Source organism: Leptosomus discolor, chromosome 6 (genome assembly GCF_034619465.1).
Source record: "Leptosomus discolor isolate bLepDis1 chromosome 6, bLepDis1.hap2, whole genome shotgun sequence".
Taxonomy (NCBI): Eukaryota; Metazoa; Chordata; class Aves; order Leptosomiformes; family Leptosomidae; genus Leptosomus; species Leptosomus discolor.
In genome coordinates, this window is record NC_141396.1 from 63673795 (window position 1) to 63742932 (window position 69138).

At 50.9% G+C, this 69138-nt stretch overlaps 4 protein-coding genes across 5 annotated transcripts in view; 1 reads left to right on the forward strand and 3 right to left on the reverse strand.

Moving 5' to 3' along the window:
- ZBTB47 (zinc finger and BTB domain containing 47) overlaps positions 1 to 1652 on the forward strand; it is a 6632-nt gene extending 4980 nt beyond the window's left edge. Inside the window, exons 3-5 of the mRNA XM_009946937.2 lie at positions 447 to 562; positions 992 to 1136; positions 1285 to 1652. Coding sequence (XP_009945239.2) covers positions 447 to 562; positions 992 to 1136; positions 1285 to 1652 — 629 coding nt within the window. The remainder of the gene's footprint in view (positions 1 to 446; positions 563 to 991; positions 1137 to 1284) is intronic.
- A 7794-nt stretch (positions 1653 to 9446) lies between these two features.
- Positions 9447 to 18490, reverse strand: KLHL40 (kelch like family member 40). Its single transcript, XM_009946939.1, has 6 exons — positions 17345 to 18490; positions 13882 to 14042; positions 12162 to 12269; positions 11006 to 11191; positions 10318 to 10464; positions 9447 to 9558 (listed from the first exon to the last, which is right to left on the reverse strand). Exons 1-6 carry the CDS (start codon positions 18488 to 18490, stop codon positions 9447 to 9449), a joined length of 1860 nt encoding a protein of 619 aa, XP_009945241.1.
- A 6626-nt stretch (positions 18491 to 25116) lies between these two features.
- On the reverse strand, positions 25117 to 37371 carry HHATL (hedgehog acyltransferase like). Its single transcript, XM_086466917.1, has 11 exons — positions 37266 to 37371; positions 36649 to 36716; positions 36159 to 36272; positions 35812 to 36006; positions 34765 to 34974; positions 31546 to 31717; positions 29733 to 29877; positions 29307 to 29342; positions 28324 to 28525; positions 26773 to 26914; positions 25117 to 25238 (listed from the first exon to the last, which is right to left on the reverse strand). Exons 1-11 carry the CDS (start codon positions 37369 to 37371, stop codon positions 25117 to 25119), a joined length of 1512 nt encoding a protein of 503 aa, XP_086323043.1.
- Positions 37372 to 46465: 9094 nt separating this feature from the next.
- Positions 46466 to 69138, reverse strand: part of LOC147415377 (coiled-coil domain-containing protein 13-like) — a 28317-nt gene continuing 5644 nt past the window's right edge. Inside the window, exons 3-15 of one of the 2 annotated variants that reach the window (XM_086467037.1) lie at positions 67102 to 67244; positions 64098 to 64187; positions 63719 to 63835; positions 62389 to 62493; positions 60508 to 60672; positions 58827 to 59003; positions 57012 to 57209; positions 56421 to 56557; positions 54521 to 54604; positions 53594 to 53722; positions 51042 to 51196; positions 47160 to 47274; positions 46466 to 46625 (exon numbers count right to left, since the gene is read on the reverse strand). In XM_086467037.1, coding sequence (XP_086323163.1) covers positions 46466 to 46625; positions 47160 to 47274; positions 51042 to 51196; positions 53594 to 53722; positions 54521 to 54604; positions 56421 to 56557; positions 57012 to 57209; positions 58827 to 59003; positions 60508 to 60672; positions 62389 to 62493; positions 63719 to 63835; positions 64098 to 64187; positions 67102 to 67244 — 1775 coding nt within the window. The remainder of the gene's footprint in view (positions 46626 to 47159; positions 47275 to 51041; positions 51197 to 53593; positions 53723 to 54520; positions 54605 to 56420; positions 56558 to 57011; positions 57210 to 58826; positions 59004 to 60507; positions 60673 to 62388; positions 62494 to 63718; positions 63836 to 64097; positions 64188 to 67101; positions 67245 to 69138) is intronic. The other variant, XM_086467038.1, reaches the window with a different exon arrangement.

A 69138-nucleotide genomic window follows, 5' to 3' on the forward strand; every position in this document is an offset into this window, starting at 1 on the left:
CATGTTCAACGCAGGGGCCTTGAAATTTGGCCGGCTCTTTAATGCTGAATGTATGTCTTCTCAGTGCTGGAGCAGTCAGGCATGGTGCTGGGGAATCTGATTTATTTAACTGGGAAAAAAAAGACCTCAGCAGTGATCAAAGGAGGGTTTGAAGTGTAACCATCCTTCCCTTGCAAAAGAGGACCAGACCACACCAGTGCCGGGCTTTGAAAAGCACGTTGCACATGGCTTGTAGGCATCAAAGAGATCAAAAAAAAAAAAGGGGGGGTGTGTTTTGGCAGACAATTAGGGGAGTCCCTGGCACGTTGCTGCCCCGCATCTTCCAGAGGTGGCGTTGGGGTTGCTGGGGTCGGACGCCGGCGTGGGGAGCGGCAGCCAGGGCTTGGGGAGCTGGATGCTCGAGGTGCGGGGAGGAGGGTGCCTGACCCTGCTGCTCTCCGCTTCAGCTCACACCAAGGACATGCCCTTCACTTGCGAGACCTGCGGGAAGTCCTTCAAGCGCAGCATGTCCCTCAAGGTCCATTCCCTCCAGCACTCTGGGGAGAAGCCTTTTAAATGCGAGGTAAGGTCCTGTGTGTCGCCCCACCCTGCATCCTCTCAAATGAGGACAGAACCCGCCAGTTTGGGGAAAGATCTTCCACTTCTTGGGGCTTCCCTCATGCTTTGCACCAGTGCAGCTGTAGGGATGGTCCCACACTCTTCCAAACTTTGCATCCCCTCCTGGTTTGAGGGTCCCACCAACCTTACGATGGAACTTGTCGAATGCCAGGATCTGTCCCTCCAGTGCCTGGACCTTGCATCCCACCCCAAGCCCATCCAGCCTGCAAACCCGTCTGGCTATATCCCAAAAAGCCATTTATTTGTGTTCTTTTCGGAGGGGGGGAACATGATTTCTGCACTGCTCCGACACGCTGGTGATTTGGGGGGGATGTGGGGGGGTGTTTTGGGTGCTTATCAACAGCTCACCCCCCTCTTGCCCCTCCCCCCGCAGAACTGCAACGAACGCTTCCAGTACAAGTACCAGCTGCGCTCCCACATGAGCATCCACATCGGCCACAAGCAGTTCATGTGCCAGTGGTGTGGCAAGGACTTCAACATGAAGCAGTACTTCGACGAGCACATGAAGACGCACACGGGTGAGAGCTCCTCGCTTCGCCCCCAGCCCCATGGATAGAGCGATGGCACGGGGCTGGCATCTTTGGGTGGATGGCAGGGTGGGGTTTTTTGGGGGTGGGGAACGGTCTGGTGGCCAACTTCTCATCCAGCTTATTCCCCCGTCCTTAGGTGAGAAGCCCTACATCTGCGAGATCTGCGGGAAGAGCTTCACCAGCCGCCCCAACATGAAGCGGCATCGCCGGACCCACACGGGGGAGAAGCCGTACCCCTGCGACGTCTGCGGCCAACGCTTCCGCTTCTCCAACATGCTCAAAGCCCACAAGGAGAAATGTTTCCGCGTCAGCAACCCCTTGGCTTTGGACACGGCTACCCCCCAACCCGCCGCCAGCCCGGCTCCGCTGCCCCCCGGCCCCAGTGTCTCCCCTCTGCCACTGCCGCTGCTTCATCCCCTTCCACAGACCCTCCCTCCTCCTCCTCACCTACCGCCACCCCCTCCCCTGTTTCCTGCGGGGAGGATAAATTCGAACAACAACTAGGTGCCCCCCTCACCCCGGCCATGCGCCTGCACGGACTGCTCTGCCCTTTGGGAACGCCTCCCCCCTGGGGAGCTAAGGCTTCGCTTGCTCTCTACCCCCCTTCCTCCTCGTTTTGGGGTTGTTTTGGGTTTGTGGGTTTTTTTTTCCTTTTTCCTCACCCGTCATTCTCTGTGGAGACGGGGAGCAGGAGGAAGCCTCCGCCCTGAGGAGCGTGGGTGTTGGAGGGCGAGGGGAACCGCCGTCCGTCTGTTAAGGGTGTAGGTAAAAGGGGTCGCTCTCCGTTTCATCTTCCCACGCGTCGGCTTCTGCTTTGTGCCGGGATGCTGGCGGGGCTTGGAGGAGCAGGATGGGTACCACCGTCCAGGGATGAGCTCGCCGGCGCTGCGTGCCTGCTGGCTGGCCGAGTGAATGCCTGCCGGTGCTTCCATGTTTATAACAAGCCGAAATCTAGCTAGTGGTGCTTGAATCCCTGTACTGTAAAGCTGGTCTTTCAATTCAGGCTCTTTTCCCAAGAGGTTGAGAGGTGGGCACCATGGAGGAGGCCCTGCTGGCCCCGTCTGCCGGCCCCGGTGGCCCGCGGCGAGCGAGCAGATGTCCCCGTTGGAAAGCTGTCAGCCCGCTCTCGTTAGCAGCCCTCGCCACGTCTTCCCCGCCACAGGTTTTCCTCCTCGATAAGCGAAAGCACAAACACCGGTGTTGCATCTCGGGGCATGGGGAGCTCGCTGTCGGTTCATTTTTGGGGTGCCCGAAGGGAGCTGGGCTCTGGTGGGCCCTTTCTGCTAATCCCAGCAGGAGCTGGGCTCCTGGGGATGCTCTGGAGTTGCCGTGGTGGCCCTGGGACGGCTCAGATGGGCTCAGGACCAGCGGGAGGGTGGCCTGGGACAGAGGATCAGGACACCGCCGTTTCTTAGCAGAATCAGCCCAGAATAGTGCCTTAACAATTCGAATAAACCCCTGACTGATGAGTGGGCTCCAGGTTGGGTCCCGTTGCAAGGTTCAGAGCTAAAGCAAGACGGCATTCAGCCTGATGACGATGTCCCATCCTCCAACCTGTTGCCCGTGTCCCTCTGCCAAGCTTCGCCTCTCCCCGTGGGGTTGGCAGCTGTTTCCTTACCCTGGCCTGGGGGGACTAGAGGGGACCAGTGAGGGCTGTGGTTGGTTGGGCGATGCCCCGCAGCGTTGGATAGTCCTTCCCTGTGTTTGTTGAAGTTGAGCTGGTCTTTGGTTTCGCTTATTCAGGCTGGCTTCGTGCTGGCAGAGGAGCAGAAGGCTTTGCTTTAACTTTTTTTTTGGATGCTGGGGTCCAAGCTGGGTCGCTGCTGTGCTCTGCCCTGGCATGTCATACGTTGGCTTGACCACGGCTGTGTGGTCTCCCTGCCTGGGGAAATGTCCCCTTTGGGGCCAGGGAGAGCTGGGAGCACTGGAGGGGCTGCAGAGCATCTAGCATGGGCAGAGAGGTGCTGGCCAAGAGGTGGGGTGCGTTGCAGCTGATGCCTTGCTCCCGAAACCGGTGCTGTGGAGGCGTGCGGACGTGGGTCGAGTCATGGAGGAGGTGGTAAGCAGGGCTGTTGGTAGGCAAGAAGGAAGAGAGGACATTGAGTAGGCTGCAGGAGCCCTTTCTCTTTTTGCACCTTGTTCTGGGTGGCAGCAGGGTGCTGGGGACAGTGAGCCACATCTGGCTCCACAAGAAGTCTTGATGCTTCCTCTCCTGGACCAAAACAGCAAAGCACTTGGGCAGCGTTCAGGCTGTCCCTGCAGAGATGGGAAGATTCAGCCATGCGCTCAAGGGCTTTGCTGAGCAGGGACGTGCAGGAGCATTAGCCTGATAGGGACAGGACAAGGGGAGCATCTGCTGTTCTCCTGAGTGCTCTTTGAGGTGGCGGGTTAGGTGGCTGGTGTCCCCTCCTGCTGCGTGGCGCCCCCCTGTGCCTGGTGTCTCTGGAGAGCTGGCTGCTCTTGTGGATGTTAGCATGCTGGAGCAACGAATTGCTTTTCATCCTCATGGTGGCTGGGATCCTGTGGACTGCCAGCACTGCAATCGGTACCCGTGAGCTTACCCTCATGTCCATCTGCTTTGACCAAGAGGAGGATGCTATGGCAGAGCTGCTTCACCGTGTTGACCTTCTCAGATGGGTACCAAAGGCTTCTCTGCTCTCCTTCCTCTGTGCCCCTGGTGCTTATTGGGATGGTGCAAAGCCTTCTCAAAGACACACCCGTGAGGGATGCAGGCATTCAGCTCTTGGGGCCTTTGGCTTTCTGAAGGGACCATAACCCAGACTGGAAGGTGATTGCTTTAGAGAAGCCTTCAGTGATACCCTTGGAAGTGTTGGAGGGCTTCAGTAGAGTGGTCCATGCTGTCTCCTCCTCCACTGCCTCCCAGATCCCAAGCCCTCGGGCTCCCTCGTGCTTCTTTCCCCTCACACTCAGCCTTGAAATGGGATGGGAGCGCTGCACCCTGAGGAGGGCTCGCCTTGCCTGTATGGTCTTCTGCAATGGAGCCCATCAGCCTAGGCAGCTGGTAGACTTCTCCCCCAAAGTAAACACCCACGCCCACATGTGCCCCCTTGTACCGCTCACCTGGAGGTGACTTCCCCTGTCCCTGTCCCAGTTCATCCTCTCCCAGTGAGGACCTGTCCCAGCTGGACGTCACTGTGAGATGAGAGCACCTTGTTGAGGCTAGAAGCCCAGCAGAACGCCCAGTGACTGACCCCAGCCGCGTCCGATCCCCTTCGAGAGCCTTCTCGTAGAGCCGCTTGGGAGACGTCGAGATGTGACCATGCACACAGCACTTTGGAGAACCAGATCCCTGCTGCTCCCTCCCCTCTCCAAGGCCTGGGTGGTTCCCAGGAGTCCTGCGTGGCCTCCGAGCCCTTCTGTCTACGCCCTTACCTGGCCCCAACGTGTCTCTTCATGTCTGGTTTTCGTTAACGTACTAAGAGCTCAGAAAGTCGCTCCCGCAGCGTCTCGTCCCACATCCATCCCAGTTGGCACCCGTTGGGTTAGATGGGGCGGGAGGCGGGGGAGTCGGGTCTGTTGTTTTCAAGCTTTTTATGTTTTATTTTAATTTTTTTTTTAATTTTTTTTTTTTTTTTAACTCTTGCACCTTAATCTCTCACATCCCTTCTTCGGCAGACTGCGAGGGTGGAGAGGGGCTTGATTTCCATGATGCAGTTCACGAACATGCTGCAACGCGACGTTCAGCTGACAACTCTGCCCACGCGCCTAACCCCAGACCTCTCCGGGTTTGAATTTTTAATTTTTTGGTTTTCCCCTTCATTTGAACTCTGGGGAGGGAGGGAGTCATGTGGGGAGGGTCATTTTTGGTTTATATATCCCAGGAGCCTGGTAGCACAGACCAGTTAGTCTCATAACGTCCATGAGGCACAGCTGGCCCTTCGGACCACAGCCATAACCCCAGCGCGGAGGGAAGGTGATGGTGGATGGACGGCCGGCGGGTGGGAACGGCTGTGACAGTGCAATAGAGACGAGCATCCGCTGCTAGACAACTCCACTGATTAAACTCTTGGTTTGCCCGAAGTCGAGAGGGAAGGACGGACGGACAGACGCCCTTTGTTCACACGGACGGAGAGAGCTTCCCCACACGCAGCCCTGCCTAGCGACACGTAACCACGACGGGAGCTGGGTCGAACTTGCAAAGGAAGAAAATAATAATTAAAAAAAAAAAAAAAAAGGAAAAAAAAGAACAACCTCAGTAGCATGGAACTTGAAGGAAACGAATGAAACCCCAAGCACTTGCCTCAAAACTAGTTTCTCATGCCTGGTGTTTGGCTCTGTATTATTTTACGGCATTCAGTATCGGTTGCCCAAACATGCCAAGTTAAGAGTGTATCGGTGGCTCTACTAGTGTGAACAAACTAAACGAAGCACTTTATTCTGTATAGATAAGGGAAGGTGGGGAGGGGAGGGGAAGCTTGGATGCTTTTCAGAAGCGTCTTAAGTAATGTTCTAGGAAATGTATTATTATTATTATTATTACTTTTTTTTTTTTTTTATGACCATGTGTAATCAATATATGTTTATCTTTAACTCCAAGTACAGCAGTAACTCTCTTTGGGATGGTGTGATGAGGGGGAGGCTGAGATGGTCGGGTTAGTCCATCAGCGTGGGGCCAACTGAGGCAAGTCATTGCCTACCACAGGAACAGGCAAGTCTTGCTCTGTGGATGGCCCCGTTGGCCAATGTCTAGAAGGTCCCAAGAGGTGCATCAAAGCTGCCTTCCAGGGTGCAGCTCGCAGTCAGCCTTGGCACCAAGGGCCCAACATGCATCCCTATCCCGAGCCATCTTCTGCTTGGGGGTGCTGGGGCTGCGCTCTGGGCCACCCACGAGCAAGACAAGTCGCAGTAGGCTGTTTTGGGTTGTCCCTAGAGGCCAGCTCTTTGGCCATGCTTTGAAACCTGCTTTTGGCCTCTCACCGAGGCACGTCAGGGGTCGTTGAGCTCTGAAAGTGGTGAGAGGTCAGAATTGGGCCTTTCCACTGTGTTCTCCCAGTCTGGAAGTGTTGTTATGACTGTTACCAAAGAGGTTGCAAGTGGAAGGACTGAATCAATAAACAATTTGTCTTTTATAAAAGAAAACCTAAAGCTCCACCACTTTCTTTGTTACCTTAATTTTGCTTTGCTTGGGTTTTTTTTGTTGTTTGTTTTGGGTTTTGGTTTGTTTGTTTGTTTGTTCGTTTGTTTGTTTAAAGGCTCTTTTCAGGCAATTGCATGAGGACTCAGAGCCCAGCAGGATGGGCTTCCTATGGCATGTTGCCCGCTGCTGTGGCTTCACGTGTGTAGACTTAACGTTGGGTTTGGTGGGAGGTGTGTGCCTGTGTGTGAGACAACTAGACTGCTGTGGGGCCAGCAAAAAAATAGCTTTTCAGGGAAGGGTGATGAGTGGATAGAGGAAGGAACTCAGTACTCACAGCCCTGGGGGTGTTAGAGGGGGTGAGGGCTGAGCTCCTGGGCCCTACTGGCTCCATGAGGTTTGTGTGAGCTATGAGCTGGGGCTCTCTGAGGAGTCTCTACCAAGGAGCCCATCCAAAAGCACCCAGTGCCTTTATTGATTTAAAATGGAGCCGTGGGCACCTCGCCAGCTAACATTAGTGCTGATACTGGGAAGCTAATGGAAGAAGAGGTGATTTTCCCTGACCCTTGGGATGTACCTACTCCTTTGCCGCTGGCATTACCAGGAGAAGATACTTGTGTGGAGGGACCTGCGCCGCTGGAGCTGTGTGCATCTGTGCCAGGAAAACGCCGAGGAGTGATGCCTCTCTGAGTATTCATGCTGGCATTGCTTATCTGTGGTTGCCTTTGGCCTGAAGCAGCCTCTTGGTGAGGTGGTGGTGAACATCTCTGGGCCAGGCTTTCTTTGGGCGATGTGCAACTTCGGCGCCTTCCTTGGGAGATGCTGAGATCTGGCCCTCACTGCTCAAGCAGTGGAATATTTCAAGCTCTTCTGGGTCCTTTTATACAACAGCTATTTTTCCTTTTATGCTTTCTTGCCCTGTGCCAGTGGTGGCATCTCCCACAGCTTTATAATGGATGTGAACTATGTGGGAGCACTAAGCTCCTATTAACTGTATTCCCGGTGGACAGTTGCATGGTGAGTGACTGAGGATGGGGACCAGTTTCAATCGCCACTTCTCAAGCTGTTATCGAGGGACCACACCATAACGACTCATCCAGGCTCAGCAACATTCCCCGTTGACTTCAAAGGGCCCAGATTTCTCCCAGGAGAGCCAAGCAACAGGCCAGTGGGTGGATGGGGATTAACCCTCTTTCAGGACCAAGCGTTGACAGCTTTTCAATCTGCGTCCAGCAGGAAGAGCTGAAGCAGAGGTGTTGGTGTCCCACCCCAGGCAGGAGGCGGTATCCTGCTACTGCAATAAATGACTTAAAAAATTATTCTTCTATGCATGGATTATTTTTTTTCTTCTTCATTTTTCTTTTCTGCCACAAGCTATTCTACATTTGGTAGATTAATCTTCAATTAGCTTGGGAATCGCCCACAGGAATTTCTGCAGAACTGAGTAGAAGGTGATTATTTTTTTTTTGCAGTGCATTTTTTCGCACATTTGATTGTTTCAAAGGTTTTTGTTGCATTTTTTTTTTTTTTAAGCTGTTTTGTGGCAGCCAGTCACCTTGGATTTATTTTTCTTGTGAAAGTATTTCATTAGTGTTCTGATGTGATTACCTTCTAAGGAGATTATCCTGTAACTTTTTAAATCCTTAAAATGAAGCCAGGACAAGACTCTGGTTCCGTTACTCATGCCAAATTGTCTTTTCTTCCAAACATGTTTTAGTTTCTCCACGACTGCATTTTGAGCTGGAGGACTCAGCCAGGTATGATTTTTGATACCGTAATTTTCATGCCACTTTGAGGATATTATTTTTCAAGGTTTGTATTTTTTCTTTTTTGTTGCTGATTATCACCCCTGTTTATGGTGTCATGAGATCATGTAGGCATCAAGCTTCCTTCTAGTCCTAGGTAAGCTGGGGCTCTGCTAGGGCTGTCCATGGGGCTGGTTTGCTGCACGTGTTCGTCACAGCTTTTGCTTGATCCTTGTGTCCAGTTGCTGTGGACATTTGGTTATGGCTCTATCGACAGGCAAACACGGGATTTCTTTGGAAATAGCCTAATAATTTATTTTTAAATAAAGCACTGGTCAGATGGTGTGGGCATCAGGAGATTTTTGCTCTAGCAGATCTTTGTCCTGCTGCCAGTACAATTGTGTTTCTATCAAAACATCATTATGGATAACTTTAAAAAAAAAATATGCATTTTTACTCAGTAGGAAGCTCTCTTTGAGCCAAACACATCTGAGATCTCCACGTACTTAGCAAACTAGAATACTCTTTTTTTTTTAAAAAAAAAAAAAAGGTCAGAACATGAAAAATAAGAGAAACTGCATAAATATAAAACTTTCCCCCTGAAAAACAGCACTTGTCCAAGCATAGGTGAGGACATTGTGATCTGTGATTGAAGATGAGGAGCCCAAAAAGGCTGGAGATGAGTGCACATGGCCTCCCCTGCCCGTGTCTCCCCACTTTCCTACCCTACTGCTTGCACAGCTCTTCCCCTCCTGCAGAGCTTAGCTCCTGGCCACTCCTCAGTCCAAAGCCAAGGTGAAGGCAAAGAACTAAGACTCTTTTCTTTTCATTGCAACTTCCAAAGTGTTTCTGCTGCCCACGCTCACACACTCTTTTAACTGTCTCATCCCAACAACCCTTATCGCTCAGGAATGCATCAGAGTCCCCCCAGGTCTCTCCTGTACCACTTTGACCCTTCCTTTTCCTCTCCAAGGTGGACTCTAGCACCTTGCTCACGGCTACCATAGGTGGGGAAATCCTTTAGAGACCCCTCCCGTTCCCTGGGGAATGTCAGCTTAGTCCCTTGGGACCCACTTTCTGCCTCCACTGTTGGTGGGGGAGGTTCAACAGCAGTTGAGAAGGTGGGGAAAAACATGGAGAAAGAAGCGGAACAAGCGTATGACCTTTTTTGTCCTGTCTCCTGAAACTGGACCAACTCATTATTCCATGCTTCTCAGTCTACCCCAGCTCCTTGCAGGCTCCAGATCCCTTCTCTAGTTATCTTGTGGGCATCTTCATGTTCCCAGAGGGCTTCGAGATCATTTCCCACCTTTCCCATTTGACTAAGGGTACCAATCATAGATGCAATGTCCTACATAGTATCCAGATGCCACATCTCTGCCCTGGTAAGTGTGGCCTCCCCTCCCCCCGGCCCTGCTTGCCCCAGACCCCCATGGAAAAAAAATAAATCACGTCTTGCTACATCTTCGTTAGGCGCAAAACATTGAGGCGCACGGGAAGGAAAGTGGCACCGGAGGCGTACTGGATCTCCCGGAGGACCCCTTCCCACTTCTTCTGCTCTTCATCATATCTGGGGAGAGACAGGCAGACAGTTACAGTGAGGAAAGCATCTCCTTTCTCTCTCTTCAGCTGCTCTCCATAGTGCTGGGAGCCCTGGTGCATGGTGTGATGTCCCACAGACATTATTTGGCCACAGGATATCTGTGGGACCTGCGTGGGGACTTTCAGCCCTGGTGTGCTCTGGTTTTCAGTGCCAGGCTAGGGGATGTGGATACCAGCACGTGGCCTCGCAGGGAAGGGTGTATTTTTCCATTGGGAAAAGGCTTGATGGCACCAAGACTGAACATCCATGGTGAAGGCCAGCAGGTGCCTGCTGAGGGTGCTCTAGAGCCACGGATGGGAAGGACAGGAGCAGCCAATGCTACACGCCCTCAGAAAGTGCTTGCTGCCTGCTTCTCCGCTCGCCTGTAAGACTATCTGATTCCCAGCCTGAGAGGATGCGTTGCACAAATGATGCTTCATGCCAAAGGGGAGGTCTGGAACCAGCCTCAGGCAAAATGTCAATGCAGCACCAAAGCTGAAGGAGCAGATTGGCCCTGATACATTTGCTGTATGAGGCTGGGAGAGATCCCTGAATCAAGGTGCCCTCTAGCACAGCACAGGGCAAACTTCCCACCCAGAGGCCCTGCACTGAGCCTGCAGCCTTGTGCTGGGGTAGCAGCATCCATCTCACACTGAAGGCATCGAGACAGAAACTATCTGTTCCCTCAGTGGCTCTCACTAACATCCCGCCCATGCTCCCGTGGACAGCCCCGGGGAAGATCATCACCTCCAAACGTCGTTCAGCTCTGTTGGCACCAGCTCTCCCGACTCTGTCTCCACTGTGGCGAACCCTCCGAGCAGGTAGAGCACCCCAGCCAAGCTCACCAGGCTGGCTGAGCTGCGCTCCTGCGGGAACTCGGTGAAGGTGTCCCACCTGCCGTGTCGAGAGAGGGGACACGTTAGGGCATGCTGCCTACCCCCACGCCGAGGCTGGCCTCGAATCAGGAATCAGCAGCTGAATTAACTAGTGATGGTTTAACTTGCGTGAGATAGGGTCATACCCTGACAGTTGTTAGAGCTACCTGTATCCATCATCGCAGTGAAACTTCGTTTTGTATCAAGTAGATGAGCTGTGGAGCACCCCTGGCACGGACCAGCGGGTCCCCGTGGTGGAACTGCAGCTACAAAGCCCACCCGAAGTCAGAGAGTCTATTGCGTGGGGTGAAGCTGCCAAAATGAAGCTACAGCCCTGCAGGCAACCCAAGGTCTGCACCAGCTGTCCATCTCACTTTTTGAGATGATCCCCAGCCCAACTGCAGTGGCATTGGTGATGCCCGGCTGTCCCAGGAGTGCAGACTGGGAGGAACTGGTATCGGGAGTTGCAAGCAAACTCCAGAACGGTTGGAAATTGCTTAATGTACACCTGCAGCTACTCCTTGTGTAACTACGCCCCAAAAGCGTGCTCAGGTACATACTTGTTGGTGGCAATGTCATAGACTTCCACCGAGTTGGTCAAGCCGGAGTCGGTCACGCCAGCCGCCACGTAGATCTTGTCCTTGTGCACAGTCGCTCCAAACAAGGAGCGGGCAGTTTTCATGGGAGCCAGCTCCTTCCACTCAAACTTGGATGGGTTATAGACACACGTCGTCTTCAGGCATTTCCTAGAGAAAGATCAGAGTGAAAAGGAGCCTCGATCGCCTGCCAAGTGGCAGGAGTTTGGGGATGTCTGATGGGAAGAACGTGGGGTCTCTAGAAAGGATTTTGGTCCTCCATATTGCCATGAGTGCCTTTGCTCAGGTGTGCAACCAAGGATGCCCATGCCTGGAGACATCCTTTGTGTGTATAACTTTTCCCCTCCTGCTGTGTCCGCTTTGGGTAGCTCGACATTGTGGTCACGCAGCTGGATACATGTCCACCGAGCTAACTGCCTCTCAGGACCTCACACACAGCCGTCAGGCAGTGTTTCTGGGCTCCTGATCCAACCTGACGATGCGAAATACCACCAGTAACATCCCTGTTCCCCAGGACGGCAACGTAAGCGCTGTGAACGTATGCGCGCTCACACTTTTCAGACCATAATCCTTTCAGAGCAGGGCCTGTCTTTGTCGGATAATGGTATGTCTGCTCTGCAAACAGTCACACTTCTGCCTTGCAATGCTCCCCCAGAGAGAGGCTTTTTCTGCTGAGCCCATCTCCTGCAGGAGGGCAGGATGGGCGTCAGGTTTGATGAGGTTTTTCACTCCTATTGCAAATACCCCTCTGGATTTAACTACCAGGACCACGCTGCTCCCCAACAAGTCCAAGACAGGAGTCCCTTGATGTGAAGGGGCTTCTTGCTCTTCCATGTCTCTCCCAGTCCGTGTGGCATTTATTTACTGTGAGCAAAGAGGATGATGCGTTCCCTCTCCTACAAGGACAGTGCCATCTCCTTGATGTCCCTGTAGGACCCCTAAGGGCTTGGGAAGGGCTGCAGTCACCGAGTTGAGCTGAGAGGGACGGATCCAGGTCTCACACCCCGTCCAACCCTCCTTAAACCATAGCATCCAGGTTGGGGAAGTACCAGCTCATGCTCTGCGCTCCCACTAGTTTGGGGGATGACTTCCTGAATTTCTCTTGCTTTTTTTGACTTACTTGTCACCTCCTTTGCCACCGATGACGTAGATGAGATCCTTGTGCGACACCACCGCGTGGCCGTAGACTGCGTAGGGAAGGGAATCGGCTTCACCCCACTTGAAGGACCTGGATCAGAGAAAGATGGGAAGCAAAAGGATTTGTAGCTTGCTGAGTGAGACCTAGAGTACCTGGAACTTTGCAGATCTAGAGGTGAGCACAGATCCTGACTCAGTCTCAAAAGTATGAGGCTTCGATGAGATAGGGCTCATCCAGTAAATTTTGTGATCCTAAAAAAAAGGGGAAAAATAAAAGATGCAGAATGTTTGTGCTAATATTCGTTATTTTCTGCAGCATCCCCTACTCTTGGTCTTTGTGGATGCACATCCCCACTTCTCCCAGGACCTCACCTCACCTCATTTACAGGCTTTACCAGCTGAACAGAAGTGAGGCAGAGATTTCTGCGTGGCAGAAAATAATTGAAACTAATGAGATTTAGGGGTGCAAGATCCTGAGGACAAATTTGATTTTTGGCCATCGCCTTCCACTTTGAGGTGCTTTGGGTGGCCAACACTCAGCAAGAGCCAAGGGGGCAGGTATGTCCACATTTTGCAGTGCAGGTCTGTGGTGAAGCCTCTGAGGTAGCTCTGGGGCAGCTGAGCAGAGGGTGTAGCTATAAGGCTTTGGAAACCCCAAACTGGAACCCAAATAGGGCTGACCAGTTTCTCAAGAGGTGTCTGTTCATCTCCGTGTAGTTTAGGCTCGTCCTCAGTTTTCATACATGTAGGATGTAGCCCCCAAGACCTGTACTTTATTTTACCTAAGGACTGAGTTGCCTGGGCTCTGAGGGTTTTCTAATTGCCCAGCCACTCTGGGCAAATATTTGACCCCATAAACCAGCGGTTTGCCCTCTCCAGGTTTGTTAAAGGTCAAATCTTGACCTAAATAATGCTAGAAATTCGTGTGCTGCTGATCACTTCTCTACCAGCTTCAAATCAGTATTCAGCCCCCACCCTGAGCACTTAGCGGGGGCAGACACATCCTTTCCCAGAGTCTGCAGGGGCAGATAAATGCCCTGTTCTGTGGGAATGAAATGTGTTTCAAGTCTCTGCCTATAAGACGGGCTCTGAAGCACACACACCTAAATATAGACCAAGCCAAGGCTTGTTAACGCCTACTGCTCTGCCTCTTTGGGGCAGAGAGCAGCGGTCTCTGGGTGTTTCTGACTCCTGTGAGCAGAACCGGATGGTGCCTTTTAATAAAGCTCATGACCTAACACGGGTCAGAGAGACCGTTGTTCAAAAATAACCGGATATTAAGCCTGGTATCCGTGAGGATGGGCCATTTAGCGCCACATCTGAATATTTTCAAAACAAACTTTCCCGTTCAAAGCCACTCCATTGCTGACCCTCCAACCAATGGGCAGGAGCAGAAGAAGGAAACTCCTCTGTACAAGTCTCACATGAGCATCTACTAAGATCAGTCCCTCGTAACATAACGTCCCCATTACGGCTTCCATCTCCGGGAGGTCCAATTACAACAAAAGAAGCAGCTGGCGAGGGACAGCTCAGAGCCCCAGGGTACAGCCTGAGACAGTCCCAGCGGTCCCAGCATCTAGATGTAGTTTAAGCCCTGTCTTCAAAACCTTTGGGCCCCTGGAGAGCTGGAGTCATTTTGCACGGCACCCGCTTCACCTTCTCCTGTAAAACACCTCCCGCCCCGCACTCCCGTGGACACTCACAGCCGGTCGTAGCACAGGACCGAATCCAAGGTCTTCTCTCCCTCTTTCAGTTCTTTCCCTCCGACCACAAAAATGGAGTTTTCCGCCTCTCCCAGGCCAAAGAGGCAGCGAGGGGAGGGCAGGGGGGGCATCCCCATCCAGTCTGCGTCCAGATGGTCGTACTGAAAGGAAACATATGGTCATTAGTGTGTGCTCAGCCGGCCCGTTTGCTCAGCAAAAATCAGGGTCCGGAGGCTGAGGGCAAAGTCTGTTCCCACATGCAGCTTGGTCACCCCAGCAGGCGCTTTCTGCAATGCACTTCTGCCCGTGCCTTACCATCTGGTGCAGGATGGGAGATCTTAGTGCAAATCCAAGTCATATATCATATGACATATGTTTTATGACAGGGCATGAGAGCAGAGCATGAACAGGTTCTGCTCTGTGCACCAAAGTCTTGACTTGGAACAAGCGTGGTCGTCTTCGGGTGAGAGCGCCCCATGTTAGACCCATAATGGTTAGTTCCTGGGACTGGAGGAGCTGAAGCACTTCAGTCTTAGAAAATTTGCCTGAACCTCTTCAGATGTAGCATTTCATCCTGATATTTTCCATCTCTGCTAGGTAACAGTGTGGTGTTGGCAATGTTGGCTACACAGCTCACTGCCCTGAGCCCCTTCTTTTCCCACCAATTCTTCTTCTGGTGAATGATCAGTTACTGCGTTCCTCCTCTGCTTCTCAAGATACTGAGGTTGTCTTGTATCGCCTCAGTGGGTGTGAGAGTTTGTGAGATGACATGCACGTGTGTCTATCTGCACAAAGGCTATTTACAATGCCTGTGGTAGACAGGTAGACAGGACACACAGCATGGTACAACACAACTGAGATGATACTCAGAGCGTTTCTTCTTGACCAAAGTGCGCCAGACCCATCTGATAGATGGGGAAACTGATCCATACGGCACTACTAGATCAGATGGCCAAATCCTTGCAGATCTTTGGACATCTGTAGGTCCAGGCATTGCCTCATCTCCCACCAGAAAAAAAAGATGTGAAAGATTGTGAGGCTGGGTGCTCTCTGGGCACCATGGCTTGATGGGAACTGTAATCTGGGGCAAAAGTTTTTAATGTAGCTTGGTGACAGAGGGGGGAGTGACGTCTTGCAGCCAGTTTGGTTGGACTCTGTGAGACGAAGCTGTATTGCAGCTTTGCTTGAAGCACTGTTTGCTATGGGCTCAGGCCAAAGAGCTTCAGCTTGCTGGGTTGCCTCCAAAGACTTGGCCTCAGCTGGGTGCCTGTGGTTATTGTCTCTTTGTAAGCTGTGGTCCACATATGTGTTATTTATAGTGCAAGCCCGAGCAGCTCAGTCACCAGGATAGTTCCTGCTTCTTGATGGATTCAGCATTGGTTTTGAGTTGTGAATCTTAGAAGCGACAAATAAAGGATACCCTTTTCCACTTGAAATGTCAATGGAATAATTTTGTTCCTGACAAAATTCACAAGGTCTCTGGGATTTATCAGCATTTTTTATATTTTGGTGCCTGTCCTTAAGTCTAAACTATCCCTGACCTAACTCTCCTGGCTTCAGCAGGAGGAACATGAAATCAGGGAGGCCAGGAATGGAGTCAGAGGGTGTAAGGTGCTGCTGCACTGACACGGTGATTCAAGGGTCTATCGGACAGCTGCCTGTCTACACCCGTGCGACGTTTCAGCTGAAAAAAGATTCAAAAGACTCTCTTACACAGAAACCATGAGTTAGGTAATGGCACTGATGGCACAGTGCCTTTACCTGACTCACAGCTAACTGAAATTTCCCTTACTGCAACTGGTGGCCGTTGCCTTTTGTCTCACCTTTGTTCAAATCCAAGAAGAGTCTGGATCCCTCTTCTCTGTCCCCTCCCTTTAGGGAGCTGCAGACACCAATGAGATCTTCCCTCCCCCTTCCCCAGGCTGATCAGACCCAGCTCAGCCTCTTCTTGTACCTTTCTGCAGCCCTGATCATCTTGGTGGCCTCTGCTGAATTCATTCCAGTACCTCAATGTCTCCTTTGTACCGGGGAGCCCCAGACTGGACACAGCACCCAGATCTGCTCTCACAAATGTGTGATCAAAGGGGGGAAAAAAAAAAAAATCATCACTTCCTTTGATCTGCTTGCTGCAGAAAGAGCCCAGGACATGGTGGACCTTCATTGCTGCTGCTCAAGGAATTACCTTGCCTGGCCAGCAACTAGATTGGTGGAGCGTTGATCTTTAGGCATAGGTTTTGGCTGAATACAAAGCAGCCCATCTACCTGCCCTGCACAGGTAAGTGATGGAGCTGGCCACATCCCCTGTCGTCACCCACTGTCCAGTGCAAAGGGCTATGTCTCAAACAGCATGTCCCCCAGCGCTCCCGCTGCCTTCCCGCTCCATCCTGCTTTCTAGGGCTGCGTTTTCTTCCTGCTGACTTCTCGTTTCACGGGGGCTGCCAAGCCTCCAAAGCCTGACCCTTTCCAGGTGAGGGCGAGCATGGTCCCTGAACACATGATGCAGATGTACAGCCCTACCCACGCCGTGAGGCAAGGGAGGGATCAAGGCTGTATGTCTCAGCTTGGGAACTACCCTTACTTTATCCTTTCTTGCCTGGATACGTTATTGTTTCTTCCCAAAAGGCGTGTGAGCCATAGGAGAAGAACAAAAGGATTTCTGGGTATGGGGGGAAGGACAAAGATTTACTGGATTCCCACAGGGTCAGCAGGAAGGGTAGGTGCCTCATGTTAGCTGCCTACAGGGAAGGTGCTCTTGGGTTACAGCCCAGGCTGGGGCTCAGATTGCGTGCACAGAGCTCAATCTGATCACAGCTTTGGTTACTGCTGAGTTAGACCAGCCACTTTTCTTGTGGAGCATCCCAAAAGACGTCACACCGTGGTTTCCCCCGTGCATGATGGAAAGAGACTCTGAGCTGGAACTAGCACACTGCTGAGGGCAAGAACAGCACTAGAAATGGGGCACATATTGGTAGGTAGGGACATACCCTGTGTCCTTGGGGTGTTTGCTCTGTGGCTGTAGCAGCTGCTGTTCCTTTGCTGACACCCAGCAGAGTCACCCTTGGGTTTTGCTGGGAGTTCATAACCAGAGAACACAAAGGATGCAAAGCAGAACCCAGACCTGATGCCACTAACCTTCCAGTTAGCATGCCCTATGGCAGTCAGGGCTGTTCCAAATGTGCTGTTCAAAGTGGTCCCCTATTCAGGATTTGGATTAGGAAAGCTAATTCCTAGTATCTACTCCTTCAAGCCTCCTTCCTCAATTACCAGAACACCCTCTCAGAGGGTTCTACCTTAAAAATACAGGGAGAAGAGTCTCTAGTAAAGCAACTCAGATGTTTCACTTTCATTTACAACTTTCATTTTAACATCACATGGCAATGAACATTACTGGCATCCCATGGAACCTAAAGACTGGTGATGCTCCCAAGTGGTCAAAGAAACAAGAGAAAGATAAAGCTAGTACCTGTAGGAAGTAGGAACTCATGGGATCCTCTTTGCTGTCCTCATTGTAATATAGTCCTCCAACAATGAAGATCTGATTCTCTTTGGTCACCATGCTGATGTGGTTCTTCGGGATTTGAGTAGATAGTGAAGCAAAATAGCACTCGTTGGCAGAGGGATCATAGGCCACTGCTCCACTGTCGCTCACCATGAAAATAAGGTCCTGGAGGAACATCCCAAAGCGCATTGTGTCATTTAAAATCCCTGGGAGAGCATCCTCCTCCGTGTCTTCCTCCTCATCTACTGCTCCATTGACAACATTGTCTTTCACTTGCTTTTCACCGCTTTTCTTCACTTTCTTCTTCTTCACCACAGTGAATTTGCCTTTCTGGGCATCCTTCACCATCTGCAGTTTCTTGAGCAGCTCCGGGCTGGACTTCACCATGGCGTGCTTCTCCACGTGGTCCTTGATGTAGTCGTTGGGCATGAGGCGGAAGCGGATGCTTTCAAAGATGACAGGCAAGGCCTTCTGCCGGCTCTCACGGTCCTTGGTCCCCACCCACTTCATCACTACTTCGAAGACGGTCTCCTCTTTCTCGATGTTGAGGGAGTCACTGGAGATGATTGCAATAAGCTCGTCGGGGGAGAGCTGGTAGAACTCCTCATCCCGAGAGATCAGTGCAAAGCGATCGCAAATGAAATCCCGAGCTGCCACAGCCAGCCGGGCACAATCCAGCATCAAGCCCAGCCTGAAGATAGCCAAGCAGTTGCTGAGGCAGAGCCGCTTCTGCAAGAAGGACACGCAGACAGTGAAGATGGAGGGGATCTGGAACATGTTGGCCACGGAGAAGATGTCCTGCACGTTCTGCTCTGTGATCTCCAGCTCTGAGGTGTAGATATAATGGAGGATCTTGCCCACGACATCTGGATCAACGTCTTCCAAACTGACCTCCCTCTTCTTGCTCTCTTCCATGTCTGAGAGGAACATCGCTCGAAAATAAGGGCTGCAAGCTGCCAGCACCAGCCGATGGCAGGGAAATTCCTTCCCCTTGACTTTTAAGACACAGTCCAGAAACTTATTGTGGTCCAACATGTCTTTGAGTCCATCCTGGAGGAGAGTTTGCTGGTAGAGACGCAATTCTTCCACTTGATCAAAAGGCAAACCCATGGTGAAGAGTAATCCCTCTTTTTTTTTTTTAATTTCCCTAATCCTTCTTTTATATATATATATATATATTAATGAATATATCTATACCTGAGCCCCTCGTAAAGAAATTTACTCAAAGCAGGGCTCCCAGGTCTCCCTGCCTTGCTTCCAGACCGTCAGCACACTGGGAATGTGAAGCGCTTGCTACTATCGCAGCTGTCTGTGTGCTTCAGTTTCCAGCGTAGGGCTTTATATATAGCCACAGCGTCACAAAGCTTCAGGAATCCATACTGGAGCATGTGTAAGCCGATCACCCTTTAATATGACACATTGGACAAGGAGGAAGGGAGGGGGACGGGGGAACAGCTGTACTTCCAGCCTCGATGCTTCAGGAAGGGTCTGTCAGCCCATGAGTCACCGTGGGAGGGGGGAGCAGGAGCTTTTGCTGCCATCCCATGACTGGAGACGTGTGTGACCCCATCCGCTCAGCTGCCGCGCTTGGGAAACAGCCTCCAGATGAATCAAACCTCCTAAATCTGCCTTCTGGGTCACGGAAGGCAAGGCTGGGACCTTCTCCTGGTACCGCTAAACAGGCTGCTCTGAAAGTGCTGTGCTAAAAACAGACCGTGAAGTCAAAGCTGGAAAGATGCAATAAGGGAGCATCTTATGTGGGCTTTGTGGCATCCCCCAACTCCAGCCAGCTCGCTCCCAGGGCTGCTTTTCTGCACAGGTTTGTCCTTTATTCTCCTCAGGAGTCACTTTTCAGGGCTCTGGGAGGGGGTGGAAAATTAAGATAGAGCTATTCTTTTACAGCCCTGCGTGGGATATGAGACCTATGCTGGATGTTACATAAAAAGTTTCACTAAAGGAGGAGATTTGAGGAGCCTGGGAGAGGGATGGCTCTGCTTTGCCTGCAATACATGCGTGGGCCTGAATGGCACAGCCTCTGGACACCTCATCATTAATAAATCCATCTTTTCCGTGAGGGTCTGAGGCAGAGCAGAGGTAAAGAGAGCACAACGGTGGGCTTCAGCTCACAGATTAAGTCCCCTAAACTCAGGTATCTTGTAAGTTGAGGATCTCCTGCTAACGTCTACTGAGATTCAACACCACCATGTTGAGGTCTGGAGACACAGCAGGACAATCTGCCCAGCCTTGAGCTGATGCTCCAGAAAGGCTGAGGTCTCCAGGAGGTCTTGCATCCCGCTTGCGTGCCCATGGATGCCTAGGAAGCCCCACGGGTCCTCAAAGGGTTGGTCCAGGTCCAGCTCTTCCCATGGAGCTCACGAAGAAGCAAATTCATTTCGATAGATGTGGGTGAGCAGAGTAGCTATAATTATTTATACCTACAGTAAAACTTATACACGGATCTGTTTTATCTCCATTACTATGGACCCTCTGGGCTGGCTGACACTCAGCGATGGCACAGGTTTAATTAACGATTTAATTAAGTCTATGCAAAGATATTATCCACTCTTCTTGGTGTATTTAAAGCCACGTAACCCCTTACCCTGTCATGGATGTATTTATAAAAGAAGTGCTTTGTGCCGTGATAATTATCTACGTAAGTGGGAAGAGGGAGGGAGCTATACCGGTATGAAGCCCTTTTGTACTGGTGAGGCTCCAGCAGCATCTGGGAGGTACCACGATAGCAGGGAAATAATCACAAGCTGTTTTCGGAGCAGCACATCATAAGCTCTTCTGCTGTGCTGCTCATCTGTGACAGGATCAGAGGACGAGCGCTGATCTTTGAACTGGGACGCACTTCAGAAACGTTTCTCTGCTCCCAGGCATCTGGGGCTGAACAACCCCATCCTCCCCTCTCCCCTCCCGCTGCATTAGCTCTGCACTTTCCCAAGTTTAATCCTGTGGTGCTGTGCTACTGGCTGAGATTTTTTCCCCCCCCTCTGCCTTTAATCCCCCTCGAGCCCTGGCTTGTTTTTCTTTTCGCGGTGTCGCTCGGCGTGTGCTGCCATCCGAGCTTTGCTTCGTATCTCCCGTGGCCTTGCTAAAACGCAGCTACGGCCCATCCCTTCCCAGAGGAGCTCCCAACCGATCGGTGGTCCAGGGCTTCTTCCAGCTTTGTGGGCCACCCAGGAAAAGAGCACTCTGCTGGTCCCGAACCTGCTCTGGGGTCTTTGTGGTTTTCAGTGGCTTTGCACAGCAGCCGGACCAGCTCCAGGGCTTGGGGAAGCAGCCCTGGTTTTTCAAGAGCGCAGTCTCGGTGCACTGTGTCATTTAGGCTCCCTACAAGCGCGGGGGGGGAGACAGGCATCTCTGGGGGCTGCTCCGCTGCACCCAAGTTAGACACTTGCCTGAGATGACTCTGCTGATGTCCATCTGTCCCCATTCAGACAGTTCAAATCATGAATGCAGACTAGACACCCTTAACTGTTCCCAGTGCTTCCTAGCACCAGCAGTGCTGGGACACCATCCTCATAATGGCTTGTGGCAAGAATCACACCTGTGAACCCCCGGCCTTATGTTTCCACCATTTATTGTGATCGGTTCCAGACAGCACCATCCATCCCAAGCCCTGTCATCAAAACGGGTGTGGGTCGCACATGTGGCCCATGGTCCAGCCACGCAGGCTGTGCTCGGTGTGTTAACCCTGCCCTCAAACGCTCTGCAAACCTCCCTGGCGCCTGAGCATAGCTGCCTTCAGCTCAGAGAAGGGTGGGTCAGCCCTCAACAAGTTTCTGCCACAGCCTGGTGGGACAGAGGGGTGGTCTGGTGGACCCAAACCCTCCGAACGGCTCTGCGCTGTGGGGAGGCTCACACAGCGCTAACGGGGAGAGCCAGGGGTGCTCTCAGAGCCACCATCCACCTCTCCTGAACCCTCCTAGGCCTGGGCGTGAAAAGCCAGCAATGCTTTACGCAGCTCGAATCCACAAGCTTCAGATCCTCTCGCCCACTGAGTATTTGGTGTTCAGATCATTTTCCTTCTTACATTTTACGTTACACATTTCCAGTCTGGCTCTCAAGCACGTTTCTCACTTGTGTGTTTGCTCCTTCCTCATTGCTGGTTTTCATTTGTTCACGCTAGTTTGTCGTTGCCGTTTTATAACCTATTTATGCACAGGGGAGTCAATAGGATATTCTGGGGACTTGGGCTGAGCCTCGATGCCCTGAAAAGCCAAGGGCACATCTGATTGCTCTGGGAGCCTTTTCTCTGATGACAGCAGTAAAATTTGAGGCAGCCATCAATTCTGAGACCTCTGCAACCATTATCTTTTGTAGAGGCTTTGATCACAGTAGACTTGCCCCAACCATCTTCTATTCGCTGTGTCCAGTGTGTCACCACTAAGGTAAGCTGGTCTCCAAGTAAGTACCAGCCAAGCCCAGAGGGATTTAGCACCTACAAGCAGATGAGATGGCACATGTGGATGCAGTAAGGGTGAGCGGTGATCATAGTTACCATTTGGTTATCTCTAGGCACACAGGAACAGATGAATCGACTCTCCCCAGGGTACTCCCCCCGAGAGTGCTGGCTGCTGTGCAACAGACCACTCAGCCCTGAAAGGAGGTGGGCTGTTCTGAGATAGCCCTCAGCTAACTGCTCCCAGATGTAACAGGACTACAGCTAGTGATTTCCAGTGACCAATGGACTCAGTCAATGATTAAGTGTGTCTCTAAGTGGGCAATCGTCACCCCACGACATGGGAGTGCGTGAGGATACATAGAAGGCATCCTAAGCGGGTGAAACATAGCAGGATCACTCCCTCCCATACAGAATTGTAGAATGAGAATGGTGAATGCAGGAATTATAGGCACGTCAGGCTGAACAAGAATGTCTCCAGTGTAGGGCTATTAATTGGGATTTGTAGTTGCAATAAAGAATTGCTTTTCTTGGCTTCTCAAGTGAGTTTTACTAACAGGCAGGCAATAATCAGGTCAGATGGGATACTTTTCCCCAGGAAAGAGTTGAGCAGTTGATAAACGCCGTTCTGCAGCAGCACACACTGAGGCTGAGGGTCTCCAGCTCAAGGCTGAGCTGGTTGAGATAGCACCACTTGGGTGCTCCTGGCCTACCAGACCTCCTGGGCTTGTAAGAGCAGCAATAGCTGAGGGGATACCTTCAGGCAGAGGGGGGCAAAGCCCAAGTTCTCCCATGCACTGCCTCTCTAACAAATCACTTGCTCAGCTGGTGTCTAAGATTAGCTCCTTCTGGCAGCTCCAGCAGATGCAGCTGCTGGGTAAATTTAGATCCTTAGTGAATGGGTTATTTTCTCTCCCGGAGTATCCAAGTCAGGAGGGCAGTGCAGAGTCACTGGGCTTTGCCATGTGAGTCATCGACTTCAACACCGGGAGGCGGGTGACTCTGTCCTTCCAGGCAGCCAGGGACCTGAGCTGAGCCACCCACAGAGACAGAGCCCTTGGTCTCACAGATCAGAGCGGCTTCAGGTGCACGAGGACATCCCTGTGGAGGAGAAGAGCTGAGTTTTACCCTGGAAGGAAGCACATCATGTCACAGGTGTTTTGGTGGTAAAGAGTAAATCTGAAACAATGGAGATGCCAAGAAACATCTACCAAAGCTCCAGCAGCAGACCTGTGTTCAAAAGGGATGTGCCTGACGGCTGAAGGGCGTTTGGGGATGTGACTGGAGCTGCCACCAAGGCACAATAATTGCGCTTACTTCCAACGTTTTCGGTTGGGCTCCCAGAGATAAAACCAACGTGGCTTCTAACTCAAAAACTACAAGGATGACAGTTTGATGGCAGCAAGCTTGTGATATTTCACCAACATGAAGGTGGAGTCAAAATAAAGGTGAATATGAGTCGCGTCGCAGCCAAACCTCCAATCTGGTGATGCCGCTAAGGTGGGTTTCTGTTAAACTCAGCAATGTCTTGTGTCACTATTAGGGGTGGGAGGTGAGGACCTGCAAACAGGTCCTTTTGCCTCTCAGCTCTGATGGCAAGGCGTTGCCCAGGGTGTCACCTGCATCACAGCAGCATCACAGTGATGAATGGCAGGCACCATAGATGTCCAACATTTATTTACTACATAAATAAATGACATTTATCAGGGACTTCACAAATTAGTTTGGCAGAGCTGAAAGCTGGCTGGGAACTGATCCTGTTTAACTCACAGGGAAGCCAGAATACACCAGTACCAAGCGTCTCCACCCACACTGCAAAGTGGTCCGGATTCTGCCCTCACCAAACATCGACATAACTCGGACATAAGGCCGCTGAAAGTTACTCTAAAGTGCAAGAGAGCCAGAGATATTTTTCAGTTAGAAACCCACCTTTTCCCCAAGGCACCATGTTTCACACATCTATATTTATTCAAGGTGATCTCTACGCAGTGTCCCAGAGTCTACTTCTCCAAGGAGGCTACTGGGAGCTTCCCCTCCGCCACCGAGTCCTGAATCTCTGCCCTTCATTGAGGGTCTTTCTCCTTTGGTTGTACATAAGTGCGTGTGCTCATTCAGCCGTGCAGTCGCGGGCTTAGGCTGTGTGCACCGAGGTCAGTTGAGGATGGCTGGAGATGGCCAAGGGTTGGATGGCTGGAGATGAGCAAGAGTTGGCTACAGCATCTTCTGTTCCTCAGCCATGGGCAGGAATGTGAGCTTAAACCTTTGTCCATGGCGTGTGAAAAAACACAAGTGGGATTTGGTTTGAGTCCCAGGACACGTATCACAGCAGGATGGTCCTGGTGGCCGCGTCGGTCTCAGACCCAGCAGTCGAGGGCCCTTTGGGTCTGAGCTGGGGCCTGGGGACCAAGCAGTTGTGTGGCGTTTCTTCAGCATGCCCACTCCCTAGGTGGCCTGTACGATGCACGGTGGCCGTGAAGCAGGTATGGCTCCTGTGCTCTCATTAGCTATGCCTGATGTTGGCACTAAAGCGTTTTTTTCAAGACATTTAGCACTGAGGGGAGCTGTTTTGCAGAGATTGTAACAGCTCTCACTCTGTACCGCTGACAGTGTGGGGGGGGAAGATAATTGCCCTTCAACGTGCTGTTCCTGGTCCTCCCTCCCTTTGCTATAAAGACTGTACTATTTATTTATTAGCCTCTTGGTAGGTATAGCTCACGCTGAGTTGTCTCACAGTCCTTACTGCATGACCATAGATGCTGAATACTTGACAGTCAATGCTGACCCTTTCTTGTAGCAAAAGAAACATGGGATGCTTGGGCTGGAAGTGACCTGGAGATAGTCTGCTCAGAACAGGCTCAGCACCAGCTAATCCCTTTCTCATAGCTGGGTGTCTGGCCAACCCTAAAAGCCTCCAGCCATGGGAATTTGAGTGTCTCCTCTGGGAGACATGAGCTACAGGTCCTGCAGGAGAGCCAAGTACTGGTGGACCAAGTGTTATGGGAAGCACGGGGTGAAACCTCTAGGCCTGCATAATGTCAAAGGGTCAGGAAAATGATGGGGATGGCTCTTTCTGGCATTAAAGAAGTGTCCTGGGAGCCTGCCTCAGCAGCCTGCCATGCATGGGGAGCCTGTGAAATGCCCGCTGTGTCTTATAGAAAACCTTTCCTGCAGCAAGGGGATGACCTGTGCTTTCCAGGTGACTTCTACACGGGTGAGCTACAGCAGTCTGATTGTCGGGAGAGCTTGGAGAGCCCCGGCCACTGGCTGGCCTGGCAGTGGTGGCTGGAAGGGAGACGAGGCTTTGGGACAAGCCTGCCGATGCCTCCCTCTACTCCACCTTTGCTTTGTCGCACTTCTCCTCCTCGATGGCCAGGATGCGCTCACGCTCTTTGATCAGCTGCACTCCGCAGTATGTGATGAACCAAATGGACAAGGTGCTCACAGGGAAACCTAGAAGATGGAGGGAGACATGATCATCTTGGTATAGCTGCTTGCCTAACGGGGCTAGCTCGTCTTCAACACTGCTGCCTCTAGGGTAGGTTTGGGAGGTCCCACAAGTTCAAGATGAGGGGTAATGGTTTCAAACTAAAAGAGGGCAGATTTAAATTAGATATTAGGAAGAAATTCTTCACTGTGAAGGGGGTGAGACATTGGCACAGGTTGCCCAGAGAAGCTGTGGCTGCCCCCTCCCTGGCAGTGTTCAAGGCCAGGTTGGATGGGGCTGGGAGCAACCTGGTCTGGTGGAAGGTGTCCCTGCCCATGGCAGGGGAGTTGGAACTAGGTGATCTTTAAGGTCCCTTCCAACCCAAACCATTCTGTGATTCTATGATGGCAAATGACATTTTCCATTGTGGATCCAGCCCTACAGCTTCACTGGGTGAAGAATGAAATTCCCAGGATCATATTTTAGATGAACCGATGCCTGCGCCCACCAAGGCATCATGGACCTTGGCTGATGTGGGAACATACTGGAGTGGCTTTGAACACTGTCTTACCTTCAGAACTCCTGCCCCCCAAGTTCAGACTTGGTGGTTGACTTCCTACCCATTCAACCTGCCCATGTCCATTGTTGTCCAGCACTGTGACCTTCTGGAAGCTTTGTGCCCTGCTGACACTGAGGATCAACCCCAGCCTTGTCCCGTACCTAGCTGGGACACTGTGTGCACCCAAGGGAACACGTGTTTTTGTCACCTAGGTAAGCGACCGAGAGCAGGGAGCTGTCCTTCCACTTAAGAAGGGTCTGATGACATTCGTAACCATGAGTCTGGTATCCACAGCAGAAGGGGGACACAGGCTTTGTACCTGCTAAAACAGGACCTCTGAAATGAATAATGCAACCAGCAAAAGCCAGCTAGCTCAGCGGGCAGGCACTTCTGGCACACTGAGCCCAGAGCGTCACATTATCCATTTCCTACGCCAGCCCTGTCCCAGAGAGGGCTGGAGGACATGGGTTCCCGATGGTTATTTATACCCTGGGCTGCTCAAGAAGGCTTCAAACTAGTGCCACCATCCACCGATCAGAAATGTACAGATAAGACGGTAGCACCAGGATTTCTAGCTGTCACCTTCGGGTTGATGCAGGAGTAACTGCTAAAGCAAAAGGAGATGACATAAGAGACAAGTAAATCCCTTTCTCCAGCAAGGGGACCATGTCGCAGCCAGGGACTCAGCCCACCTTGGTGGGGTGAACGTGACCTTTGCGTGGCTGTGAGGAGTTCAAATCGCAGCGGCAGGCTGTGCCAGGAGCTCCCCTGGAAGGCAGCTCGTCCCCCAGAAAGCTCACACGAGAAGGGTGGGAGCTAAGAAACCACCGCCTGCATATTTTGTGTAAGGATTAAGCACATTGGGAGCAGCCACAGAACAAGCCAACGGGCAGGCCCCTTTGGACCCAAGAGGACTCAAAAGTCCTAGTCCTCAGCTCCCCTGCCACCGTCCCCAAATCAAGACAAGGGTCCCTCAGTGGGGAAGGCTGGTAGCACCTTACCCGTCAGGAGGAGTCTCTTGGTCACCAGCAGTGCAAACTCCAGGCTGTTGAGGGCTAGGATGTTGTAGAGGACGATGGCCCAGAAATTTGCAGCCCCAAAACCTGCCCTAATCCGCCGAGACATGGCTGCTGACATTTTGGCCTGTGGAGCAGAGAGGAGCAGAGAGTGAAGAAAAATGGGGCTGTAAGGAAAGCAGATGCACTAGTTCAACTCCAGCTGGGTTCCCAGAGGGGTAGGCAAAAATTAGAGCAGGCTTTAGTGTGTCTGGGAGGAAGAAACACTAAGACAAGGTAAAAATTCTGCTCTACTGCTGGACTCGGTTGCATTTGGGACTCTGGACCGGTGTTTCAAGGTCCCATGTGTAGGGGAAAGATGTCATACATGGTTTCATGCTATTAATGTCCGAGTACTCCTTTCTTCATCTGCGCTTTGGGTTATCCGTTCCTCAAGGTAGATGAATGCCGTTGTATGCCAGGATTATTATTAGCCCTATGTGCAAATCACTCCCAGCTCCTGGTAGAAATTGTTTCTTAGGATTTTTTTTTTTTTTTAAAAAAAAAAACCTGAAAAGTAGTGACAGCAGCAGAGTGAGATTGTCACTGGCACATAATGCTCAGGAGCAGCTGCTGCGAGCGGAGCGGGGAAGAGGTTTATAGCAATCTTCAAAGAGCACGATGAATCCCCAGGCCACTTAGTGCTGAGAATTGCGGTGCCGCAGGGAAGGAGATTTCACTGCCTGCAAGTGCTGTAATCTGATTAGAAGTTCAACAAGGAGAGCAAATGGGAGGATTGCTCTCCAAAGTTTTTATTCATAAGGGGTCTTTACTGGTTTAGGACCTCCAGACTTGAGATTGAGCAAAACAAATAAGGAAAGCAATCATTTCCAGGATGGAGTTTCCTAAGTTTTGCTTCCCAAAATGTCCCTGAGGCACCTTGGTCCCAAACAGAGACAGGGCACTAAGCTTTGGAGTGGCTGAAAAATAATTCATTCTAATACCTAAACATTTGCTTTTATCAGAAATCAGATCAAAACCACTCAGAATGCCAAGATGCTTTGCAGAACAAGAAGAACAAATGATTTCCGTATGAACAGACCTCAGATTGTGTGTCCATCTGTGCTACTTCAATGCCTCATTGGGGCAGCAGTCCTGGTTCTCTTGGACCTTTGTTTTCCCTTTGAAAGGTCCACACCCAGCTTAAATTTCCCATGAAGGATCATAGGGGCTGGTGGGAACTTGCTCTGGGTGGGTGACACCGTGCATAAAATGAAGGGACACAGAGCACCAGGACTGTTCTTCCCTTGCAGAGCTGAGTAGCTGATCTCAAGGATGCTAAAGGTCCCAGGAGAGAGCTTCAGGTCTCCAGGCAGGAGGCCTGGGCATGGAGCTGCATGGCGTCATCAGGGATGTTGCTCTTCAGCCTCAGCTGAAAATAGATCTGACTTGTATAAACAGGTTTGAGCTCCCTACAGTCATGGACATTTTCCAGCAGCAGAATTTGGCCCCAGACCCATTGATCTTCCCCCATCCACCTGCAGCCCATCTCCTCACCTCCAGTTTGGCAAAGGGCTCCTGCTGGAAGAACTTCTGCACCCAGAGCTCAAAGTTGAGGCCAAAGCAGTTGAAGACAGACCAGATGTAAACGATCTCACAAGGCCCCAGCCACAGGGTGGTGACGGCAAAGGTGGCGATGGTGGCCACGAGCTCCTTCATGATGTTGTCGTGGTTCTCTCCAATGTGATCATACACGTACCTAACAGCCAAAGAAAGTGGTTGATGCCCCCTGTAGTCAAGGAGAACCCTCTGGAGTCCCTTATCCCACACTCGCCCACCACGAGCTCCTCACAGGCAGGTCAGACTAGAGCACCCCAGTGAGAGAGGAAGGATGTTTTGGCTGAACATATTCTAGAAATAAACTGATTTCTGCTACAATCCAGCTGCTCGTGGCTTGTGTTCCTCACAAACCTATGACTCCTTAAGGGCAAAATACCGCACTTTTCTCCTCTTGCAAGTAAAGGTTTGATAAAACGCGGGGATCTGCAGGGCTGCAGGCGCTCTCACACTTGCTGGTGCACAGGATTTCCTCACGGAGCAGCCACCACCTTCGTTACAGGTTTGCTGGTGTGTGCTCATGGCTGAAGAGAGCTGAAGGGCTGAGGGAGATGCAGATGGAGCCCAGATCACCCTTGTTACCCAGGAGTTGGGAGACCTGGACTCAATTCCCCTTTCCTTGTGGTGGAATATGACTCTTCCTCCCTGGAAGGAATGCTAAACCCACCAGACTTAAAGGGATTTCTGGGACAGGGCTCTCTTATTTTCAACTTGGGGGGTGGGGGGGGGGCCTGTTGCACTTCGTAGTGATTAATTCAATGATCTTAGGGATAAACAGACCAAGTATGACTTCATACCAGGGAAAGATTCACCCAGAAGAGAGGACACCTCAGCTTTGGGATGATCAGCATTTAATGCTTCATTGCCATGTGATGAAAGAGAAGACCCTGAACCAGCCTAGAGACAGTTGATTAGACACTTACTTGCATAGCCAGTCGTTAATCCCTCTGTCAAAATGCCTAAAATGCAGATGATAAAAATCTTGTTAAAACACACAGTGTAATGACACCCTTCCACGTAGCAGTCAGCCAGAGAAGGCACCCAGTCCCCTAGGGAGGTACATCTTGAACCCTGCTCGTAGCAGTTCCCCATCCTCCTTCCTTGAACAGGTCCCACTATCGATGTGGTTGTAACCTCTCTCCTTATCTATTGCTTCTTGCCCAAAAATATTTCCTTAGGCTACGGCCAGGTCTAGATTGTAGGTTCAGTGTAGGCTGTTCAACGTAGGTAGTCTCCAACTCATGGGCCAGCTGCTCAGAAGCACAGCCCAGGCCTCCTCCCTCCCCCATGCACGTTTTGTTCAGGTCCAACTTGCTGCCTCTCTTTGTTGGTGCATGTGGGGAACTCACGTTTCTGCGAAGACGTAGAGCATGGTGATGCATTTGGGGGGCTGGGGTGGGTCCAAGTGGTCCAGTCTGGCGATGGTGTTGATGACCCCAAACATGACAGCAGCTTTCACCCAGTCGTACACCAAATTGGAATAGGCCAGGCCAGCTGGAGCAAAAATGAGAGGCAAACAGGTGAAGAACACCACAGAACGTCATGTCCCATGCGATCATGTAGCCTATTGCAACAAACATAACACCAAGAGGACAGTCTAATGCTGTCTTGGACCAGCAAAGCTTTTAAAACTCCGTAGATTTTAAGAAGCTTGAACTGGAGGACAATATCTTCTTGGGGTATTTGGGAGAAAACTGTTTATTGGTCTTGGGAGTCCAAGAAAGTCATACAGACCTCATTTCTTCCAGCACAAGATCATTCCTTCTTTCTAAGGCTCATTAACCTATGATGAACTCATCACAGTTCTCAACTCTGACCTCTGAGGTTTTATTGACACCTCCATCAAAATGCCAGCCCGCCCCAGCTCCTTGTGGCCATGGATGTAATGTTGATGCTACAGCAGAACCAGGGCCAGAACCTCTGTCTTGGAGAGGTGTCCGACACTGGAATACAAACTCTGCAGGAACAAACACTGAAGATTTCAAATTCCTGTGCAAACAGAAGCTCAAATGCCTCTATCTTGGTGGGATTCAGCTCACAGATTAAGGGCCACACAGTGCCTCGATATGAGCAGTGCCTGAGCTCCCACCATGGACCAGGTAGATCTGGTCAATACAGGCAGCAGAGCCTGCAGAGGAGCTCAGCTCCCTCTGGAGTAACACACATGCTTGGTCAATCCACCCAGGTCTCTTAGGACATCCTAAATCAATGCTAGTGCCATCCTAGCTGCATTAGGATTTTCTCCTGGCCTCCAGCTGCCACTCTGGAGAGACATGGGCATCCTCCTTCTTGTCTGCTGTCCGTGTGGATGTCAGATACGCTGTGGCATCTGAGATGCTGCCATCAGACGTGTATTTGGCCAGCTGAAATCCTCCATCCAGCTGCCAGCTGAATGCCAGTGTTGCTACCATGACTCATCCGGGGAGTTTGGCTTCTGGAGGTCCCTAGTCCAGCCCTGCTCAGAGAACAGCCCACTTTAAAGGGAGATTAGGTTGCTCTCTACCTTGTTCATTTGAGCATTGAGTATGTCTATTTTTGGAGAATCCATAACCCCTCTGGGCCTCTGTTCCAGTGTTTGACCACTCTGTGAAAAACATTCCTCACATGCAATGAGGCTTTGCCTTGCTGCTCCTTGTTTGCTGTGTCCCGCTTCTTCCCTTCCAGCCTCCAAGAAGAGCTCACCTTCTCTGTAACCCTCTGTTAGCCAGTTGAAAACAGCAGCTACAACTCCCCTGAGCTGCTCGCTGTGCACCCTATGCCTGGGACCATTTCAGTGGCTCACAAACACCCGTAGTGGGTGGCCACCTGGGAAGGCATCTGAGATAGCAGATGTACCTCTTGCAACAGCATAGGGCTGGTTTTTTTGGAGGTGCTGAGCTACCTTCCAGTCCAAAGGCAATGGGAATGGCTTGATGCTCAGCCTCTTAAACCCGGAGCTAAACAATTTACACTTGGACCCGGGGAGAATGTCAGCCCAACACCATCTGCTTTCTAGGGCTCCAGCTCTGTGTATTGTCCACGGGAAGAAGAGGGGCTTTGCTCAAACCTGCCCAACATAGGCATTGCCAAAGCCTCTCAGTAGGGATGGATGGAGATCTGGATCACCCACCGCTGCCTCGAAGCTGAGTACAGGTGTGAATGTGTCCAAGCACGGCCACTCACCCAAGGACCAGTCCGAGAGGCGGTTCATGAACTTCAGGTCAGAAGGGAGGGTGAGGATGTAGAAGAAGTGGAAGAAGATGTCCACAGCAATGATGGCCCCTACGTGGAGGAGGGCATGGACCCGGATATGCCTCATCTCGTCGTCTTTGCGTCTTAGCTCTTGGGTGCTCACCTGCCGGGATGGCAAACCAGGAAAGGGCTGAGCTAAGAGACAGGATGGACAGTGTGTTCCTCCATCCAGAGGAGCAGTCAAGGTCCAAATGGGGACCGAACACTCTCCTTTAGAAATCACACCATGGACTATGTGGCCCGAATCTCCATTGATTAAGGAAGACCCAAGGGACTAGCTCAGGTGAACCCATCCACAAGGAGCAGGACATGTCCCACCCACAGCATCCCTCCAACACCCCCACCTCAGTGCTGAGCACGGCAGCAACGCGCCTCCTGGAGCACTCTCCTAGCAAAGGCTGTTCCCATCACTGGCGTTTCCAGCAGAGCAGGCACATGGTGTGACACAGCAGTGACAGGTCTGGCTGTACCTAAGGGACCCAAGGTGGGGTGAAGACCGTACTGACCGAGGAGCTGGGGTTTATGCTCTTTCTGCAGGGACATGCTTAGAAAGTCAACTTTGCTTAAGGGCGGCCCCTTGCACAAGTCACCCAGAGGGAGCAAATGCTCGTACTCATCACATCTACAGGGCGCCACAGCCTGTAGGGAAGGGCATCCACATGCCCAGGAGAGGCTGGGAGCAGTGCTGGAATCCCACCTGACAGCTCTGCCAGGGCTGGATGTGTATCTTTGGCCAGGGTCACTTGGGAGGAGAAGGAGGAGGAGAACTGGTGGTCTCTGGAGCTTCTGCTGCAGAGGCCTGCTGTAAATGAGAGGGAGAGCTGCTGGAGGAGCCATCCTGAATCGGTTGGGACCTGATCAATGGGGATTTTGTCTCTGCTGTGTCTTGTACAAACAGGGGCCGGGCTTTGCCTCCAGGAGTTGTCATGTCTCTGGCCGTTGTAATATAAAAAATCATCAGAGCGAGCTTTCAGGATTACACCGGGCAGACTGATGTCCTCACTTCCCCGCATCGCTGTAAAAATTGCTGCTCTATTCAAAATCCTCTTATGTTTATTACTTTCCCTTTATTCCCTGCAAGAGGTGGGAGCTCTCCCGACATAATCCGCAGGCTGCCGCACCAGCCCCATCGTCAAATCCAGATGATTCCTGAGAATTAAAGCCTTTGCCAGATTTTTGTGTGTGTGTGTGTGTCTGTTATATGCCAAGTGCTTTAAGGACACAAAGAGGCTGCTGGACTCTAAGCTGGAGGAGAAGCTGAGGGAGGACAGACTCTGGCATGGAGATGTGTGGGAGGACACGGAGCTCCCCTTTCATAGAATCATGGATCATTTAGGTTAGAAAAGATATTTAAGATCATCGAGTCCAACTGTTAACCTAGTACTGCTGAGTCGACCACTAAACCATGTCCCTAAGTGAAATACCTCCAGGGATGGTGACTCAACCACTGCTCTGGGTAGTGACAACCTTTTCTGTGAAGAAATTTTTCCTAATGTCCAATCTAAACCTCCCCTGGTGCCACCTGAGGCTGTTTCCTCTTGTCCTCATGTCTGCGTGTGGTGGCAGCACTCTGCCACCATCCCCGTGGGATCAGGGAGGTGTCCCCCACACTTCCAGCCCTACAGAAGTGAAATTATTCCCTTGATCCTAGTAAGGAAGATGCTTTTCAGCTCAAATGGGGCTGAGCAAGCCCTGGTACAGATGAGTTCCCATCACACAAGGTCTCCACCAGGATGCAGCACCAGTAGGAGCCCAAAAGACACAGATCTGCCCCCTAACTGGGTCAGACTCCATCTACCTGCCCCTGTAATTGCTGTTGGGCAATTAGGAATTCACCCCTAAAATTAGCTGCGGCTCCAGCAGTGCAGGGGGGCATCTAACCAGGAGATGGCAGTGGTGGCCAGGCCAAGACAGGACCCTTAGCTGGGGCATGGCAAAGGGGTTGTGGAGTTAATCCTTGTCCCTTTGGGGTGAGCGTTTTAAGCAGCAGAGGCGGGAATTGCTCATTAAGTGGCTAGAGACATCCAGGTTTGGGGCTGTGCAAAGGAGCCCAAAATAAAACCCCCTCCAGATCAAGCCATGTAGAAGCGGTGGGAGTTCAGGTCTTGGGGACAGGAGGAGTTCAGGTCTTGGGGACAGGAGGAGTTTAATGCCCTGATTTACAGATAACTGGCTGCAGCGTTAGGAGAAGCCAGGGCTGCACATTTCATAGGAACGACTGATGGAAACTGGGGAAGGAAGAGGAATATGGGATGAGGACAGCACCCCAGCGCACTGTAAACCCTCCAGAGGGGCTTGGACAGTGGGACTGCTGGAGCCACGCTCAGCTGGACTTCAGCCTGACAGATAAGACATGACTGGAGAGATGAAGCCTTAGGATGAAGCGTTTCTTCCAGCAGGTTGGGGAGAAAAGCCCATCAGTGGCCTGGCCATCCCTAGCACTCGTCTGCTGAGAATGGGCTGCCAGTAGACTCAGTGCACCACCAGCATCCCTTGTGGGGGACACCAGCGCTGACCTTATGATCTCTAGAGTCAAATGGGTCACCAGGGTATTTCATGAAGAGCAGAGGAAGCCCCTGGTTGCTGAAAGACAGCCTGGCACCCAATCTTACTTATTTCTAGAGAAATAACTTCAGATGAAGACACAGACCATGCCTGGAAATTCATGCTTGTTGGGTGAACCAGCAGGATGGAAATGTGAGGCTGACCTTGCTGTCACACCCACCAGCATGCAGAGGTCCCACAGATGGGCACCACACGTCTGGCTCTCACCGTGGCCTCCCGGTACCGCGCAGTGGGGCAGCATGGAGCTGCTGGGGTGACAGCGCATGGAAACTGAGGCACCGAGCAGTGCAGGTGCCCAGCGAGCAAGGACATGAGCTGAACCCTCCCCTCCTCATCCCAGTGTGATGCTTTCACCACAGCAACGTCTTCCCCTCTGAACAGATCAGCGGCCCAAAACCCAAAAAAGAAGGTTGATGCCCCTCCACACAAAAATCACAGCATCATGGCACAGACTAGGTGACCACAAGAAGCTCTACAACCATTTGCACCTTCACTGTGGCAAAAGATGGGGTTTTGCAGGCATTAAACCCAAGCAAATACACGCAGGGAGATGTCCTCATCCAGCCCTGCCTCAGGAGCACTCACCTGGGCATGGAACTGGTCAAACGTCATGACGGGCCCGAAGAAGAAGAATGGGAGGTAGAAGTTGTACTTGAGGAGGTCGAAGATGGAGTAGATGCCCTCTTTCCTCTCAGAGCTCTCAAGTGCAAAGCTCATGCAGCGCATGATGGTGAAGCCGCTTCCTCCGTAGAAGAGGACATCTTGAAGATCAAAAGCTCCAGTTACAAATCCGCTCTGGATGAGAAACAAATAGTTACCACCAGGAACGCGGTGTTGCTTCTGTGCTCCCTTGCTTTGTGGAGGACATCACTCCTGGGGCAGCTGGCAAAGCCTCTAATTACCCTCTGACACCAAGTGTCCCTGGAGCTCATAAGCCTTGCTGTTGGAAAAAGAAAAAAACTGGGGCTCGATTTCCCAGCTGGCTCCTGCATCCCGGAGGAGATGGGAAGTGGTGGATCCTCTTGGCCACGTCTTCACCAAGCAGCTGTGGGCCACGTAGGCTTTGGTCTGGGGTGGGAATGTCCCCCTCCCCAGGGAGTGAAGAAAAGCCAGCAGAAGCCTGATGGAGAGGGGAGGGGAACGCATATCAGGAGGTAAGCAGCAGGCAGGGAGAGGCAGCACTGTCCTTCAGAGGGACTGAATAGCTTTATAAGGTCCTTCCTGGGCTTCTCTCCACCCACCAGTGAAAGTCTTAACTGGGCAGAGAGCTAAGAGATAGGTATGGGCATCACTGAACCCATCCCAGCACCATGTTACGGATGGGGAAGCTGAGGCACGGGACAGGAACACACCTTGCCTGTCTGACAAGCTGTTGCCTAAGCAACAAGGAGGATTCAGGTGTCCTGAGCTTTGGCCCAGCATGAAGCCACCAAAACATGACATAGTCCCCGTGTGATTATTCCCAAGCAGCACAAAGTCCCCTCCTTCGGAAACCCTGTGGGAGATCTGAAGTAGCCAGAAGAAGTGCCTGGGGTTTGCGGGTGCCACAGGAACCCTCCTTGGAGATAAACCCAAGGAGATGGACACAAGTGGGCTGGAAATGAGGCAGAGATGGCCCGAGACAGCCCCTACCTGCCACGAGCTGAATGGCTCCACCTTGAAGGAGGCGAGACAGCAGAGCCCGGCCACGTAGCAGAGCCACTTCTGCTTGGCCAGCGCGACGGAGTAGAGGACAAGGCAGTGGGAGAGGATGATCATCAGGTAGACGAGCCCCATGCTGCCCAGCACGGCCGAGACCCCGTAGAGCATGTACACCACAGCCCGGTGCTGTGAGGAGAGAGCGGTCCCGACCCGTGGTCAGCGTGGTGAAAACCCCGACCCTGCTCCCGCCCATCCCAGAACATCCTTCAACCCCCCCTCCGCAGGTCCCAGGTCACCCTTGGTGCTTTCAGATCCATCCCACCACATCCCCGGCTCACCTGCGGCACCGTCATGGAGCAGATCTTGCCGAAGAGGACGTGTCCCGAGAGGGCGAAGATGATGACGTTCCTGAACGAGGTGAACCACATCACCCACTCGAAATCGGCCACGTCCTGCGGGAGCAGCACCGGGTGCCTTACTGCCCCCAGCCCTCGCACCCCTGCCCCAACACCCGTCTGGAGGGGAAACCAGACCATTTCCAAAGCCTTTTCTTCCCGTTTTCCACCCAAGGGCTCCCGAGCACCCCAGCTTGGTCATAAAACCCCAGGAGAGATGCGCAGAGGTTGCTCGTCTCAGTGCGCACAAAGCAGAGCATCCACGGTGCTGCTCAGGATATTCTCCTGACTGGTTCTTTAGGGAGAAAAATAGGAGTCACGTGGACTTTGCAAAAAATACGTCAGCAGCAGAAAAACCAGCTCTGCTTCTCCAGCGGTCAGCACCGACCGTGTCACCGGTAACTAGAAAAGACCGAGTCCTTCCTCCGCTTACCATCTTCCTGCCGAAGTAGTGCCAGCCCGGCTTTATGCCGTCCCGAAAAGCTTTTCTGTTCATGCTGTCTGCAAAAGAACCAGAGTTATGGGGAAAGAAACAGCTCTGGGAAACGGGGCCTGGGTTTTGGCAAAGCAGGGAGCCTTCCTCACCGCGATGATGAGCCGTCAGGGCTCAAACAACCCATCCCCAAAGCGCCTAATTCCCGTAGATAACCACAGGAGTCAGGAACCTCGATTTCTGGAAGAATTTCCAGCAAAGCCTTTTCGCAGTGCCCATCCCAGGGACCCTCAGCTGATCCCATGAAATTTTCTGGGGTTTTTGGGCTTCCAGATGAAGCATTGGGGAAGCAGCCCTGTGTAGGCAGGGTGGTTGCCTGGAGAGCTGTGACGTGCCACAGTCTCTTGCCCTGAGCCACAGAAATGGGGACAAGGGGGCAACTGGGCAAAAAGGCCAAAAACTCTCCTGGAGCCTTGCAAAGGATTCCCAAGTCGTTCTCTGCCAAAATTAAATCCGGGGATCTGCTGTTGGTATCGACAGCTGTAAAAGCAGCCGCCTGACATCCATCCTCCCTCCCAGGGCCCCCTCCAGGGGGGGGATGAGGTGGGGAGCGTTACCTCTGGAAGCTTCAAAGATCCCGCTGCCGCTGTACACCACAGCGCACGTCACGGTGAGAGCATAAAACCCCAGTTCATAGCTGGGGAGCATCGTTTTAACCCCCATGGTGGCAGGTCAGCGCCCCAGCTGGTGCAGGGGATCCAGACCTGGGAAAGAGAAGGAGGAGAGGAAAGTAAACCAGAGGTGGGAGCTCACCTGCCCCTCCAACACCCTAAATTGCTGCTGGTCCTCAGCAGCTCTGCTTTGTGGGCTTCCTTGAAGGCCGGGAGCTGAAGAGATGGAGAAGACGGTAACACCTGGGACACAGCTCAGGTGTGAGGAAAGAGGTTGCTGCTGAACCCTGCTGCAAAACCCACCCAGGAGCCAGGATCTGGGGGCAGCTCAAGCAGGAGATCCTGATAAAAAGGCTCTTCCCAGCAAGTTGCATCCGTCCCAATGTTCAGAGATGCTCCGGGATGCCAGCTCCCCAGGATGGGGTTCCTCCAGCGTGCCTCTGATGTCCCCTCTTAATTGGATCCTTGGAAGGGCTCCGGGATAGAGCACAAAGATGCCCGTGCTGGAGGGGATGGGATGGGATGGGATGCCCCTATTCCCCTGCCGTGGGCTGCTGCTCGCCTTCTCCTGGGATTTTGCCCAACCTTGAGCTCTTGAGGGGGCTCCTAAAGCACCGTGGTCCCAAAGTGCTCCCACCCCCGAGCCTTAGGGCGGGCGAGCCCCCCCCCCGCCCGGCATCAGCGGAGCTCGGAGGATGCCGACGCTCAGCCCCGCAATTAGCCCTGGGCTAATGACTCCCGTTAAGGCTAATTAACGCCGGCGCGACGTGCCTTTCAGCCCGCCCCGAGCTCTGCAGCCTGTCCGGCAGCTGCTAAAAACGCAATTCGGGGTTGGAGCAGGGTGTGCGGGGGGGGGGGGGTGGGGGGGCAGAGCATCCTCCTCCGGCACCGCCACCCACTCGTGAGCATCCCCCGCGGGTGGGAGGGGGGACCCTGCGAGCGGCGCGGGGCGCTTCGAAGGGATTAAAGAGCGAAACTCTTGCTTTTAGGCAGCAGAAAAAGGCGAGCCGGTCACCCTCTGCTTTCCCATCCGCATCGCAAAGCTTTTAATTTTTTTTTCTAATTTAAATTATTTTTTAATTTTTTCTTTTTTGTTGTTGAGATTTTTAAAGGGGGGCGGGTGTCGCTGGTAGGGATGCGGGGTGACCCCATTTTATCCCTAGCACTAGGAAAAAAAAACGCTTTTCCCTGTGGGAAGGGCCAGCCCTGGGCTGGACTCAGCCCCCGGGAGGTGGGGGGGGTGGGGGTCGCCCTGCGGCCGCTTCCCTCCCCCCCCCCCTCCGTGCGGGGCCGCTGCGGGCGGGCGCGCTGCCACCTCCCTGCGGTCCCCCTGCGGCGGGAGGGCACCCACGGAGGTGGCTTTCAAGAGGTGTTTCTTTTTGTTCTCCCTCCTTTCCACGCTTTTCAAGGCTTTTTTTTTTTTTTTCCTTTTTTTTTTTGTGGGGAGGGGGCATCCCGCAAATGGGGCGTGTGTGGGGGGGGGTGTTTAATGGTCCGCGGTCGCCTGCGGTGGGCGAGGGGTGCTGGCAGGGGGGACCCTTCGGACAATTTTAACTCCTGATCGCTCCGGGGTTGCAGTGTCAGGTGCAGGGGAGGGGTTCCCCAGCGCAGCCCCCCCCCAAAAAGCTCTGAGCAGCCGCGGGGCAGCACCATCCTCATCCTCACCCCCCACTCCCCAGTCCCCTCCACCGCCCCCGGCCAGGCGCTGGGAGCGGGCAGAGGTGACCAAAACCCCCTGGAACTGCGGGAACAGCGTGTCCCCAACCCCAGTGTGACCCCCACACCCCACACCCCCCCCCCCCAGCTACTGACCTTGAGCCCCGGGGCCGCGGGTGGAGGTGGGCGAGGGTGCGGGGATCCAGCGTCCGGCACAGCGATGGGGGGGCTGGGGGGGGGAGGGGGGGGGGGGAGCGGCGGGGACCGATGGAGGATTTGGGGGGGGCTGTTTGTCCTACAGCATCCCTCAGCCTGGCTTTGGGGGGCCGGGGTGCGGGGTGGGGGGGGAAGGCTGAAGGAGGGGTGCCGTCCCCCTCGCTTTGCCCCTGGAGGAAGTTTGGCCGGGAGTGGAGCGGAGCAGGCGGGAGGTATTTTTATTTTAGAGCAGCACTGCAGAGGGGGGCTGGTTCAGGAGCTGTCTGTCACGGCAGCTGCTTGGAGAAGACCTGTGCTGGCTGCCAAAGCTCACCCCGGGCCAGGGAGCACGGCCCAGGGCTGGCCACAGGAGCCCCGGGCCACGGTAGCCCCTCCACGAAGGGACAAGCTCCCTCCCAAGGGGTGTCTCTCGGTGTCACCACTTTGAGCCTGGCAAAGGAGCAGGTAGCCCCCCCGTCGCTGTGAGCAAGAGGGGAGGCAGCTATCACCTCGTGGGGTTGGGGAAACTGAGGCACGAAGCCAGGAGGTGCAATTCCTCCCCTGGTTCGGGCAGTGTTTAAATCGGCGCGGGGCTGGGAGGTCGCAACATCTCTGCAAACCATCTCGGGGGTCGTCTTCTTGCATCCACAACCAAACCAGGGGTTAGGAAGGGGCTGGAATGGGTTGTGCCCTCTGTTATTTCAGGATGGACAAACGCAAGTCGGCCAAGAACGAGTCAACCCAGCGTCAGGTCCGTCCCCGTGTCCTGCACGAAGCTCTTTCTACCAAACCCCTACGAGATTTGGGGCGAGCTCACGCTGGGGCTGATGTCCCTGAGTATCTCCTGGGCTGTCTGTGGGGTTGGGGGAGAGAAACAAGACAGATGACCCTGGATTTTAGAAACATTTCCATGGGTTGTCTGCTTTGGGGTGAGAGAAGTCGCGTTTTGGGGCTCCAGGGGGAGGATCTCCAGAATGGGAGCCCCTTGGGCCAGCCCAGCTTTGCTGGCGCGTTGCCCACCAACGAAAAGGCTACCAGCGTTTTTCACTCGATGTGCAGAGAGAGAAGCTCTCCGTAGAAAGCCTCGGTGATGGCTGTACGGCCACCACCTTCAGCACCTAACGAGCCACTTTAATTTGCAGCAGCCGGGGCAGGATTTGGCTGCCTGCCCCTCGGATGCCCCGGAGCTCCAGCCTTCCTCCTCCTGCCGCAGCTCCGTCCCTACCCAGGGACTTTGGCTCTTCAGACCTCGGCCTAATTGACTGTGTGCTTCGAGGCGGAGTAATTAAGAGGTTGGTGCAGATAAGCGCAGCGAGACACGACTGTGCCCTTGTGGAGGGCAGGGGATTATGGCCACAGGCCAAGGAGCCTCGGCAGGAGGGAAAATCGTGTCCGTCCCCCCCACCAGCGGGTGCAGACGGACGGACGTCGGCTCGCCGCGATGGAAGGCAACGAGCAAAGGGGCACCGAGGGACCGACAGGTCCCCGTCACCTTCCCTGCCTCCCAAACCCACTCACCACCCACGCAGAAACCAAAACCAGCCCCGAAATCCTTCTCGCCGAGTGCTGGAAGCACAATGGGCCCCGTTGTGTAGCCACGGGGCTGAAGGCGGTGGGGATCTCGTTTTTGGGGACACGCGGGACGCCAAGGGGGGCTCCAGGGAGCGGGTCCTGCAGGGCAGGAGGATCACGGCCCCATCGTGCTGCTCCTGCTGGGCACTGGTATCCAGAGAGTTATGGGCTGATGCTGAATTTTTCTTTTCCATTTTTCCTTTTAATCCTGAGTAATTTGTTATCTTGCTGGATTGAAAGTGCAACGTAGGTGGAGGGCTGGGCGGCGGTTTTTCATGAGGCTCTGGGAACTGCGGTGATAAAAATCATTTAGCTTTAATTTATAGATATTATAAAAAAAATTAGAATAACCCCCCCCCCCGCTCTTCATTTCTAATATAAGAAGATTTATTTTTAATGTGACCAGCGCGCCTTCCGCTGCACAGGGGACGCCTCCGTGTTTTATTGCCCCCGTGCCGCTGCTTTACGACGAAGGGCTGTTTATGGCTGCGAGCTGGTTTTAAAGGTAGTTGTTGTTTTTTTTTTTTTCCCCAAACCTTTGGTGGGTTGCTGGAAGTTGTGGCAGAGGAGCTGAGGCCAGGCCCCTCTTTGGTGTCTGAGAAAGGGAGCAGGGAAGGTGGCGGGGTTCGAGGAAAGGCGCTTGGCTCCGTCCCAGCAAGGCACGGCACGCCTTGGCGATGGGGACGCCAAAGGAGCCTCCTGCTGGCTGCTTGCTCCTGCCCTGGGCTGCTGGAGCTGGGAGGAACTGGAAGGCGAGAGGGTTATAATAACCCACACGGGGTGTTTTGTGCTGCCTTAGGTTGCCCCATCGGGTTCCCCATGTTGGGAACACGCCAACCCCACCAGGACCTCGGCAGGCCCCTCCCTGCTAGCAGGGCAGCTCAGGAGAGGTGGATGTGTGCCCCATCCATCCATCCATCCATCCATGATCACCCCCAGAAGGGCTCTGCCTGTCCCCCATGGCACACACCAACCCCATCAAACATCCCAGGACCTCCTTCCACCACCCTGGAGGAAAAAAAAAAAACCTCTGAAGAAGGCTCCCACCACCTGGCGGGGACAACCCAGCTGCCAACTGCCTTCAGCTCCTCTCCTCGCGATCCCCTCCCGCTCTCGAAAGCAAAAATGCCCCAATTAGGTCAACGCCACCGCGGGAGGACCCCGCTCCTCCTCTCGCTGTGCCCCGCAGAGAACTATTCTGGCTCATGAGCTGCTCCAAAGCCCAGGACGTCACCCCCTGCCTGCGGATGGGTTTCGGAGCTGTAAGGGGAGACGCGTGGGGATCGAGGTGGCATTTGTCGAGCGAGGCCGCCCTGTCCCGCGGGGGCTCGGAGGGGAGAGGATGAAGGGAGAAACCCAACACTCCTCTGGGCTCAGTCGTGGCTTAATTTAGAGCACGGGGGGGGGGGGAGGCGCTCTCGCTGGGGTGTTTTTCCATTTAAAGCCGAACCTCGTCGCTTTTGTCAAGCACGGGGCGAGGGCCCTGCGGCTTGCAGGGCAGAAGCAGCTGCTGGGCTGCGGCTGCCGGAGGGGTTGGCAAAGCAATTTCCAAGCGAGTTGCCCTTTGCCACCAGCTTTTCCCCCCGTTTCGGCCTGCAATCTGTCTCCTCCTCGCACCTCCGTCGCGCTTTGGAGCCTCGGGGAGGGCGCGAGCCACCCGCAGCCCCAATCTACTGATACGGGAAAGCAGAAAATATCTGAAAATAGTCTTTTTGAAATACGTGATACGCTTTAGTCTCTGCAATGTTAGCTCACTAGCCTTGTCTTTGGTAAACAAGAGTGTAACCCCCTGCCCCTTGGCAGGGCTTCAGTAGGGTCTTGATCCCTCCAAGGCCTGCTTCATTGTGCTCCAGTAGGGTCTTGATCCCTCCAAGGCCGGCTTCAGTGTTTTAGGTGAGATGGGGACGGGGGAGGAATTGTCTTTGTGCCACAGACCGTGACCACGGAGGGGGATGTCGCCTTGAGCTGCAGTCGCGGGGGGAGACCCTGCCCAGCTGCCCCTGAACCGCCCACTCTGGAGGATGGGTTCAATGGGACAATCGTGATGAAGACCATCGAGGAACTCTTACTCCCTCCCCGAGACCACCAAAAGACCCCCGAAGGGGAAGACTGCGCCTGCGCGAGGGGGAAGAGATCTAATTGACATCCGAAGCGGGACAGAGTGATAAATATGGAAATACGTCAGTTTTGTTGCTTTAAATAGGAGGCAACGCCCGCGGCTCGGGGTGCAGCATCCTTAGGGCACCGGACCCTCGCTGCACCCAGCGCTGCAGGGCTGTAATAACCAGACCTGCTCCACAATCCACTGGGATGGCGGAATTCTTGCGCAGATCACTACGGCTCCAAACGGGAGCCGTTACGGTGGGATGGGCTGTGACCTGCTGGCTGGTCCTGGGCCACTCGGCCAAGCGGAGCCCAGGGCAGGGAGAGCTCGCCCGTGGCGGCACCGTCTATATTTAACCGCACTAATGCAACTTAATTCACGGCCCGGCCCGCCTGGAAAGCCGCGCTCCTGCCGCGCCGGCTCTTCGCAAGGAAAACGATGACGATTCATCAAAGGTCGTTTATTCCCCGCGGGTCAGCTGTAGTTTTTAAAAATGGGATGCATCCGTCAGGCACTTTATGGCTGCTTTGTGGAAGGGCTCTGCCCAGCTCCAGGGCAGGAGACAACCTTTGGCTCAGCCCAAGTGTTGGGAGGACTCATATTCGGACCGTACATTAGCTAAAACCCGTCCAATTCCACACAAGGAGTGTCCGTAGCCTCAAATACTTGCAGCAAAATTCACCTGATGCTGTTCCTCACAGCTTAACTGCAGCCACCAGGCTGTGCCAGCGGTGCCGAGCGTTGTCACCACTAACCTGTCGCCACCAGTAGCTGCAATGAGAGGCTGGAAAAACTCAGAGCTTATCAAAACGTGGCCTGGGATGTGACTTTACAGCGGATGAAGGCTGTCCCAGTGAGGAAGCGCTGGGGGCTCACGCCGCTTTTATCTAGCAGAGGAAGGCGTAACGATGACTGGCTGCAAACTGCAGCCAGAGAAATTCAAGTGAGAAAGCAAAGCACGGGATTTTTTTTTCCACAAGGACAAACTTCCAAGGAAAACAGGGGGTTGTGGAGGTTTCAGACCAAGCCCAGTTACATCCCTGAAAGAAATGGTGTAGCTCAAACAGCACAAGCGTGCTGGAGAGATTCAGCTGGCTGAGGACCAGTGGTATGCGTTTGTGCAGGCAGGGAGAAAAGTATTTTCACTGATTTTCTTCTCTGAGTGATGGGCTGGGGGACGTGGGGCTGCTGCAGCCAGCTGAACTGGGGCTGCCGCTTCCAAAATCTGTCAGGGTTTCTTAACATTCAGCAACCAAACGACACGCGCTGCAAGAAAATCGGTCTCATACCTCGGAAACGGGGAAGCAGTTGCTGCAAGAGTCAGCATTCGAATTCAGCATGTGGAGGAGGGTCACTCTGTGGAAGCGCAGAGGGAATTTATTTCAAAACTAAGGTGAAAACTGAGAAGACCTGGACAATCTGGGCCGTGTTCAGACCCCTCCACTGCTCTGTGACGGGAGAGAGGTTGCACATTCCCATGAGAAGCAGTTACTTACAGGCACGGGCTCTCCAAATGAACTGTTTTACAGTGCCTTTAGTTCCTTCTTTGTCCAGGCGTGTGGCGGTGCTGTGTGTTTGTGCAGAAAAAAAAAATAGAGAAAACGCTTCTGTGCGACCCCAGACAAGCGTATGTTTAAAGAAATGAGGGTTGCAGCACTTGAGAAGAGGTTTGCACCGTGTGCTAGCGAGCCATATGCTAACACCTAGCACTCCCAGGTCCTTATCTGCCTTTCCTGCCTTGATTCACAGCCACCCCAGGAAGAATTTTGCTGGGGAGTGGCAGGAACTTCACTGCTTCGTCACAGAACAGGAGGCAAACGCTGGGCATGCATTAGAAAGGACAGAGAGGCAGATTGCCTCTCCAGCTCTCCTGTGAAAACATTATTGATTCACACCGCTGCGCAGGCGAAACCAGAATCTCCAGCTCCAAGCTACCAGCCTGAATTTAGCAGGCACGGCATAGCAAAAGCTCCCCACCTCTGCCACAGCTCAGGCAGCTTTTCGACTCGCGAATGCAGGTCCTTCAAATACCTGATTTCTTTGGTCTGCTCGCCCTAGCCCACGCTACGTGATCATCGGGACGGAGCTGAACAGAGACGAGCCGCAGCTCACCTGAGTGAGACTCTGTCGGTCTCTCGCTCGAGGATTTACGATTCCTCGAGGTCACCGGGAGGACTGCAGGTTCAAGATGCCTTTTCCTGGGATGCTACCGGCAGGGTGAGCCGGAGGAATAGGGCAATGGACCCTTTTGGTCCCGGGAGAAACACCTGGTGGCTTTGCTGAGCTCCAGGCCAGCGCTGGGGGAGCAGAGCAGGGCTGTTAAGCACAGGGAGGGTTAACCCGCAGGTGCTGAGTTTATCCTCGGCTCCGTGACCTCCTCCATCAGATTCCATGAACTGTTTGAAGAGAGACTTAAGCAGGGAAAAAAGCCAGGGACGACACCACCCTCACCGCATCTGGAGCGACTCCTGCTCTCTTTTTCCACCCTGCCTTGGTGGAGTCAGGACGCAGTCGCCGTTCTGGGGAAGGGAGCAGCTGGGGTTAAAGTCTGACCCACCCCACGCTCACAAAAAGAGGCTGACAGAGCAAAGCAGGAAAAGAAAAGCTTTCAAGCCGTTCCACCGAGGAACAAAGCAGCACTCTACCAAAACGACCAGCTCTCCATTTGCTTGTAATCCCCAAGGCTAGCCCTCCGCTGGCAGGCTGCATGTTAACGCCTCATTAGCTTGCTCTTGGTGTTCTCACCGTGCTGCAAGAGAAAAGGACGGAGAGGCAAGGGCTTCCAGCACCTCCAAAAGTCCCTCCGCTACTGCGTGGAGGACCTGCCTGCGTTCTGTTAGCGGTTCTTCCTAGCGAGAACAAGACCTGCCTGACGGATGAATGCAAAAATAGGGAGTTCATAACCCGGATGGCAAGTTGTCGTACGGAAGGAGCTGGATTTAAGGGAGGTCTGACTGATGGCAGAGGTAATCTGCACAGGTTTCAGTGGAAACTCCACTGAGTTTCAGAAAACTCTGCTGCCAGTACGGTCAAGCAAAGAAGCAGGTTGGAATGGTGAGTGGAGGCCCCCCCGAAGTTCCCTTGTGGTATTCACAGGCCAGGCTAACCCACTCCCTCGGCACTTAAGCCCTGCAGAGAGCTGAGACAGGCAGGTGTCAGCGTGCTGATAAAAACCAGCATTCAGTTTGCTCCTGGCCTGACTTTGGAAGGGAGCTGGCATAACTTTGGTTTAGCGAATGCCTTTAGGCGCTGATAAAGGCAGCAGCATATTCAATATTGAGCCCTCTCGAGGGAAATTCTGTTGAAACTACGCGGGGGGAGTCTTGCCCCCACCCCCCCCCCCAAAAATCACACTGCGGAATTGCAGCTTCCGAAACCTGCGGCATGTGCAGCCTGGGAGCCAGCTGCTCGCTGGCTCTTAACAGGCAAAGCTTGCTGACACACAGAACCTTCCCTCTTTCTGTGTTTCCTCTCCATTTCTCATCCTCGCCTGCGGACGCTAAAGAAATGACACGATCCGAGGCTGCAAAACTACACTGCCACTGCATTTCAAACCACGGGCACGATGCCGGAGCTCTCTGTCCCTGCTTTGCAGCCCAAAGGACTCTGAATCTCTTGTTTAACTCTTCTGCTGTTTCTGCTGCCGAATGGCCTGTAGAAAGATGTCCTTCACTTGGTCCATTGTGTCTTGAAACAGTTTAAAGTCTTCCTCTTTCTTTCTCCCAGCAGCCTCCAAAGCATCCTTCAGAGCTTCGTTCTCAGCCAGCTGGATCACAAGCCTACGAGGAAACAAAAGGGAAACTTTCATGTGAGCCGCGGAGCTTCAAAGCAAATTAGAACAGTGCTTCAGCTCTGGGGGAGAAAACAGAGAAACACATGCTCTCTGCTCGTTTTATGACAGGCATGAGAAAGAGCAGACTTAACGCTTGGTCCTTCTCTCTTTGAGACAGAGTATTAGATGACCAAGATACTTTTCAGATCTGTTTTGTTAAAGATTGTCATTTTATTTTCACTAACAAGCTTGCAATCGACGCACAAGGAAAGAAAAGGGAAAAAAAAAAGGCGTCGTCCTTGCACGTGTTTTGTGTTGCTTAATACTTGCATTAGCTTAACTCTTCTGGATATCGGTATAATTACGAGGAAATTTGTGTAAGGATGACCTAGACAAACTCAAACCAGAGGATCTGCCGTTTCTACAGAGTTTGCTAGGTTTTCTCTTCTGAGGAGCGGGTGCAGGTAGTGCCACTGCTGGAAGGACAGCCATGAATTGTAGCTATTGTAGGTAACCCAGCACGGAAAGAGGGAAACCGTACCTTGTGCTCAGCTCCTCTACCTGCGATTCCAGAGGCAACTTGGAGGGCTGGGCTGCAGAGGGCTCCTTCCTGCCACCCACAGTCAAGGCGAGCCTGGAGTGACTCGCAGACGGGCCTGTCGATTTAATCACGACATGGAGTTTTAGGAAAACATTTTCACGGGTAGCGCACTGAGTAAATATCAGGAAACGGTGAATCAGTGCTAAGGAATCTGTTAAGTTCTATGTATATCCATGAAGATACCGCAAATGTATAGGACAGGCTTTTATTTTAATCTCCTTTCAGCAAAACGCAAACACGATGAGTTTGCACTGCAGGGCTAAACGCAGGAATGTGTGTGCCTACCTGTTTAGAGCAGAAAAAAATCCAAAATATTTAAGTGGCGAAAAAAAATGGACGAGAGAAACAGTTGAAAAGGATTATTTTAATGTTTATCTTGTCGTTGTGTTGCCTCCTGAATGCCCGTGATAACGTTTGCGTGTGGCACACGCTTCTGTTTTGACCCCCAGCACAAACACTGCCCAGGGTAAGTGCAGTAAAGCACTTCAACGTGTACTTCAACCTAAGGTTCTGATTCAGGAATGCTCCCCTCATTTCAAAGGGACACGGGACCTTTTTTCAGGGTTATAGGGAAAACACGATTCGAATTTACTGCTGGGACGGGAGGACCAAAAACCCTGGGGTCGGCCAGTGAACGCCTGCAAGGGAAGAAGCCTCAGAGGAGACAGGCAAGGATGATGGGCTCAGGAAGCTCAGAAAAGAAGGTAGAGAGTGACCACAGCCATTGTAGAGGATGCTGAACTCCCCCAACCAACAGCAAGGGGGCCGGAGGGTGGTCTTTGCTGCAGACAAAGGGCTGATCAGTCGAGTAAATGGGAATGGGCTTCCCTAAAACGACCAACAGAGCCTTGAGCCAGCCAGACCAACGCGAGGGAAGCGTGCACGTGGTTCAGCCCAACAGAGAGCATAAAAATCAACCCACCAGCAACATGAACTTTGAAGAAAACTGGTTTGACCTGGCTTCAACCCATGTATTCCTTTCCGGCAACTGGGGACACCCCGTGTCACGATGGTGAGCATCCAGGCTGGTCATGGGAGTCGTATTTACCTTGTGATTCAAGTGCATATCACAACTGCTGTATCGTACTCTTGTGATTGCACTACACTGCTGTATCACTTTTCCAAACTAAGATCCCACATCACATACCTTCCAAGGAACAAATTCGCTATTAAAACGCTAAATCCTCCTCGTGTGGAATACCTAAAAGAACCGGGTCAGAAAGTATTGGACTTGGACAGAAACACGTGAGAAGAAAAGGCTCTGTTGATCGCTTTTGATCTCGAGGTGGTGTTTTACAGGACTGAGGAAAACCTGCCGTTACTTACCTATTCTCTTCTGGGATTATTCTTTGCTAATTAGAAATTTGGATAAGACAGAAAAAAAACCCTGAAAAGCATGAATAATTTGAAAACACAACTGGGTTGTTTCTAGCTACTCAGCTTCATTATCTGCTTCCCTTGAATTGAAGAGACTAGAAGCATTAGATTAGCAATTAGATCAGCTCTCTCCAATTTTGCACTTTCAGAAAGAAGAGAAAATATTATGTTAATTAGCGGGTTCTCTAGTCTCTATTTCATATTCAATCTTTTCATTCCTTCTTATTTCCTCAACTATCTGGCACGAAGGCATTTAGATAACCTACATGCTCTGCTGAAGAGGTGCATTCCAGACTTGGAGACTCATTTCTTGAGCAAACTCCAGAGACTTTTGGCACCTCACAAAGGGCTGAGCTCTCTTCAAAGAAGGGTGGTGAAATAGATTTTTACCTACTCATCTTACAAACTTAGAGAGGATTTCTTCTCCTTACTCTTACTGCCAATCCTTTTCAACCTTTGCTTTTAGCCCTTCAGCAGACAAGACTAATGAACTAAATATTGAGTAGGAAGGAACCTGTCAGCTGGTAAGAACAGCCTGCTGCCTCCAGCTACGAAATGCCAGTCTCCCAGAGGTGAGTTATCAAACGGTTGCTGCAGCACAACAACGTGACCAAAACAGCTCAGGCTCTGGAGGGTTCAGCGCTGTTACCTCTCGGAGGCTGCGAGGGAAATCTAAGCGGAGTGCATGTATGAGAACAGACCAATACATCAACGCTTTGCGCTGCCAGGTGGTATAAAAGTCTGAGCTCTCAAAAATTCAGTGAAATTCTCCTCTAGAAGACAGCACCAACATGCTCCCACCACACTGCTGAAGGCATGGGGTGAGTAAAAAGTGAACCACTGGGAGCTGCGTTCCCACCACTCTCGTCTGGCTACTGCCTGTCCCTGCACACACCTGGATTTCTTCCTCTGGGCACCTGCAGAACCGTATCAGGGCTCCAAAGCCTCTCACCTCCAAACCCTCCCGGGAATCACAAAGGGCATCCCACAAGGTGAGGCCCAAGCTCTCTTATCAAGGTGAATGTCCTCTATCCTAAAGGCCAAAGGCTGCAGCACTTGGTTTCTCAGCACCAGGTTTCTCTTAGGACCTAAGTTTTTCTGCACTACCTCCTCTGCTGTCAGGCTCTTGGTTAATACAGGTAAGACAGCTCTAAAAATCAGTGCTCGCAGAAAAACTCCTCTGAATCCTGTTCCTGTACACCTAATGCTCTCGACACGCTGGATGGGTGCATGGCAGCGCTTCCCTGGAGGTCCTGAACGCCGGGTGGATGTTACACTGGAGACCCCAGCTCTCCTGAATGAATTGGGATCATAGTGAGTGACAACCTGGGATCACTGGCATCACGGTCCTGCTCCAGAGAGAACTTCCTGTCAAACATGCACGTAACTGAGGGCACTAGGGTGGGAGAGGCAAAGAAATGCAGTGCAGTTAGAGCCTGACCCACGCCTGAGGAGAAATGAGACGCCAGTGGAGGAGGAGGAGGAGGAGAGGACTGCTCCTAGTGCTCAGTACAGGTCAGCTCTAAGGTGACGAGGCAGCATGAGCACACACTGCAGTGCTGCATGGAGTCACGAGGGAGAGCCGTGCCACGCATCTGCTGAGCTGCAGCGCAGTCCCCTACGGCCCAAGAGGACGCATTTCAGCGTGGGGCAGGGCAAGAGCCTGTACAAGGGTCTCTGACGAGGCTCGTGACCTCTCTCATCACCGTAACTCAGCCTGACGGCATCCTAGTATTTGCCAAATTGAAATTCCTCTTCCTACTGTTCACACCCTGGCATTTAAAGTCTTCATGACATATAAAAAGGGAAAGCCCTGGAAAAGTTTCCTTAAGAATATGTGCCATTTTATTGGATTAGATGTTTTACAGAATCAGAGTCCTTAAGCAATAAAAGGATCTGATCAGGGAAATAAAAATTTAACATCCACCATGAATTCTTCTCCTTTAACTATGCTAGTGAGGCTTTCATATTTATAGCGAGAGATTATCCCGTTCATGGGATAATAAATTACACCAGATCTAATTACTTCATCACCAGCAATAGTTTTTCATCGACACTGACAGGCCTTAAATTGGGATGCGTCCTTTTAATTCTGCTCTTAACCTTCAGATGAATCTCTCGGGCAGAAGTGCACAGGGAACACAGCAGTGGGCACGGCGGCAACACAGAGCAGTGTCAAGTTTGCTCTGTAGACTGTGATCCCGTGGAAGAAAACACGTTGCAAAAGTCCTGCTCCCACTTAAATCTGTGACAAAATCCTCTTCAACTAAGTGCGGCCAGGATTTCACCTCCTGGCTTGGCCCACTGGCCTGAGTCGGTCCAAATCGCGGTGTGTAAGTTCAAGCCCTTGTGGAGGTTTGACAGATAAAAGAGTCCAAATGTTGTTGCTGTCCATTAACCACGGTGGGACGGGGGACATAGGTGCAGATAAGGGCTCCACCTCACCTGCTTTGCTCCTCAGGGGGGGTTTCTGTGCGCTCCTGTTCCTCCCTGGGTCCTTTTGCAGTTTTTCAAGCTGCTGTTCCAACACGACACATCGCCGCCGCTCTTCCTGAAGCCTCTTCTCAGCTTCTAAGGCTTTGTCGCTGCCTTCCTCCACCCTGATGGGCAAAAAAAGGTGGTTCAGCTTATTTATTTCACGACTAGCAAGCATCAGTCAGTCTTGATACTCAATCCTTCAGGCTGCACAGCTCCCAACAGAGGGAAAAGGAGAATTTTCCGTGCACCCACAGGCAGAAATCCCAGCACAATTGTTCCAGATGTCATCCTCCAGATTTGCCCACCAGACTTAACTAGTGAGTACAGTGAATGGAAGTTGCCCAGGTCCCTTAACACTGGCTACTCGGGCGAACTGACCACTCAGACGAGCAGGCAAGCTGCAGATTGCTGAGGAGAGATCTTTTATTACAGGAATCATAAACTGTGGGGTTTTTTTAAACACTCCGGGAAAATTTGGAAGGAAAATAGTTTATAAAACCACTGTCTCGTATTTAGCTGTTTTGCGTCAGTTATCTGCAAGAAAGAAAAGAAACTTGACGTTGCTTTTAATAAACGTGGCCCTTAGACACTACTGTGGAAGGGAGTGAGTGGAAAAGAAACGGATGGTTCACGCTGCAGCACAGAGCAGAGGGGCAAAGTGCCTCAATTCACCCCAAAAAAACATCTTAGAAAAGCAACTACAAAAAATTTGACATGCGCCCACAGCTGCAGTCAGTGGTGCATCTCCTGGTACCAAATGATTTAAAGGAGTTTAAAGCTAGAGAGAAACCTGAATTGACTCGCTGTGTGGTATAGTGCAGAATAAAGGAATTTCCTTCTTGACCCCACGGGTGATAGCTGACTAATCCCTGAATCAAAAGGCTGGACCAGTCTTATTTCCCTCCTAGTTGGCATAGCTAAAAAAAAAATATTACGACTGTGATAAAATTATATCGCTACCTTAAAAATCTAGCTACAGGCAAGACTCTGACCTCCTGTGGCAGTAAATTACCAGACTGGTGACGTGCTATGAGAAATTGTGTTCCCCTCGGTGGTTCTGAAGTCACTAAACTTTCACTTGACCAGGTCTTCCCCCAGCATCCACAACCAGCGGAGGAAAAACGACAAGGCTAGCTGGTTTTTATTAAATCTTCTGCCAATATGAATAACAAACTAAAACGTTCCTCTGGCTCTTCCCCTTCCCCCAGCAGGGCCCAATCCTCCGAACCCTTTACGTTCTGCTCCGCAGTGACTGTGCAGCCCCGTCCTAAATCCTGGCAGCTGCTGTTCAAAACCACCACTCGTGTAACCCTTCCCAGTGCTCCTCTCTTGACTTAAGCACTACGTGCACTGCTTGAGCTTCGCTGCCCCACGCTCTGACAGGGGAAGAGGAGGAATGCACCATTTTTTTTTTTTTACACATATTCACGTTGAAATGTGACCGGGTGCTCTATTATCCTGAGGTCCTCCAAGAGTTATTGCACGCGGTCTCACGGAATTTACTTTACCTGCAGGAGCTCTTGATAAATGTGCCGTAACTGTGGAGGTGCTGAATCATCAGTCTGCGGTACGTTTTACAAGCGACTCTGCATTTCATTGACTCCACGTTCTCCATGACCCCACGTTTGTGATGGCCCCATTTCAGCCATCACTCACACCTCCATCCTCCTCTAATTGCATAGCTCTATTACACTCACCGGACTTACAAACAGGAATAAAAGTCTCCCCGTTTGTATTTCCAGGATTTAGCCCTTAAAAGCACAGGGGATGATACCTTTACCACAGTTACCAAAAAACGTGTTTTCCTGACTGCGATGAATTGTACGGCACAAAAGCCAGACAAGCGAGGAATGGTAACTAGCGTAAAATCACGCAAGCAAATAGTGCCTGTTGTATTCAAAAGTGCACAGACAAACACATACCTTCCCACAGGCTGTAACGCAGATTTGGGAATCTAATAATATACGTACTCTAACTGCGAAAAAAAGCAGTAGCTAGAAGGTATGTAGACAGAAAAGACTTTGCTTCCTGCCCTCCTAAAACTGGCTTTTAACACCATCTTAAATTGAACTGAATAATAGAAAAGAAAAAAAAAAAATCACTGCTATGCTTCAGTTAAACCAGAAGGAATTCATTTAAAAGAGGATACAGCGAAACTTAAAAGAGTGTGAATCTGGAACAGAAGTCAGATTGTAACTATAATTACAGTATTTACTACTGATGAATAATATTGCTGCCTAAATCAGACCACACACATAAACACACGAATTTTAGTTTTATCTAGGTGCAGCAAGCTTGAAGACGACACTGTTTTCTCTGTCCTTTGTTCTAAAAGAATAATAATAATAAAAATGAATCATCAACTAGGCGGGGCAATTGAGCAGAAAAAATTTAAAAGCCCCTCTTGAGGGAAAAGCTCACGCTGGCAGCGTGGAGGTGCACCGTACAGCCTCTCCCACGTCTCAAGCGCTCCGTCATCGCAGCATCCCACAAAGGATCCTGGCGGAATCAGCCTCTACCTTTTCTGCAGCACAGTGACCAGCTCCAGGAGCCTGTTCCGTTCCACTTCAGCAGCCTGGCAGAGCGCCTTGTGCTCTGTGACCTGCGTCTGCAGCACCTCCAAATCCGGGCTGTCAGCGCCAGCGAGCCTAAAAGCAGCAGAAGCATAGAGAGTTTGTTTCCCATTTCAGCAACAAAAGAAATGAAACAAAGAGGGGATTTGAAAACCCTATCAAAATACACTCGTCTGAAGACTAAGCTAGAATGCAGAGCCAGGCTCCCTACCTCCCCCCAGCACCAATCTCTACGCTGCAATAAAGGAAAGAGAAAGATTTGGAAATAAAGCCACTGTGAGTTTCACTAGAAAGGGGTTTTCCCTCGCAAGGAGGCTTCCCCTTCCCATCACCCCTGAAACCAAACTTCCACCCCTGAGCAAGCCACGATCGCTGACTCTCCTCCCTTTGCTACTGCCCAAGTAAAACAAGCCTGTACGTGGGCTCTCCAAAAGCTAAGCCTTTAAGCGGCACGCTGTTGATTTTCTCCCACTGAAAGGCTTCAGGCAGCATCAGTACAACGGCTGTTCTTGTGCCTGATACCTGACGAAAGGAAGGGGCAGTTTTCCCACGCATCCCATTATTATGTACTTCCTCACTTCTCCCATCTCTCCCTGCAGGAGTATTCAGGAATATGTCCTTTAGAGCAAAAAGCAGGAGAAAACGTGGTGACTGGGGGTAAAAAGGGAAAAATGGGATTTATGGGGAAATAAAACTAGAAATCGATTAAAAAATTAAGACAGCAAGAAGACATTAGAGCCTTTGGCAGCAGGTAGGAAAGGACGGTGAAAGAAGCTGTTCACAGCACCAAGGCAGACACGGACAAGGTTTGCCAGCAGCTCGCGGAGCGTGGCGGGAAACCTCCCGTGTTTTCGAGGAAGTTGATGCACGTACCTTCCAGGCGTGAGGTTAGTACCGGGAAGGAAAGGCTGCGTGGCGGCGGACTCGACAAGCGTATGGCCCATCTTGGACACTGTGCTGGGAGGAAGAAAGCTTTGTGAAGCCCTGAGCTCTCCAGAGGGCAGTCGTCCAAGAACTCCGGACCTTTTCCAGTGTCTGTGTTTATTGCTGCCTTGTAGGGGAAAATCTCCCAGAGCCTCCTAAGTGGGTATCACTCCGGCTCTGCATACACAATAGCTCAGCTTGCTCCCCGACTCCAAAACACTGCTGCAAAAACACCTCGTGTCTCCGTTTTAGGCAAAAACTACCGCGCAGCATTCGAGCTCTGCGCTTCTGGGGATACTTTGCTGGCCCTCCAGACCGGCCTGGAGGAGCTCCACGGCACAGAGTAGCCCCACAGCAGCTCGTGAGCAGGAATTTCTCTCGATCCCGCTTGGCTCCAGCTGAGCACGTGGCCACACAGGCGGCCACTGCTGCTCTGCTGCCTCAGACCCTGGCAGGGAGCACCCTCATCTTGCACCTTCCCCCACTAGGATGAGGGACAAGCACAGGTTACTGTGCATGTTTTACGTGCTTTCACAACCAACAGAACCCCTGCTCTGCAGCCACGTGCGCAGCTTTTCTTTCCAAATGCCCTTTAAAAGTACCTTTATACAGTTTTCTGAACCCTTCTGCTTTGTGGAGACGCTCAGGAAGAGCTGTCAGGCTTACTGCTGCAAGAGGAGGAGTGAACTGGTAACACGAGAGTATCACCTCCACTCTGGATGAGTTTTATGCATAATGACAGGTGTGCTCGGGAGGTAAAATTCAAGTTTTCCAAACTTGAGCTCCGCTGCCTCAAGGCAAGTCCTCCACGTTTCCTTGCCTTGAGGCTGCAGCTAACAGAGGATAAAGCCTTCGTATTGTGGAAGAGGCAGAGCTGCCTTCCAGGCTAGGAGTGGTTAACCCCCAAAATCAAGGGAAGGCTGATAACGACAGGAGCGGCCCAGTCTAACAATGCAGACTTTTATTTCGACATCTCCGAGGGGCTTTAGCTCCTATTTATAGCATTTTTCATGTCATCTTTCCTGATAGGAAAAGATGATTCACTAAAGTAAAATGAAACAGAGAGTTCATCAGCATATTAAAGTTAATGGAAGGAGTGAGCCCTGCTGACCAAGTCATTAACGGCTCTTGCAGTTCTCAGACTCCCTCGTTGCCCACCTGACAGGTCAGCTGGTTTCGTGACCGAGCGGTGCCGGCCACGTACACAAGCAGTCAGTTATGCATCGCACTTAGCGGTTTCTACAAAGCCATTACCCAACCTCGTTTTCCCACTTGCCTTCCTGCTTACCGTCAGCAGCCCTACGAAGTAAAAAAGTGGCTAAAATGCAGATTTGCTCCGTGAGAGCACAACTTCTGCAGAGTTAGAGGTGGGAGAATAAAGCCAGTCAGAGGGGTATAGCAGTGGAGATGCAGGCACAAAGTCAGGATGCTCTAACTCTAACTCAAAAAGAGCGAGAAGAGCTTTTCTTAAATTTTGTAGTAAAGCTCTACTTAGACTCAGGGATACATCTGATGATTTAAAAGCCAAATTCATTAGAAGCCCCGTTTCTCATAAGAGGGAAGAATCACAGGCACTTAAGCTAACCACATAGACATCCCCTGAGCTGCAGAAAGGGAATTAGCTGCGCTGCCATCATGCCAAATGCAGTAATGTCTGCAAGTCTGTGTATCTTTCTCTGTTCCAGGACGAAAGTCGACGAGATAACGTGATTAGAGATTCCCATATACTGTAAACAGGCTGCCACAGCTGTTGGCACACAGCACTTGTGGTTGGAGCCAACTGCCTGGGAAAACCACGCTTCTGAATAACTCCCAATCATTTTAAACATTGACATTGGGGGCTTCTTACCGAGCAGATCCAATCCTTCCAACCTGATTGCTGCCTGATGCCAGAGGCTTAAACAGAGTAAAACCTGGATCTTCCAAGGGTTCAGAAGGTGGTGGGTCAGCAGCTCCTGAACGGTCCCCTTGATGGGCAGATTCCTTCTGTTGATGTTGGAGCAGGTTATAAAACCAGTTACGCAGTTCAAAGGAAAATAGCTGCGTCCGTGCCTAATCAGCAGCTTAAGATCATTGCTACGAGCATGCCAGAAGGTTTGATTTACAGGACTTCCTCAGAAACTTTTCTTTCGTTTCTATCCATTGCAGGATGGAAACAACAAAAGTCAGTAAAAAGTTGCAATGTCATATGAAATCCTAAGGGGGCACACAGTGTTGCTAGAGAACCCGCAGCACAGCACCACCGCTACTGGTGCCAGCATGGCTGGTTTGTGTCCCTAACCCAAGTTTTACCTTGGGTTCAACGCTCTAGCTCCCATTACCGAGGGACCTGACAGACTGAAAATCTCACCGCGGCCCTCTGAGGGTGTTAGATCAATGGGAATAGATCTCAAAGGATTACAACGTGCGCTCCTCCAGCTCGTTTCTTCTGGCTCTCTACCTGGAGTGCGAGTTGCCCAATCTCCTCTTCCAGCTCTTTAACCTTTGCCTCTCGTTCAGCCACCATCTGTCTGAGCTGCTCTAGAAGGCAGTTTTGCTTCTGAACCTCGCTGTTCAAGTGCTGCCCTAGCATCTGCTGGGACTCCTTGTTCTTCTCATCCTGCTGGTTCAGGTGCTCCTGCATTTGCTTCTGCTGGTTCTGATAACACAGAAACAAAGAGTGAGATACTGACTTTTGTACACAACGATCATTAAGACTCTTTGGGTGTTACACCCCCCAAGACAAACACCCGTTTAGGAATGCTGGGACAAGCCACTGCCCTGCCAAGCCCCTTCCTCAGCGTAAGCACGCTGATGTCACTAGTGCTGCTCCAAGAATCTGGTCCGTTACGTTTTAAGCACGAGATCACCTTGTCTTGCTCGTGGCGTCTGTGCCTTGAGAAGACTGCACAGCACATCTACGGGCAATGCCCAGACACACGTGGCTGGGTAAGGACCGTCCATCCCCACTGTGGGTCATATCAAGACTTTAGTGACTGGATGGTGCAAGTAGAAAAGACCTGAGCAATTGAGAGATTCAGCTTTCTGGCGGGTTTGCTACTCGGTGTGGCAGAAAAGAGAGCACGAAAGGCTGGCCTTTGACAAAGAAGGTGACTTTTTCATAAATTGGATACGAGTAAAGCTTTCAATGTGCTTTTTGTGAAATTAGAACACAGATTGTGCAGTAGTGGCAGTAAAAGATGAGGGATGTATGAGACAACAGCTATGAGGCTAGGCTGCTTTATCAACGGGCTTTGGAGTTTTTCTCACACTGACAAATCTAACACTTGTTGGACAGTTTGTTCCGTCAAGCCAACCAACTGCAAGCAAGGTGCTTCTTTGATGTAAGGGATAAAACAAGTTAACCCTTCCTTCCCAAGGAAACTCACATCTTTCTGTAACAATTTTAGTGAGAATGCTCAGGCTGTGCAAAAGTGACCACAGTTATTTGGCTCCCCTGCAATCTGCCTAATCTGCTGGTCCGTACCCGTATTCCCCACGGCTGCCTGGTGGGCAGAAAGGCAAATGCCAGCTTAGTCATAAGCATGTCTTCGCTAAAACCGAGGTACAGAAGCAAGGAAATGTGATTTGAAACTTGGGAGGGGCTGGATCAGGAAACACAGAACTAACCCTACTAGAAAGTGGCATGTTTTCCACTAATGGTTTTTTATTATTGTAATTGGGGAAGACTATTTAGAATCATGGCAGGACGAAAGGATGCCGCAAGACCATGAGAGCAGCCATTTATTTCAGCATAACTGCACCTCGAGTCTCTGCTAAAACTCTTGGTTTAGAAGGGGCCAAATCCCCTCAGCTACTGCGAATGGGTGGGCGCGTGGTTTAGTGCACGGGGTTCAGCTCGTGCGTTTTGGGCTGCGTCCCGCACCAAATGAGAGGGCAAGACGGCAGGCATTCTAAGGAAAAAAAATCTCTCCCAATGAGCTGAAAGCAGGACAAAGTCCAGCTTCCTGAGTCAGGAATGAAGCCCTTCCTACTAGACAATCCTACTTCAATGCTGCTGCAAAACGTTTCCTCTGATACTTGCAGCTTAGAGCCACTTTGCTGCAACTGTGTCACGCCTGGTGCCGTCTCGCAGCCTTTACACAACCCGATGCAAAAGGGCTTCGGCTGACTAGGCAACCTCCGCTTGTCACAGTTTGATTCATCAGGCCCCTGTACACCTGAAGGTTGTCTGTGTCACCGTGTCATTAAACAACACCATGTTTCATCACCGATCTGCAGGGGCTGGGACCAACAGGAATAGCCAAGACTGTACCAGTAAGGCGTCTATGAGCTCATCGTCGTGTTTTCCTTTCTCCAGCAAGGTGATGATCTGTTCCTTCAGCGTCTTCACCTCGCTGCACAGCACTTTGTTCCTGGCTTTCGATGCCTCAAGTTTTCTTTTCACTTCCTCGTGACTTTTTTGGAGGGCATCGCGTTCCCCGCTGAGTTTCTGCAGTGATGCGAACACACCAAGGGAAATGACAGCGACAGCCTATCACCCAGCCCCAGGTGCTCTGGTGAGCTAAAGGAATCACCCAGCACCTGGGAGAACCTAAAAAAAAAATAGAACTGGCATACCCCATCATCCCGAAGCAAGTAGAAATTACAAGTGCTACTACTCGCTGCCTGCTTGCCAGCATCAAAAAAAGGTCTGTCTGCTCAGGAATACGAGTGGACTAGGTTGCTTCAGTAAATGCCAGGAAGCAAATAATAATTTTGTGTTAAAATCTCATTCTGTAGGCTCCTGCTTTTTCATTTGCCTCATCATTCTCCACAGGGAAGCTCTCTTCCAGCCAGATACAGGGGGGGGATGCCACACTGTCTCCCAGAAGCTGCCCTTGGCATATGCTGCCCCTTGTGCCATGCCTTCACCCAGATGAAGCCGGCCAGGGAGCACGCTAGAAGTGAAGTAGTAACGGAGAAGTGCGAGGGAAGTTACTGTGAACGAAGCCTGAAACACAAAGGCACAAGTGGAACCATGCAGGCTACAGCTATTGAGGAAAGCCTTCCCTGTGCTGCGTGCCTGTAGCCACAAATCTTCTCTTTCCTTCTCATGGCCAAGAGGGAAAGGTGGGCATCAGCCCATTGCTCATTTTGTTGCCCAGTTAAACTGTGGTGAGAAAAGCAGGAGCTAATCAAGCTCCGGGATGGTGCCAGGCAGCCTCTACAGAAGCGACTACAGTGAAGAAGCACAGGGAGATGCGCTTTGCTAACCTGGGTAGGTGCAGCTGACCCCAGCTACCCAGGTTTCTTGTGGACACAGGGCTACACATCCTTTCCACCTCGGGGTTTACCACGTGTGCCACTAGCTATAGCCTCCCTCAACCCCTCAACAACGGTTGCCCGTTTATTTTTGTGGCAATTCCATGTGACAGACAAACGGTGGGACCCATTTTCGGAATGCCTCTTAGAGGGCGTCTGGCGTCGCTCTCAACGTTATCCTCTTCAAATGTAGAAGGCCACAGCCACCCAGATACGTGCGGTGTGAGGGGGACGTTTGTACTTAACACCACATGAAGAACGGCCAAAGGGTGAGAGGGATGCTACAGCCTTCGGATGCAGCTGTAGCAGGGATTTTCTCTGCGTCCACCTTCAGTACAAAGCCAGTACCAGCTGCATTGCAACCCAGGGCCTCCCTCCCTCTTTCCAACATCACCCATCAGGCACAGTTGTCAGATGGCCACATTTCAGGCCAGGCAGACGTATCTGACACACCAATCATGAAGCAGAGGGGAAGACCAAACCTTGTACTGCAGAGGCAGGCCTGGCCACGTAAGAGTGCGGTACCGAAAACACACGTGGAAGCCCTTTGCTCAGTCTGTGAACTATGGCAGGACTTCCTCCAGCAGATCAAATGGGTTCCTGACATTGTCTCCTGGTAGGGTGTAACATACACCCTGAAGGTCAGGCAAGTTATTACACACTATATACCCACACAGCTCAAGGTTTTTTACCTCCAAGGTTTCTTTCTTTTCTTTTTCCAAGCTGCGAATCTTCAGCAAGTTCTTCTTTTGGGCTGACAACTTTCTCGGATCAGTAAGTGCCAGCAATTCCTCATCAATCTCACTCAGTGATGTTCTGGTCTTGTTTTGACCCAACTGATTCTCCAGCTCTCGAACCTAGGGGACAATAATGACGACTCATCCAGAGGCTTTACCAGGGGTACAGTGGTCCAGCATCAAAGAGGACATCACCAAAAGGAGCTCAGAGTGTAGCATCATATTACTTCTTGACCTTATTGTGGTTAACTAACATAAAGCAGTGTCTGCTCTTTCAAATTTAAATTTGTTAGCTGCTAACAAACATGCAGATGTCTACAGCATCTGTGCAGGGAGGAGATGTGACACCAGACCTACAGGAGAGTCAGGACATGTGGGAGATTTGTGCCTTACTGGAGCCACGTGTGGAGGCCAGGCAGACACTCCAAAGCATCCTGAATGCCACTAAACACGTGTGGGCAACAGAATAATACCTTAGATCGCCTCTAAAAGGGCAGACACCCACTCACCCCTATACACTTAAGCACCTTGGTCTGTAGCAGAATCACCATCCAGGATGTCCACAATCCAAGGCACAGTTCATCAGCCTCAACACAGGTACCTAGCACTGGTCTAGATGTCTTGGGATACTGGAGACCCATATGATGCAGGATTTACAAGTCTCTGGAGAGATGACCAGAGGTCAGAGGGACACCCTATGGCATCTGGGCTGGCATTAGACACTTAGGTGCAGCCAAGTGAACTCAGCCCCTGCATCCCAGCTCTTCACCACAGACTTCTTCTAGAGTCAGTAGAGGGAAACGGGCACTGCTACAGCACAGTTCCTCTGCCCTGTTCTGGAGGTGCCTCCCAAGAGGGGATGCACCTTTTGACTCAGTGACTGTATTGACAAGATCCCCACTGACTACACAAGGGGCCTGAGGAGGCTGGCTCAGAGAGAAACTTCTGCAGTACCGTAGAGTACAGTACGTGCAGTCTTCAGATGAATCCCAGCCAGGGGGTCTCATGGAAGGAAGATGTAATCGGCTCAAGGGAAAATTCAGTCAATCAGTGCAAAAATCAAAAGTTTGTTGGCATATAATTAAACAGCGGAAAAATGGAAAAATACGTATCAAATTGCCTGAGAGAAGTTTGATTTAAGATGGAGACAGAACTGCCTCCCTGTCTCCAGCCGACATTTCGGCTAGACTGTGCCCTTCAGGAGATTCAAGAGTTAAAGATTTTACTCAAGTTCCTGGGGGAACAACTTGAAAAACTTATCTGGCCTCAATTCTTCCCATCTGACTTTAGGCACTGAACAAAGGTGTCCAAGTCAGAGCACAGACACTGGCAGGTCTCCTTCAACACTCAGTGGAGAGAGGCACCTTCAAACCATCCTGGGGTTTTAACTAGGCTGCCACAGCTCTCCAAGGTCCCTGAACTCTCTCCTTCAACAAAGATGTGAAAGATTCCCAGCTTAAACACTGAAACTTGCATGTTTGCAATAGACTAATTAAAATAGTTTGCAGGAACTCCGAAAGACACATCAACACATATTTAAAATTTAACACCCCACCTCCCCACACATATGTGCACACACACATATAAACATACCAAAAAACTATATAAAAGTTACCATAAAGTGTTTTATTCTAACAGTTGCTTCCTTCAACAGAGAAAAGGCTGGCCATCTATTTGCAGTAAGCACTGCAAAGTACTGGGATATGCCTTATAAGCAGGTACAAATGTTAGGAATTAGGTAAAGAAGAACTAAGAGTATCTTTAACTCAAACTGAGGGAACACCTCGACGTAGAAAGAGCATCCCAGACCCAGCACCACGCAGGGTCTTAACTCACCTTGCTTTGGAGAACAAGAATTTGCTGGGCTCGTCCACGCCAGCTGCCAGAATTGGTCAAGAGACTTTGAATATTCACATCGTCACCAACTTCATTTGCTAAAAGCTACGAAAAAGGGATGAACACCAACAATAAGGCTAGGCTCAAATACACGGGTTGGGGAGAGGGGAGGGAAAGCTACTCTTCCCAGCGGCAAACACAAAACACTGTATCTATAAGCAGGGGCCATTCTTTATCGCCTGTATCTGACCCCCTGTACCCCACGTGATGGAAGCTCTTTCAGATCGTTGCCACGGTACAGGGTGTTGATGCTTAGGAGGGGTTGGGCTAACGTGAATTATTTCACTTTGTGAGGTGGGTCATTCGGTATTTCGACGTTTGAGTAATATCCTTTGAGTTTTGAAAAACGTGAATCGGTGGTTTGCTGCCTGCCGACGGGGAGGGTCAAATCGTACCATCCAGCTGGGCGTCAAACTGCGCTAGTGTTGTAAAAACGAGGATTTCAAGTTCGTCACCGAGGTTGACTAAGCGTTACTAACAGTTTTCCATATTATTTTTGATATCATGAACACTTAACCAGAACGAAACAGGAACAGAGTAGAGGTATTTTCTTAATACACACCCTTGCCACCAGGAATTGAGCCAATCTCTCTTGCACAGTTCTGACACAGCCACATTAACGAGAGCTAAAGTTAGTATGAAGAGCATTTAAATTATTTATAAAAAGGTCAGCAGAGTTCTATTTTTAGGACCATATCCTCTACTCTGATCCGCATTGCAGGTCTCTTCTGCAAAGTAATGAAACCCAAGGAAACAGAGCACATAGTAACACGTTAAAATCCATCACAAATCAAAGAGGAAAAGGTTACGCCGGATGTCACTCCAACAAACTGTTGTTTAAACATGTGCTGTAGTTCAAGTGTGGCCTTTAATCCCGTTGACTTCCACGGGACCGAAGCCTACACTGAAAGTCAATACACAATCAAACGTTTCGGAAAGGAGGAATGGGCCTGAACGTATGCTGCAAGTCAGTCACAAACCTATTTGGCTGAACTGGGACTTATAAACCTTCAAGAATCCGAGCCCATCGTGGCAAAAGAAATACTGGACGCAGGCATCCAGCTATGGTGGCAGAGCATGAAGGCTGTGTGTCCACGTGCACGCCTTCCCAACGCAACCACTACACCCCTGGATTTTCTTACCTCCTTACACTTCACTGAAATACTTCATGGAGGTTAATCAAAGCTCAACAGAAAAGCAGCTTCCTGATTTCCCAAGAATATACCTCTCGCACGGGATCCCAGCCACAGACTCTGTCCTGCAACAGTACCTTTTGGGTCATCTTCAGCTCCTGCTTTGCAGACTGGAGTTGGTTACGATACTCCGTCACTTTGAAGTTGGCTGTGGTTAATTTTTCTTGCAATGCTTTCACCTCTGGACTTTCAGCCTTTGAAGAGAAGAATGTACTTGGGGAGAACGGAATCCTCAGGGAAAAACTGAAGTGATTAAGATCCACAGACCCATCAGGATCGCAGAATCTTTTTTCCCCAGACCCATGCAAATGCCTTCCCTCGTTTTTGGGGTCACAGAGAAGGTACAAACAGAGCAAATTGGTTATAAAACTAGTGACACGGGTACAGCCTTGTCATGAGGAAAGGACTGTGCAATGGGAGAGAACTAAATTTTCCCTTTTCAATTACAATTCGTACCAAGTTTCCTTCTATCATCTGCAGAATTGATTGCTTGATTCCTGCATCACCACCACCAAGAGAATGTATTTTTTCTATGGCTGTCTGTAGCTGGAAAAAAAAAAAAACACAACATTGTTATTATAGAATGAACACAGTGAAGAGCACATCTCCATGGAATAGTAATTAGTAAAAAAGTACAACAGCGGTTTTGATGATCCTGGATGTTTACTTACTCTAGAAAAAAAAAAAAGTACTTCATTTTCCCCTTGATTTTTTAAACACAATCAGTAGGAAAGCATATAATTTTTTTCCTGAAACGCTTCCCAAAGAAGCACATGTTATTTTACTGTGGAATAACTTCAGTGAAAACGTCTCTGGATCCGCTGAGATGGGATCTGTTATCAAGTGTGGAGACTTCTGGGGGATTTTATCACCATAGGTTCATAAAGTAAGTGTTTATATACCTAAATGCAAATCCAGTACCGTACAGATCAGGATGCTGTCTCTAGATTCTGGATGCCAGTTTACCCATTTTGAAAGAAAAATCACAGGATATTTCATAAAAAGCACATAGTTCTACTCACCAGAGGAATGTAAAAGGAGAAACGACTACCTAAAGCCCTATAGCTGAGATTCAGTAACGATGCTAAAGCTATTTTCTTTAGCTAGTGGCTCTAAAGTAGCATTTCTCAAGCCGTGAAGGGTATCTCTCCTGTTGGTTGCCACAGCAAAGGCAGGCAGTCATATAGTCCCTCCTGGTCTGAATCATGCCCAATGTTGAGGTTGCAAAGACTTCTTACTGGAGGGGAGGGCAGGGAATTTGGAGCTGGAAAGGCCAGGAAGTGTTGCTTTAAAGGGCTGAGACTTCATTCTTTGAGGTGGGCGGGAAATCTTGACTATTTGCCCCAATTAAAGAAGGCTGTAAGGAGCAGCTTCTTCATTAAAGTGATACCAGGGGAAACCCGGCGTGTAACTCGGAGCCAGCTGCAACTTCACCCCTTCTTTGCAAGTCAGTCAATGGTTGGGCCACCCTTTCTATCCAGCTCATCAAGTCTTTCAGTCAATGGACTGAGAACGAGACATTTCAGCTAGTGGTGGCAGCTGCTAGGTCAAATCCTAAGGAAGCTTTCTGCAAACATCCATTTGCAGCCTTTGTTTACATCTACCACCCTTTGCCAAGCGATTGCTCAACGGCCACACCTTCCATTTTGTTTGTGGGAATGTAGTCATGTTAAAACACTTACGATTTACATATTGTTCGGTCCTCATACGAGCAAAGAGCTAACAATTATGTAAAAGGACAGTGTTTTCCACTGGGGAAAGCGCATCTTGTGAGGCATTTGGAAGGTACCATCACCACAATTCATTTTGCAGAGCTTAAGGCATCAAGAAGTAGGCAGAGGGGATGAGATTTGACTCACAAATTAACACGGTCCTTGCTCTCGGCGTGGGTGTCTCTATAAAGAATGGAGTCTCGTCAATACGACCAGGGAAGTCTAATCTTTAGCTCACTCTACAGCAGACACCTACACTCCATCGAGTGGAGGGACTGACTGCACACTCGGTCTTGTTGCCCACCCCCAGCTGTCTAGTCCCCTCGGAGGCATCCGAGGGTACCCCGGAGGCCTTCGGCTGCTCGCCAGCACTGCCTGTCCTGTCACGTCTAACAGCCCTGCAGGGATGTCTGAGAGGTCAAGTGACATCACAGACTGGACTTCTACGCTCATGTGTGGGCAACTGAATTGCACTTTAGCTGTCTTGGCTCTTCCTACAACCAATGGAAAAAGACGAGTGTGTCTAGACAGTGATCTTCTCTCTCATCCCTCAACATTTTTCATGGATACCTCCCACTGTCCACATCGCTTTCTTTTTACCCATCTTTTACATCTTCATATAGTTCTACTGAACAAGTAGAACCCACAAACTCAGCCAGTGACCATTAGTTTAGAGAAGAGCCACCCCAAATGAGGTTAGGAGAAAATACAGCCCATTGACCAGGTTTCAGCGGGTTCACGTTGCGGTTCATCTTTACCTCAGACGAGACAGGTTGCTGTGTTTGGGTTTGATTCTGATGGCGCTGGTGTCTAAGAACAGATTAGCTCATATCTAAAGTGTCCATCACTGCTCTGACCAGCAATTATTGCTTCTTGAAAATTTCTGTTTGCGTTGAGTTTGATTTCCTTTCCGGAAATGTCTGTGGTCCCTTCTTTTGGGTCAAGATCTGACGATATTTTAAGTTTGTGTTTGAATAACGGCCATTACAATGCTACAGTAGGGGATTATAACCAAGTGGATTTTACTTGAAATTATTCACGGCTTGCTCCCCTACTTGTGTGATTTTGTAGATCCCCAGCTACACGGGATATTTCTTAGCCAGCCTGCCAACTGTTTGACAAGACCCCTCTGACCAGAACGCTCTGGATTTCTGCAGGAGTCCTCAAAAATTTAATCTACCATTTCTTGATCTTTCAGGTAACTAGAGCACAATTCAGATAGAGGCACAATTCCTGATCAGAAGTGATTATGAAAGATGCAGTCAAAATGCATCTGTCAGCATGACAAATGTTATTGATCCATTGACATGCTGTCTCTGTTCTGGAAGTACTTACGCCAGAAAACAGCTTTCATTATGTGGATTAATAAAGTTTCGAAGAATAGAGTACCAATTCATGACTGGTATTAACAAAGTGGGAATGTAAGACATAATAATATGAAATTTGTACCTTCTCTCAAAAAAAAACCACCAGAAAAATATCATTGCCATACTGTTAGAAAAGCCCTTGTGCTTCAAATCCAAGTGAACACCCTTTCCCAGCTGCTCCTTTCTGCAAAGGTGAAAACAGCTGAGGGCACACATCCCTCCTATCATGGACCGACATTACCAGAACTCAAAGCAAACACAGATTTAAGAGCAAATTCAAAATGGGAACATGAATCAAATCCAGTTTCTACAGCTCCTCTATCCCAAAGGCTGGATTTCTCTGGTTTAGCATGCAAAAGAGAACAAGAAAAAATGCCTCACTTCTCTCTCCAGCTCTTTGACTTTGTTATTCAGTTGCTTCACTTTGGCTTTTTCACTCTCAGCCTCGGCAGTTATCTCACGATTCTTTTTGGCCAATTCAACTATTTTAGTAGCTGCGACATCTCCAGCTAAACCAGCCGCCCCTGAAAAGTATACATAAAAGCAAAGGACATGTCTTAGAGGCAAGATTCAGCACAGATGACGCTTTTCTTCTCTGTCCAGTGCACAATGTTCTTTTATTGTCTAATCCATTTCTCTCAGAGCTGTGCCAGGCACTTAAATGAACAAGTGAGGGAAAAGAGGCGTCAGCGGCTCCAGCTGGATCGCCTGCTCCTTTCAGCCAGCATCACACTGTGGCTAGCAAAGCCACGTTTCACACTTCAGCAACAGCCACACATCAAAAGGCCACAACAGCGGGGGTAGCAACATTACCACAGAGAAAGGGTAGAGGTGTTTTTCTGCTCGCCGCTGTGAAGGACAGTTACGAACAGGTTTTTGAGGCATATTACAGAAAAAGACAACGCTCTGTTTCGCACTGGTTGTTTACTACTGGAGGAGCTGCTGAAACAGAGGTGCGAACTTTTCCAGACATCTGTCCTAAAAGGTCAGGCACACTGTGACAGTTGGGCCCTGGATAAGGTCCAGGAAATGTCATTGTGCCTATTTATATGTCCCTTGAGATTATACATGGAGCCTTTACTGTATTACACGTTTAATTGCTCTTTTAAACTGGTACTTCATTCACCTCCTCAGCAGAGAGGGTTTGGTTAGTGTCACGGATAAAGCAATCCCCAGGACTGGCTCGTGTGTCACTCGTGTTCTTGTGAACATCACAAAGGTCAAGAAAAGTTCTTGCACAAGTGCAAAACTAATATGATTGTACACCATGTCCATGGAAACCTCTAGCTCAGCAACGAGCACGACCCTGCAACAACAAATCCTTGGTGGGATAAATGAAGATGGAACTGGGCTCTCGTCATTCTTCTTAACTCTTCCATCCTCCTTCAGCGCTCTGAAGTAATGACTTTTCTACTGACATCCATGAAGATTATATTGAAGAACCAGGGTGAGATGCAAGGATGACAGATTACTCTGAAGTGAATTCTGAGTCCCACAAAACCCCTACAGACATTAAAGGGGCAATGCAGAATATAGCTGAGAACAGAATATGACTCTATATCACTATTTAAAACCCTGTGGAGAGCATAAATTTATTATTTTTAAAAGCATTTCCACTGTTCTCACTCCTTTATGTGATTTGTGTTTCTCTTCTCATCTAAAAGCTACTTTCTCCCTAGTTTTCATGACAAATAATGCCTGCTAAGGATCACAGTAAGTACTAAACTCACCAAAAGCCAGGCTGTTGCTTCCACGTGATGGTCTTCGAACACACTGTACACATTTAACCAAAGCTTTTAATTCCCAAACAATGTGGGCGAATCTCTTGCCACGATGTAGACAGGGAAGACAGAGGCACGAGGCAAACTGCTGCAAGCTGGCATATGAGTCAGCCAGAGAAGCTGCAACAGCACCCCTGGCTCCAGACCTGACCCAGTCATAGCTCATCGTGTCTCCTACATACAGCTAGAGAGAGATTCTACGAATTAAGGCGTAATTTAAGTGTTACTTATTTCTGCTTATTGCTGGTTTCCCCCTTCTCTATTAGCCCGGTCACCACCGCTGCCCTGAACAACAGTGGCACCCAGTGGAGGAGGTGCAACCTGCACAGTTCAGCTTCCCGAGGACACCCAAGCCACTTTAGAAGCTGGACTTTGCATTCCCCCAGCACCCTGCTCAGACAAACGAAAGGAGCCTCCACAAGGAATTTAACACCACGTAGCACAGAAAGCTGCAACACTGTTCTTGGACATTAACAGAGAGTTTTCCAAGCCACGATTTCTACGAATCATCGGGTTTTGTGCCGATAATAGCAAGCTTGCAGAAGATCTGTAAGGAACAGAGGGCACTGCGCCCCCCAGAAGAGCGTTATACTTCTTTTCAGGGACACATAATTATCAATAACACCTTAGGTCTGAC

Coding starts and splice junctions, on each gene's coding strand:
- KLHL40 (XM_009946939.1), bottom strand. CDS start 18,490: ATGGGTTTGCCTTTTGATCAAGTGGAAGAATTGCGTCTCTACCAGCAA. Junction 11,192..12,161: donor GGTGGCAAAGGAGGTGACAA/GTAAGTCAAAAA, acceptor ATCTTTCTCTAG/GAAATGCCTGAAGACGACGT. Junction 10,465..11,005: donor TATGACATTGCCACCAACAA/GTATGTACCTGA, acceptor TCGACACGGCAG/GTGGGACACCTTCACCGAGT.
- HHATL (XM_086466917.1), bottom strand. CDS start 37,371: ATGGGGGTTAAAACGATGCTCCCCAGCTATGAACTGGGGTTTTATGCT. Junction 36,007..36,158: donor GCTCCATGACGGTGCCGCAG/GTGAGCCGGGGA, acceptor CTCTCCTCACAG/CACCGGGCTGTGGTGTACAT. Junction 26,915..28,323: donor AGCCCTTTGCCAAACTGGAG/GTGAGGAGATGG, acceptor TCTGCTCCACAG/GCCAAAATGTCAGCAGCCAT.